General features: G+C 30.1%; 5 protein-coding genes across 6 annotated transcripts; 4 read left to right on the top strand and 1 right to left on the bottom strand.

Annotated features, from left to right (window-relative positions):
* The first annotated feature begins 17,243 nt into the window (after positions 1–17,243).
* On the top strand, positions 17,244–20,818 carry LOC126841647 (BTB/POZ domain-containing protein 9-like). Its single transcript, XM_050578228.1, has 8 exons — positions 17,244–17,336; positions 17,890–18,007; positions 18,413–18,496; positions 19,263–19,408; positions 19,697–19,797; positions 19,875–20,145; positions 20,214–20,343; positions 20,815–20,818. The coding sequence occupies exons 1-8, from the start codon at positions 17,294–17,296 to the stop codon at positions 20,816–20,818; spliced, it is 897 nt and encodes a 298-aa protein (XP_050434185.1). The 5' UTR covers positions 17,244–17,293.
* Positions 20,819–31,952: 11,134 nt separating this feature from the next.
* On the top strand, positions 31,953–35,911 carry LOC126841646 (BTB/POZ domain-containing protein 9-like). Its single transcript, XM_050578227.1, has 11 exons — positions 31,953–32,001; positions 32,277–32,391; positions 33,434–33,517; positions 33,659–33,788; positions 33,970–34,200; positions 34,278–34,554; positions 34,612–34,741; positions 35,025–35,257; positions 35,339–35,447; positions 35,598–35,787; positions 35,846–35,911. The coding sequence occupies exons 1-11, from the start codon at positions 31,953–31,955 to the stop codon at positions 35,909–35,911; spliced, it is 1,614 nt and encodes a 537-aa protein (XP_050434184.1).
* A 589-nt stretch (positions 35,912–36,500) lies between these two features.
* LOC126841645 (BTB/POZ domain-containing protein 9-like) lies at positions 36,501–40,722 on the top strand. Its single transcript, XM_050578226.1, has 12 exons — positions 36,501–36,613; positions 37,076–37,181; positions 37,929–38,012; positions 38,493–38,622; positions 38,804–39,034; positions 39,111–39,171; positions 39,248–39,388; positions 39,446–39,575; positions 39,795–40,027; positions 40,109–40,217; positions 40,376–40,565; positions 40,627–40,722. Exons 1-12 carry the CDS (start codon positions 36,565–36,567, stop codon positions 40,720–40,722), a joined length of 1,560 nt encoding a protein of 519 aa, XP_050434183.1. The 5' UTR covers positions 36,501–36,564.
* Positions 40,723–53,672: 12,950 nt separating this feature from the next.
* On the top strand, positions 53,673–56,340 carry LOC126841644 (uncharacterized). The gene is made up of 9 exons (XM_050578225.1): positions 53,673–53,915; positions 54,301–54,391; positions 54,830–54,909; positions 55,038–55,215; positions 55,283–55,335; positions 55,653–55,815; positions 55,902–55,972; positions 56,089–56,196; positions 56,329–56,340. Exons 1-9 carry the CDS (start codon positions 53,859–53,861, stop codon positions 56,338–56,340), a joined length of 813 nt encoding a protein of 270 aa, XP_050434182.1. The 5' UTR covers positions 53,673–53,858.
* Positions 56,341–57,133: 793 nt separating this feature from the next.
* LOC126841627 (tyrosine-protein kinase transmembrane receptor Ror-like) lies at positions 57,134–70,466 on the bottom strand. Of its 2 annotated transcripts, none has more exons than XM_050578207.1 (10): positions 69,989–70,466; positions 64,436–64,597; positions 64,197–64,345; positions 63,076–63,243; positions 62,761–62,965; positions 61,184–61,345; positions 60,868–60,989; positions 60,302–60,475; positions 59,167–59,325; positions 57,134–57,835 (listed from the first exon to the last, which is right to left on the bottom strand). In XM_050578207.1, exons 1-10 carry the CDS (start codon positions 70,017–70,019, stop codon positions 57,515–57,517), a joined length of 1,653 nt encoding a protein of 550 aa, XP_050434164.1. In that variant the 5' UTR covers positions 70,020–70,466; the 3' UTR covers positions 57,134–57,514. The 2 variants fall into 2 exon arrangements, with proteins under 2 accessions (XP_050434164.1, XP_050434165.1); XM_050578208.1 differs by having other exon boundaries at positions 57,135–57,835; positions 62,761–62,947; positions 69,989–70,465.
* Positions 70,467–72,089: the final 1,623 nt, after the last annotated feature.

Below are 72,089 nucleotides of genomic sequence, written 5' to 3'. Positions count from 1 at the left end.
AAAATTCGGCACTACAGTTTTTTTTTAATTACCGGAAAACCGTGTTTTCGCACATTGCGTATATTTTAACAAAAACACCTAAAATCTTTAAAAAAAAATTATCAAATCATTAAAACAATTTTATGTATATCCATGCAGAATGATACTATTAAGTTTTGTGCCCAATTACCACTTTTGACTTAAAGTTTACACAAATTCAACTTTTTTTTTTTTTTTTTTTTAACTAAAAACCCAGTGTACCAGATGTGAGAAACGAACAGACACTAAAAACTATCAGTTGGTAACGTCTATCCGTGTTAGATTAGGTTAGGGCCCAATGATTGGTATCATAATATTGTGTTTATTACATGATATCACAGGCGACTAAATCGTGTAACTGATTATAGTAGACACTCGATTTATTGGGAAAAAGACCTGTCCGTGTACTTATTAAGACACTTAATGATGCTGTTACGACAAAACCACTGTCGTTATCTCGTTATTTTACAGCCTGCGTTATATAACCTTACCGAAGGTTAACTATGAGTATTTAATGTCCAACTACCTGCAAATAATGAAGAGGACTGTTGTTTTTTGGATTCAGATTAAGTGTTGGTTTTTATGCAGTATACCGACTCAAAATGTTTTTTTTATTACACAATTTTTTTAAAGGAAAACTAATGTTTTGTATATTGTTATACTGTTATTAATTTAAAGAGATTCACGCTTGATTGTTTAAATTGTCTAATATTAGATAATCTGCTTCGTGCTAATTTTATTTTTTTAGTTTATCAACGTGTAGCTCTAATTTTGTAAAAAATATTTCATTATTTTATTAGTATGTACTATTACTATTAAGATAAATTTTAATAATAATTAAGTCATAAATGATAATACTTTATTTTATGACTAGATCAAATCTCGTGAACATTTAACATCATGATACTGCTCCTATGCTATTATTAAAAAAACACAATTTTTAAAATCTCCATTTAAGGTTATTGTTAAATAACAGGCAACAGCCGACTGCTAGTGGCTAAACACGTTAGTAATATTTAACTAATAAGTAATAAATGTAGGTAAAATTTATTGTTTTCTCCATCACAGTACCTGTATACGATTTATTTTAATTTAAATGTAAGAAAATCGATTTTTCTTTAGAAAATAACAAGAAATTAATATACAGGATGAGGCAGTAAAACGGCGATTTTCTAATGTATTTAAATGGTAAAACCCGTTTCACTAACCCACCCTTTACATTTTAAGGATCTATGAAAAGGTTTTTTTAGTTGCATTTTATTTTGTACATTGTCAATCTAGTAAAATAGAAGTATAATATAGCTTTGAAATAATATAATCTGTGAAGTATAAATAGTTTGTGTGAGATTGCTATAATGGAAGTATATAATACATAAATATTAATTTTATTGAGAATAAGCGATTATAATTTAAACTATGGAGTACAAACGATTGAAACATGAATCGTCGACCATTCCAACAAAATATAACAAGACATTGTATTTGTGTTATTTGGTCCACTAAGTTTTTGCAAAAAAAAAAAAAAACCAGTACAGTGGGGTCGGTGCATAGTGGGGACGGAGCATAGTTGGGTCGGGGCATAGTGGTGACGGGGAGGTCACAGGTTTACAGGAATTTTTAAATCTGAAAGTGATAAAATCACTTTCGAAAAAACGCTTCGATGCAAATCGGTAGTTAGTATTTTCAAGCCAGTACAGTCCAAACCAAGCACAGTATAAACCAGCAAAGTTAGAAAGTTTTAAATGAAGGTTCTGTATTTACAAATGAGCATCAAAGCGTTTATTTGAAAGCGATTTTATTCAATTTTATCACTTTTATTTATAATAATTCTTGTAGACCTGTGACCTCTCCGTTTCCTCATTGCTTTGATTACATTATGCCAATACTCTACTGCACTAGTCCTCTCGGATAAAATCACTTTCAAATTAACGCTTTGATGCTCATTTGTAAATACAGAACCTTCATTTAAAACTTTCTAACTTTGCTGGTTTATACTGTGCTTGGTTTGGACTGTACTGGCTTGAAAATACTAACTACCGATTTGCATCGAAGCGTTTTTTCGAAAGTGATTTTATCACTTTCAGATTTAAAAATTCCTGTAAACCTGTGACCTCCCCGTCACCACTATGCCCCGACCCAACTATGCTCCGTCCCCACTATGCACCGACCCCACTGTACTGGTTTTTTTAGATTTAGAATATATATAATAATATATAGTATAGTAGTATATTACATTTTGCTTAAACCAAATTATCAAATTAATTATATGTACAAAATTCTTATCTTTTTCAAACCGCTGTGTGTGGTGATAACGATACATTTCATATTTTTGTTGAAAAATTTGTTGACATATATATCTACTATTTATTTTCAATTAAATAACTTACTGACTTATTTTATATATATGTAAATTATTTGTTTTAGGCCAATACTATAGTGAAATCATAACCGACGCGTGTCCGTTTAGAAGATTGATTGCTACTTCTATCTACTCTGTCTTTAATTAATACAATAAGTAGTCATTATTGTTACCATTGGTTACAGACTGTTATCCTATGCCGTCACCGATTAATTTGCCTGCGGCCAACAGAAAACTTACACCGTAGAAGTTCATTTTTTGTTATTTATGAAGTATTTTTTAATAATTAGTGCCTATCTAATCTCTATACTCAACCCTAATTTAAATTGACAGTTTTTTTTTCATTATACAGTGTCTTAACCGACTTCTCTTAACGCTTTAGTTTCTTAACGTGCACACACATACGATACTGATGTACAAATAATTAAGACATTAATTATTTCAAATTTTTTTGTTAAAGCTGTACAATTATGATCACTACATAGAATAAAAATTATTTTAGTTTTTTTATATATTTTTTTTTTAATGATATATTATTTCACGTTAAATTGGCATTATTTGAATATATTTTAATTATTTCATTTAGTAGGATGATTTACCTATATAAATATGTATGATCACTATCGAGTACTATCACTAACCGTTTGGGGTTTTTAAAATTGTTTTTTGACTTAATTTGTGGTTTTAATATTTTAACTTTGGAAAATTCAGACATTGTAGGTAAGCTATGTGGAAATCAACAATTCAAGCTAAGAAAAATCTAATAATTGTCATTAAAGTTGAAAATATAGTTTGTATTCTTTGAAATTGACAAACATATAACTTTATTTTTTTAAATCATGTATCTGATTTCACTTTCCAGATAATTTTTTTTTAGGAAGTATTATTGTAAATTATTTAGTAGAAAAACATTTATTTACCTATATAAAAATAACATAATACATGGATTAATTAAAAAAAAGTTTATTGTTGTTAAAATAATAATAATATATATATATAATGGAAAATATTTTTTTAAATAATAATAATAGTATATTCGATGCACTGAATAAAAATTGTTCAGATCTAAAAACAATCGATTTTTAGTTTTATACACTTGGGGCTACTTTTGTGTGCTTAAAATTTATATACATTATTGACATAAAATATCTATGTGTTCATTCCGCTCTAATAAGAAATAACGATATTATATGATCTAATTTATTTTAATCACATTATACATAGCAACATCTTATGCTATTGTAGTTTTTACTACCTGGCTTTATAATACTTATTTAACCAACGAATAAATGCATTTTTACACAGTCTTATAATAAAAAATTATAGGTATGTTTTTTAAAAGCATCAGCAAAAGTCCCTATACCATCTTTTTCTTAAAACAGTTGTCTTTAGATTATTTTAGCGTTCAACATTTTGTGTTCTTAGACCGTTTTTATGAGAAGTAATCAAAAATCAAAAAAATTGTCTGAACATTTATTTTTACTAACTATTTAATGTTAATTTTTTATATTATATGTATGTATATATATATTTTTTTTTTGAGCTGCTGTTGATATAGCTTGAACTAAATTAGATACTTATTAATATTGACTATTTTGGTTTTTTTGTGGTGTAATTTCAGACATAGGGCATAATTAAAACATAAAAATAAAATATTATTTTCAAATCATTTTATTGCATTTTAACATTTTGAAGCATGGTGATATAAGTAATATACCACTTTTTTAAAAATTAGCCTACTCTCGCACAGTGGTATATATTTATTACCACCTTCATAATCATGTTCAGAAAAAATCAGAGAAAAAAATGCTGTGCTTCAAAGGGTTAAAATTTATATTGACAATCAACATTTAATTTAATATTTTATTATTTATAAAAGTATAATATAAGTATTCGCTCCACCCTAAAAAAGTAAAGTAAATCTATAGATTTTGCTATATTTTTTTAAATTGATACTACATAATGAAAAATAAAATTATTTAAAAATTTTTGATTATTATCATTTAGTAGGATGAATTGTTGGTTAGCCATCTAAAAATATATCAACATATGGATTTATACCTTTCATGGTTTACTTAAAAAGTATTAATGTATATATCAATTTATCTATTATGTATAAAATATGTCTGGATAAGTATCAAATAATTTAGGTATTTTATGCACTGAATATTATTATTATTATTATTATTTTGTACTCTGGCCGTTTTTATAATCACCGCCGGACACTCGAATAATCAAAAATATTTGCTACAAATTATTTTTACTTATTACTCTTCAATTATTTTCCTATTTAATATATAGTATATACTGATTAGCCTCTAGACATTTCATTCATGGTTTGTACTCTTGAGATCCTAAGTAACCGTCACACAAACATATCATTCTTCCACACTTTTAAACTTCGAATAACCAACAAACGTCAGACCTTTAGTATCAAAGTACCTTTAACATAAAAGGTCCAGATCCAAAAACTAAAAGATTTGCATCGAGACATTTCATTTAACCTCTCTTTGTACATTTTTATAAGCACTGCCAAATAGTCAATCAAAAATCGAAATAATGTATTTATCACTCTTCACTTCTTTCCCTTTTAAGTTTTAATATAAACTCTAGACATTTCATTCATGTGATTTACTCTTGAATTCTTAAACACTTATAAACTTCTGTTAAACCACCAGACCTTTAATATACATATTTAATGCATTATGCTGTTGGTTACATTCTAAACGTACAGTACGTCATTACCGAATAATGGCATAGACGGTGATTTCTGAACAAATAAGGATTTTAATTCAACCAATATCTAGACATATAGCATACTACGTTTGAAAAAGTTTTGTTGCACATAGGAACACCACATCAGACATATAGCCGACTGACCTCTAAACATTTCTATCTATTTTTAACCATAGCTATTATCAAGTCCGTGAAGTAAACAACACCTCAAACAATTCAAATTAAAAAAAAAATAACTGTACTTTAAGCAAGTAGCACACTCGCTTTAGTAGTAGGACGTTTCTGATCTGACAGATAGCTAGACTTGCACTACAGTTAACCGGTACTTAGCTTGCAAAACACTTTTTCGAAACTAAGTATGAACTATGATTACTGGATAAAGGTACGATGAATTATAACGGTATACTTTAAAACATAGTGAGCTGACTCGACACCGTGGCCGGCGTAGCCGGGCAGCCCCCTCGGAACCGCTTTGTACAGACATATAACATACTACGTTTAAACAAATTTTGTTTCACAAAGGTAAACCTTAACAGAAATTTGGCTGACTGTCCTCTAGACATTTTTATCTGTTTTTAACTCATAAAGTTAAGCGGGATGACACCGGCCTATATTGATGACGTGGTCTATAATATAACAACTTTTACCAAAGACAATTTCCATTATACACTTTTTCCCAATGGCCAGCTTCTTATCAAGTCTCTTTAACTTTTTAAAATTTTAAACCTGTTACCTCCTCATAGACTGTAGCCTACAAACCTAGGATATTTTTAGTTGGCGGAGCGAAGCGACGGCGCCAAGCGAGCGAATGCCAAAACACTCGGAGACCTGCCGTCCTTATCAGTTTTCAATACAAATTCCGCCCGCTGATAAGGAACTGGACATTGGTAGTTCATAAAAATTAGTAAAAGTGGTAGCAACCCAAGTAAGCAACCCCGGACACTTGATATTTATTAACCGTCTAACTTCTAGACTATTCTTTTCAATTTAAAATTTAAAAAAATTACAGATATATAGTTAGACTTACTCTACACTTAATCAGTACTTAGCTTGCAAAATATTTGTCCATAACTAGGTATGAATTCTGATTACTAGATACAGCCTATAGGTACCATGAATTATAACGTCATTCCTTTAAGACGTATTGCGATGGCTCGACACCGTGACCGGCGCAGCCGGGCACCCCCCTCGGAATCTGTGACCTCCTCGAAAATACTTTGCAGCGAGGGGACGTGAGCGTGCCCGGCGTAGCCGGGTACAGTACCGGGAATCTGTGACCTACCCGCCCGACTCGGGGGCCTGGGGGCGGAGCCCCCAGCTAGAGCGAAGCTCTAGTTCATTAATAAAACACGGTCCCGTACGAGAAATTGTCAGACCGGTTACGTCAACAGTACCGTGGTAGGCGGGGCTAAAAACGCGTGCCTGCGCCTCGCTAAAACACCTTACAGCGCGTTCTATCGGTCGTTGCACGCGTTCCACTTTTGGTGTGGCGTGCTCTTAATAGCTAATATATCCGATAAAATCAACTATAACAAACTCTCCGATAAAGAAGAAAGTTTAATAAAATAATTATTTCGTATATTAATTTTACCAAAATGTACAGCAGGTAATTTTTATTAAAAATAATTGAAAAAATAAAAAGGAAAATAATTCAGTTGTTAAAAAATGTATGGGTGGCAACAAAATACCTGTTACATTACCAATATAGTTAACATATAACTATATAAGTATATGACATAAAGTTATATGTGCCATTTGTGTGTTATAAAATGTAACATTTAAATTTCTATTGCTAGTGATTCTTTTTTGTTTATTTTTCAAAAATCTGTAGATGTGTTTTATTTAAAGAATATTATTGAAAGGGATGGGAAGGTCAAAGCCCTTAACACATGATATGCATGTTTCTTCAAGCGTATACTCATTGTAAATATTATTACTAATCACTAATATTGTATCTATGAGTATTGTATACCCAATGTCTATATTTATACTCAATACTATTAACTGTAAGTAATGTTATTTCATAAAAATGTATAAAATCATCAATCAGTAGAATTCATTTCACGAGAACATTTAAAATGATTGCATTTTTTGTTTGTATATTATATGATGACCACGTCATCAATATAGATACGTTTTTTAAAATAAATATGGGCAGTGCTTCCGACTACTCGAGATTGATTACTAAACAATTACATTAACTTAACGTTTAGTTGCAAAATGTAAAACAATATAAAAGACATTTAAATTCAATGATATTTCGTCAGTCAACTTTACCGTAACCACATGTTTTCAGTCAAGAGTACTCGGTTGTCGCTGTCCGTCTACAAGGTTTAAGTTCGAGAGTTCGTTCATTTAACACCTAGTAGTCTCTCCTCTTTCCTCGTGCACCCGTCTTGCGATTCGTTCGCACCTCGTACTTTATCGTTCCATCATCTCTCCAAGTATTCGTGTCTTGCGATTCGTTCACATCTTATACTTTTCCTCGGAGGAAATTAGAAAACCGTACTTAAATTGGTACAGTGAATTAAAAGATCAATTTTACTCCAAGACCAAACCAATCGCAATGAAATTGACACCAATTTTGAAAGATATCGAAGTGAGTCGAAATTAGACAATTTTATTACATTCGATATGAGTTTTATATAAACTTGTGCAAATTTTAAAGAGTATATATTTTTTTTAGGGTATTATTTTATTATTGATCCCCGACAAGAACGACTTTTACAAGAAGAATGAAATCAAGAAGTCATAAAAATATTAAGCGTATATTGTCTAATTGTCTAACTGTAACACAATTGTATACTTTTGATTCACGTTCTTAAGGTCAAATATCAGGTTATTTCTGTTCACTAAAAATAACCTCATGAGACTACATAATGTGAGAGTAAAGTCCGTTAGTTGATAATTTATGTTTTTACATTATTTATTAATACAAATAAATAGAAAAATTCTTATATTCTTATTAAAGTAATATTCGAAAAATATTATCGAATAAACGATTGTATTAATTACTTTTTCTCGGCTGTTATTTTTTTGTTTTAAGCACGACTTATTGATTTATTATTATGAAACTAATAATAAACACGTCGAAGCTAAAAAAAAATCAAATAATAAATCTGATCTGATTTCACTGCTAAATGCAGAAATAATGTGTAATGACTAACGATAAATAAATAACAAAATATGTTTATTACATGTATACGTCAAACTGCATGTATTCACAATATAAGCAATTGTTAATCAGTGATCACTAAATAATAGAAATTTAATATCAATGTGAAATAAAAAATTACTAATTTTAGTTGTTTTATCACAATATAATAATTATAAACTCGTATAGTCTATGTAAGTACAACCCCTACCAACATTATAATAGTACAAGTGTATATGCCTACTTCCAATTCAGATGAAGAAGAAATCGAAGAAGTATACGCTGGCATAGGAGAATGAATGAAACTTACTAACACTCACGATAATTTAACCGTCATGGGAGATTTCAATGCTCTCGTTGGAGAAGGAAAAGAGGGAAGGGAAGTTGGGCAATTTGGATTAGGAAAACGAAATGACAGAGGAGAAAGACTGATAGAGTTCTGTAGAGAATGGGGTCTAGTAATAACAAACAAAATAATGCATCTGAACTAATTTTACTGCCAAATGCAGAAATAATGTGTAATGACTAATCATCCCTTCCAGCTCGACATCGTTTATTCACAATAGTTTACAACTATTTATATATATTTACAAAAAACCCGGTTCTCAGTTCGCAGGGTGGTCTCACTATATGTACAACTACCGATTTGACAATACCATTAAAGCTATTTTTCAAAAAGCAGCCTTTCGGCTGCCTTTGTCATTGCCTCTCCGCCTTTTCTCGCTCCATCATCACCCGTTTGACGAAGCCTGAGATTGCTGATCACGCCTCCCTTGTCATGAGCATTGCGTCCACCAGGCCGTCCGGCGTTAGCTCATCCATACTCAAGTTGATTTGCAAGTTCCTCCTCTATCTTGCTCATGGGTCACATCGGAAGACCACGTGATCAGGGTCGTCCGGGGCAATACCGCACTGTGCGCAGTTGTCATTGTCGGTTAGGCCAAAATTCGACGACTGGCCGCTGATAACGAGCCAGTCACCCGCAATGTTATCACGAGGCGCAGCCACTTCTGTGAAATGTATTTTTTTTTGACATTTTTATGTCTTTGCTTTGTCACACACGCGGAAAATCGACCCCGGTTCTCATAACGAAGAAACCGACACCGACACCGGTAATCATAACGAAAAAATCAGCTGATTTATCTGATAAGAAAGATAAGAGATAAAATATTAGAGATGAAAGACGGGGATGAGGTGGGGTTGGTAATAACGATGGAGGTGGGAATGGGGATGAGGTCGAGGATAAGGTCGAGGATGAGGATGAGGTCGAGAATGAGGATGGGGAGGGGATGTTAAATTTGTTTAACTATGTGTTATTTTCACAACGAACAAACTTAAATGAATGGTTAATGAATTGATTCAAAATAACTAACCAAGTGAATGTTTTGCCAATAAATTATTTAAGGGCAATTATTAAAAAAACTACTAAAAAACATTTGGCCACAACATACAATTAATCATCACCTACCATTCGAGTACCGTCGTTACCATTGTCACAAACTAAGCGTTTATTTTGGGTTAGCAACGAAAAATATTTCGAATGGTATCAAGGCGGGAAAAAAAGAGCGGCGGCGCTCCGCAGAACGAGACATAAAAATGTATCCCGTGGTGTTGCAGACTCGTACGCAAGCTGTTTGATTGTTTTAATTGGTTCTTCAAAAAGAAAAGAGTAAAAACATTAAAATTTGAACATGTCAATTTAATGCCCAATGACTGTTAGGTTATGGCAAAAAACAAATATTAAATATGTATCATCGAGTTTGTTTTTGAGATTATTATTAATGTACTGTTGTATTATTATTATCGTTATTTATATTTTTTCAATGAATAATATTCTGTTTGAATTAAGAAAAATATGTTATTTACTAACTATTCTGTTCATAATATAATAAATCTTTAATTATTTATGTTACGGTGTTTTGAACTCATTTAACGCAACACCATCATATTTTACACTAATTTAACTATTTTTAAAAAAGTTACAGAATGCTGTAACTTTAAGTATTTTGGAGATTTTTGAGAGAAAGGGAATAATATTTCAAAGTTTGAACCAATTAATGAACATTTCAGTTACGATTTCTGATTTATCGAGTTACTACACGAATAAAACGATTCAGTAGTTTAGATAAATATCGTGATTCGAGACAAAAACACATCAAAAAAATTTTAATGATCGTTACTAGCGTAATATTATATTTTTGCTTTACAAGTTAAGAAAAATAGATAAAATAATAGGTGTATTAGTATGTAAAAGTTGTTGTATTTTATATACGTTTTCTTGTATAGACATATGCTCCTACCATATGGTGCGTATTTTTTTAGATTCTTTTTCGGTAGGTTGTTATGTTTTTTTTGTCGTACTAATTTACTCTGCATTTTTCACACTACCATGTCGGCTTTAAGCGTAAAAATGTATTACGAATTTAGTTTTTTAATTTTACCTTTTATCCTCTTTCATAATTATATGGCATGTGAAACGCCCAACCTCATAAATAAGCAGTATATTGATATATTGAACAGAATTCGCGTGTATCCGGGATGGGGCGAAATAAAAACCTTAAAGATAAGGCACCATAAATATGGTGTAATGGATACCGTAGTTCTAACGAAAAATCAAATCAACGAAGAAAACTACATCGAAAATCTCGAACACTTCAGCGTATTTTTAAGTTGCAGATATGTACAACGATTGATGACGGTTCGGAATACTTGGTCAGGCTTTATGAAAAGTTGTCAATCTAAAAAAGCCCAAGAAAGCTGTGTGGATTTTGCATTTTGCGTGAGTAAACTTTACCGTGTTATCAAAGAGTCTAGGCCGATGGTGATCCACATGACTAACGGCTTGGCTGACATGGAGAAACTTTTTGTTTGTAAGAATTTAAGCAAACTTTGTTACTGGCACAAAGCTCGTAAGATGACAATGCACTTTGATTCAATCGTGTGTGATTTCATTAATTTATATCCAAACCCTGAATTTATAAATGATAATGGTATTGTTGATGAAAAACTTACCGAAGAGATATATAAATCAATTTCTGTTATACTGGCGAATATTCAGATAAACATTAATAGAGATTGTATTGTATATCAAACCCGTATGAGTTTTAGTTACTTATCGAATTGGTACAAAAAGTTAAAGCATAATTCACCCTTTTACAGCTATGAATATTATGTTTTTATTAGTGAACAAATTGAATCGTTCTATAACGATGTAATCAAATATGATTACCAAAGACTCGGTTTGGAGGATTTAAACAATGTACTCCAAAATAATAATTATAATAACCCGGATAAAATAAATAAGGTTGCTATTTTAAATAGTATTCGCATGCAGCCGGGCTGGAAAGAAATAAACACCATACAAATTCAGGACCCAATTGATGGTGCAATTAGTATCGATGTTTTAACAAAAAAAAATATCTCCGAAGACAACTACGACAAAGCCGTGGAACATTTCTTATTATTTTTGTGTTGCAGATATGTTCAACGATTGGCAACGGTTTACACTATTTGGTCGGACTTGATGAAAAGTTGTCAAAACAAAGAGACAATAGAAAATAATGTGGATTTTGCATTTTGCGTAAGTAAACTTTATTGTGTGATCAAAGAGTCTAGGCCGATGTTGGGCCACATGATAATCGGTTTGGCTAATATGGAGAAACTTTTTATTTATAAAGATTTGGGTAATTTTTATCATTGTCGCAATAGTCGTAAAATGATAATGCACATAGATGAAATGGTGTATGATTTCATTAATTTAAATCCTAACGCTGAATTTATAAATAACGATTATGGTGTTGATGAAAAACTATCTGAAGAAATATTTAAATCAATTTCAGTTGTACTTTTTAATTTTAAGTTCAACGATATAAAATATAGAAATTGTATTATGTATCGAACCCAAATGAGTTTTGGTTACTTATCGAGTTGGTACAAAAATTTAGAGCATAACTTACCCTTTTGCAACTATGAATTTTATGTTTTTATTAGAGAAAAAATTGAATCATTTTATAACGATGTAATCAAAGATGATTACCAAAGACTCGGTTTGGAGGATTTAAACAAGGTAATCCAAAATAATAATTATAATAACCCGGATAAAATAAATAAGGTTGCTATTTTAAATAGTATTCGCATGCAGCCGGGGTGGAAAAAAATGAACGACATAAAAATCAATGACCGTATAGATGGTAGAATTAGTATCGATGCTCTAATAGAAAAACATGTCTGCGAAGACAATTACGACAAAGCTGTCGAACAGTTCATATTATTTTTAAGTTGCAGATTTGTTCAACGATTGAGAACGCTCAAGTACACGTGGTTAGGATTTATCAATAAATGTCGACAACAAGAGAAGGAAACGAGTTTTGCATACTGCGTTAGTAAACTCCATAGTGTGTTCAAAGAGTCAAGTCACATGTTGATTCGCATGAAAGATGGTTTGGATGACATGGATAAACTTTCATCGAATACATCTAGTTGTTATTACAATTATCGATTCAAGATAATATTGCACATTATAGAAAATGCGTTTGGTCACATTAATAATTATCCAAATCCGGTTTTTTTGAATAAAGATGACGATATTAATGAAAAATTAACTAAAGACATATTTCAAAGCATTTCTGGTATTGTAAAAGATATGGCTCTCTCGAATTATATGATAAAGAAATCTTGTAGTATAAAAAAAACTAAAACAAGTTATACTTATTTCTTAAAGAATTACAATAATTTGAAGGATAAATCTGAATATTCTAACGATGAATACGTGTATGTTAGTGAAAAAATTAAATTGCTTTACAAAAGTGTGATAGAAAATGATTATATTCATCTAGGTTTGGATCAGTTAAACTCGATACTCCAATAAATTTTACAAGTTATGTACACTACGAACCAATTTATAACACAAAAAAAACCATTATTACTAACCATTATTGTTTATTGTTTTTTACATTTTCTTTATTAATTTTATAATGTTTTTTGTACTGACTTCTTTTGCATTGCGCAAATTAACATTTATGTCAGTGAAATAAATTGTTATGTATTATTTTTTCGTTCAAATGCGTAAAATACTTCTCTATATATATATAAAAGAAGAAGCCCTGAATGATTCATAATCAACACACAGCCTAAACTATGATAGCTAGTGACTTGAAATTTTAAGGGTATGTTTGTATAATTGTCTAGGCGTGCAATAAGAAAGGTTTTTGAATAATTTTTATTTTAAGGGGTTAGAATGGGCAAAAATCAAAATTTAACTAGCTGAATGACCTTTATGCATTTGTACACCATTCATCCGAACGCCATGAAACTTTGGGAAGTAATTTAGTACACTCCCACGTAGGTTTCTGGCATAGTACTTTTTGAAAATTTTACAGCCTTGAGAACTGCCTTGAGAGCTTTTTGTAATTTTTTTACTCAGCCCTGTTAAACTAAATCCCGGGCAACGCCGGGTCGGGACAGCTTGTATACTACATGAGAAATATCAATTTAAAAATTATTAAGGTTCAAGGGTACTATTAAAGTAGTATTATTATATTATATGTTAATCGTTGGTAAATTTTTCTAACTTATAATGCGTATCAATAAATAATAATTCTATGTCTTTGTTCTAAATAAGTGTTTGACAATTAAAGTACATTTAATTCGCCATTTTGTTTTGTAATAGTAGTTACATTGAATGTATTGCATTAGTAGTGTTGTTGTCAATCTGATAGCACAGCAGTGCGCAGGGCAAGTCCCATAACAAAAAAAAATCAGTATCATTTGTACTCACATAAGAGTTACGCGTGTGATGGGAAAGAGAAAATTGAGAAGAAATAAAAAGTTCCAGATAATCAAAACGTATAGAAATGTCTTTAACAGAACATACAAAGAGCTGTAATTACACTTTACCAGTTTCAATTTTCGTTCAATACAATTTCTTTTTGCTGCTCTTTCTGTACTTAAATTGAGAATCCAATAAGTCTTACGGTTCTAAAGAATATTCAATTGCAACTAAAATAATAGGTGCTTTGTTAACAGATTTAGTAGTATCGTAAAATATAAAACTACTGGTAATCATTTTTTTTCCCAAATACTCGTTACTCGCACCACTAAATAGGATTATTGCAAATAAACGAGTCACGATATATACTAGTCGACGGATAGTATTTTATTGAAACTTGACTATTAAAATATAATTAGAGAAAAGCAGTGGCGTTATTTCAGTTTTCGCAAGTGGGGAGCAAATGTTTTGACCGGCCCATGAACTGAAAAATAACCACTAGCAAGCTTCTTGTCAAGATTTTATTGTCCTACATATATTTAAATTTTAAGAAGATTTTCGGATTAAATCATTATTCATCCCATTTATTTACATTTCATATTTTCGCATGTTTCACCCTAATTTTCATTCTATTGAAAAAAATGTATTTTTTAAATATTTTAACGGGAGTATTATTTAAAAACAAAATCAGAGTTTTTCTATTTCTTGAAAAACATGCATAAACATGTGTCTATATTTTATAGTACAAGTCTTTTTACCACAATACATTGTTTTTATCCCATTAAAGCTTGAATATGTGACTTGTTATGTTTTTTCGACTTCATGTTTTATAGGTGTTTTTAAAACGAACCAAGAGCGAATATTATAAAAGTGTATGTTTTGTGTTTTAAATATTTTTTTTTTTTTACAACAAAATTCAAAACAAATTTTTTGATTGTTATGTTTAGTTCGTTAACATGAACTTCAATTTGTTTCTCGTTACAGTTTATTTTGTTCTGAACTTAATTGCCTACAATGTTTCTCAAGATATAAAATCAAAACACGTTCAAGCTTTAAACGAGTTACGTTTAAATACCGGCTGGAAACATCTGCAAGATGTCGTTATCAAGGACAGTCGACAAATTGTGTGGGACGTCGACAGTATATTAACCGAAGAAGTTACTTTGCAGAACTTGAGCAATAAAATTGAGCAATACCTTCTGCTATTAACATGCAGTTACAAACAAAGATTGAAAACCCTCGGGTCCGTCGTACACGGCTTCTGGATGCATTGCCTAAAAGAAAAGAATAACAACCATAAGTTGATTTTCAATTCTTGCAATAAAGAGCTTAGCGTTTCGATAAAATCTTCATGTATAATGTTAAATACAATGGCAACCGGTGTAAAAAACATGATGAAGTTTCCGAAATCATTTTGGGCCACCGCTAGTAGAACCTTTCTTCAAAAAATCAAATATTTAGTTGCAAAAGTGTGCAGTTTCCAACTCCACGGTTCAAAACCAGAAAGTCAAAATGTTGGCGAAAGGTTGTATGCAGACCTCAAAACTATGGTTAATGAAATTTATCCAGCATTAAAAATCAAATTTAAGAGTCCAACTTGTGTTATAAAAAAATATAAAGCTTTTGAAGATTTAGAAACCTTATTTAGAAATTCACACAGAGAATCGTTTAAGGAAGTATCGTTTCATTCGTTTCTCAATGCGGAATTGGAATTTTTTTATATAGAAGTTATTGTAATGGAATACGAAAATCTAGGGTTGGATACATTTTGATAATGGCACAATAATTAATATAATTTATATTTTATTTATTTGTTATTGTCATAAAAATATCTTGCTATCCGTTTTATTATGCGGTAGTATTTTATTTTAATTAACTTCTAGCAATATAGCTTTTTATTTGTCATTATTTATTAAAGGTTTCTCCTCCTCCCCAAAAAAAATAATGTAACACACATATTAACCTAACTAACGTAAAGAAATAGCTTATTAATTATAATTCACACAGAAAGATATATAAGAAAAAAGTTTTGTAATATTTCAGAAATACAAAAATAATATTTTACCATCTACCTATACGTTTTATTATTATTATTATTTTAGTTATTTTAACCCTATTGTTTAAATACCTAACATAATATTTGAGCTTACTTACAACTCTTAATAAGGTCTAGTGGAATCAACTAAAATTCCTTTCAAACAAAACTGATTTTTTGACATTTTTATGTCTTTGCTATGGCCCACACACGGAAAATCGACACCGACACCGGCTATCATAACGAAAAATAACAGCTGATTTATCTGATAAGAGAGATAAGAGATAAGGGAAGAAGATAGGGGATGATAGATGGGTTGAAAGTTAGGGGTAAGAGATAGAGTAAAAGATAGGGGTGATATATAGGGGGTAAGAAATGAGGGTTGGGGTCGGGGTTGTGAATGGGGGTTGGGGCATATATGTTGTATTCACAACGTTCAAAATAGAAATGAATAATAAATTAGGCCACATTCTCTATGAATTGTTTTGGGCCAGATATTATGAAAACACTAAAGTATTAGCCAGAAACTTGATATGTTTACTAGTAAAAATGTATCCCGTGGTGTTGCGAACTCGTACGCAAGCTGTTAAAATATAATATGTAATACCTTAATGAATTTTTAATTTATATTTTGATCTATAAATCTATATACACTAATTTGACCCTTTTCCACAGTTAGGATTTTGTTGGAGATCATTATTATAGTAAAGTTATTAATAACAGAAATAATCGTTCATTTCGTAACATAGAATATACAAGAATATTTCTTATTTTACAAATTAAAAAAAGTAAAAATATATTATAAATTCACACATTATTTTATTATTTTAACATAGGTGTGATGTTATTTATTTAAACAAACACTCAACGTACATTCATCTATTAAATACACTTAAAAACTTGTATCATTGTTATAGTAAAAAACCTATATGTATGTAAAACAAATTAAACATGGACATAATGTATAAGACTGATATCGGTTTCAAACCTTCTGGGCAATATTAAACAATATACAAAAACAACATATTTATGTGCCTACACAAAAAACCGTACACAAATTGTGTACACAGTTTTTCGTTTCTAACTTTTGTGAGTAAGTATGGAAAATATGGTATGCCACTATAATAAAATAACACGTTTCAATTAGTTTTCAACCTCTAATGGTATAGTTTTCTTTATAGTGTTCAACATTTGATATTATATTCACAACAATTTAGCACGAAGATGATTTATTTTTTAGTCATTATTATTTTATGGACAACTCCAGGTACATAATATATTTTATAAATACATTAATAGTTTTGGTTCTTTATAATTTGATTGCAACAATCTCTAAGCGTTATTACAGAGGATGTATAATACCTTAATGACTTTTAAAAATCTTTTAAACAATGCTAGTATCACACTTAAGTTAAAATTAGAACATAAAAACGAACTTTAACATTCAATAACTACACTAAATAAATAGTTAATTATTATCAACTAAAGTGGTTCTAAACCACAGTTCATTTTTCATAATCTAAGTATAATTTTTGTGTTTAGCCAAAATATGTATGTAATTCAAGTTCACAATTTTTTTTCTTGTATTTACGTAGTTAACATGTTATTTATTTGAATAAACTAACACTAGGGTTTTATAGGTTGTATACAATATACAACGTACTACACGCCCTAACACACAAAAACTTAAAAACATTGTAACTGTTTTCAGAGAAAACTAATGTCTTACATTGATTATTATATTTTAACGATAACAGCTTTTCAATTATTAAACCGTATTGTTTTAGCTCAATAACACTATTTTTATTATTTGATTTTAGCATTTTATTATCCTGTTGAGTGTTCATCTTCGTATGAAGCCGAACTTGAAAGTCTAAAGCATATCAATCACGTTGAATTTTTTAACAACGACAATAGCAATCTGTATCTAGATAACAGGTATGTAGGTAGAATTATATTTTCAACAATCAACTTGATTAGTTTTAATATTGGTATAATTTTCTGTTTACATAATGAATTTATTATTTAAAATATTTCTAAAAGTAATAACCAATTTATAAAATTTAAATTTAAATTAAAAACTTTAATTAATTTTTAATACATTTTTGGAAAAATTTAAGCTAGTGCTATCCTATTATAGATATAATATTATTGGGAGGAGAATTATTTTCTATAATAACACAAATACCTAGCTAATATATCATAACTATTAAGGAAAACTCGTAAGACATTATTTACCTTGATCAGAATGTCTATTTGAACTACATAAAAAGTGAAACATAATAATAATAATTTTTTAATAATTTGTAATTGTATTGTAGTAAATTATAATGTTTATTTCAGATTTTCTGATGTTGTTTTAATTGTCGATGGAGAACGTTTGGACGCTCATCGTGAGATTTTAGCCTCACGCAGTGAATATCTTAGGTATTTAGTTCTTGTTATTGAGCAAAATTGATATTATTAATTGACGTCAAGTGGTTTTTAGAGTGATAGTAAAAATGGCTAATAGTAAATAGGTATTTATCGATAAACGTAGTAAGAACTCACTATTGTTTGTCAGATATCGGTCACAACCCAAAACAATTAATTTGTTTCAATTAAAAACTATGGTATTAAATTTAAAAATGGGTTTTAAAATCATTACAAAATTTGAATATTGAATTAAAAAAAATCTTTTAATAGCATAAAACATTTTATATGGTTAAGGACCCTGATTTTGATTACTTTTTAAATTTGTTTTTGTAATAAATGAGGCATAGTAGGTATTTTAACTTATTTTAACAAATTTATTGTAAATATTTGTACTATTGATTCAATATTATTTAGCTTCCCAAACCAAAACCAGAGTTTACGGTAAGTTTTAGAGAGATAGTCTATGAAGTCAGACTACAAAAGACTGGTGCCTTACTGATTGTGGCACTTATATTTCGACGCCCCCTACAATGAAAACAGTCGTAACTCACTTTATTTTTAACTGATAACATGCGTTTTCTGTGTTATCGGCAAAAAGGGTATAGTAACTTGACTGTGTTCAGAACATCTTTGGCCGATTCAAGATACGACCATCTTTGCCGGTTATACAGAAGGCGTGTATCATTAAAACAAAACTTATTTTCAAAAGTGAGTTACGATTTTTGCCGTTGGGGGCGTCAAATTAATTGTTTGTATTAATATCATGTATGATTTCTAGAATCTTATTGTATGGAGGTCTTCAAGAATCCGATAAGCCTGAGGTGAACATTAGTGGTGTATCGGTAACCTCATTTAAAAAAATTCTCAAGTATATTTATACCAGTCGGATGAATTTAAGTGGTCTAAAGGTGACGTATAATCGATGTACCTTAACGTTATTCTAACTACATATACCCTATTTTTTTAAGAGCTGTGTAATCGCTTAGGTCGATCGGTTGTGTTTTATCAGTTATGTTAGGCAAATATATTTATAAGAAAACGATTGATCAAAGATGTAATTTTTTATTTTTTAGGATACATTCATTGTGGAATTATTTAGTCTCTCGAATTTATATGGATTTTCACAATTACAACGTTCACTGTCCAATTATTTACGCTGTAACACTAATGCAAACAATGTATGTTTGTTGTTTGCTATGACGCAACTTGAAGACCGAACCCTCGTTGTACATACACCCAAATATCTGCTCAAGTTCATCGAAACTCACACTTTGGATGTATTGCAATCCGAAGATTTACTGTACATACCGCTGGTATTGATTTTTTTTTTAATAAGAAAATAATATTACTCGTGTTAGGTGACAAGTTATGAAACAAATTTTATTTTTAGGGAGTTCTTCAAGAAATCATCATTCGTGACACGTTTTATGCAAACGAATTGGATATATTCCGTGCGGTTTATCGCTGGATCATAGAGAACCAAGACATAGATTCTGGTGCAATAAACGAAATGTTGTCTGCTGTTAGATATCCATTAATGAGTGATGGAGAACTGGATGAGGTCAGCATATCACAACTGGTTAGCTCGGCTACAATTTCGGATGCCAAATTGTTACGAAACACTGTGCCACCACATATGCTTCAGTTTAGAGGACAGCAAAGTATGCCTGTTGTACACATAGCTTTGTATTCAGCGAATTATGTCGGTCTTAATTATTTTAATTTTCAGATGTGAATCTTGTTAAGGGTTCTCAAGGTGCTCTGGTTATTGATAAAATTGACGGCGGTGCTATGGTAAAGTTGGGCCATCCAACAGTCATAAACCATATGTCAATTATATTTGGGGATACAGATTCTGGGTATGTTTATCACATAGCAATAATTATTTTTCAAGATTTATTAGTAATAAAAAAAAAGAAACAACCGTTTGTTCGATTCAATTCATTTTTCAGGAATTACAGTTATTACATTGATGTTTCAATGGATAAACTCGATTGGGTGCGTGTTGTAGATTATTCAGATTATATTTGTCGTTCTGTTCAAAATTTGTGGATTCCTCTACAAATAGTGTTGTACATACGAATAGTTGGCACGAAAAATACTCTTAATAAGACTTTCGAACTAATTGAAGTCTCGTACAATACTGAAAAATGGCACTTGATAAAAATCGAAAATGGATTACAGGGTAAGATCACCCCTACCCCACCCACCAAAAAAACTCCAATTTTATAACAATACAAAAACATAATAAATATTTATCTAGCTGACTTGTTCTAATTTTTTAGCTCCCAAGTACAATGTCGCTTTAAATAATGCATTTGTAATTGAAGGTGAAACACATAATTGGGAACATTCCCTCTTTGAGCTCTCCTATAACAACTTGTATCGTGATTATACAACACATCAACTGGGATCGGGTAGTATTTTGGTTCAACTCGCACAACCTTATATACTTAGTTCAATGAGGTAATGGTTTAAAGGACATGCCATTTTTAAATGAATATTTGTTTTTATATCTATACATTTGTCGGTGGTACACGATTGCAAACGTTTTTCTTTGAAATTATTAGTATTATTGTTAAGTTATTATTGCAGATAACGTAATATTGTACTTATGTTTCGATTATAAATTCTTATTGTGTTGTTAACTAAGAAAACAGCAACATTCATTTCAGCAAAATTTGTTTAAATGCTAGGTTTCACAGGAAAATAGACTATATAATATTGCTAGAATTATAGATGTTATTGTTAAAATTGACAGGATGCTGCTTTGGGGCATCAACCGAGACTACGGCTACACTATAGATGCTTCTCTCAATAATCAAGATTGGGAACCGATTGTAGACAAATCTGAAGAACGGGCAAGGCATTGGCAGGTGTTGCGATTTAAAGCTAGGCCGATAGTGTTTATTCGTATAACTGGCAAACGTGTTTATACTGGATTAGGCAATGTGAGTAAAATTAATATAAACGTTTTTTGTTCACTTCTACTAACTTATTTATGTTGTAGGTGTTTTGTTGTACATATTTGGAGGTTCCTGCTCAAAAAGATTAAATTCCGACGATAGTGAGGTATTAAATTAAAAGTGAGTTTCGTGAAATTTAATACATACCCTCATTTTTACCATCATGATGACAAATATTTCACGAAATTTCTGTTTTTAGGTAGATAACGAAACAGATAATCTGATATCAGAAACATTGACTCAAACTTCTGTTGTTTAACTAAATTAAAAATATAAGTATATTTATATTTCTTGTGTGCCTGCCAAGATTGACAGCTATATTATATATTTTCTTTTATACTATTTAAACTTACTTACAATAAAAAAGTTTTGTTTTAGTTTAAAATTGTAAGTAAATTTGTTTGTTCTTGAACACACAAAAATAGTGTGTATTGTTTAACATAATTGACAACTTATTGAAAACGCAAATATATGCTTGTCAGAACTTGAAAAAAATTAATTGTTGACCACTGCTAAGCTGTAGAACAGCAATTTGATTTCAACAACGAACAGAAAGAACGTTTGAAAGTAAAGAAGATACAAACTTATAAGTAGCCAACGAACTTTTTAGTCAATATAGATTAGTGGATAAACTTCCAAGTTTTGAATAAAGGAAAAGTTTTTTAATCGAAACAACAGAATGTACACTAATTGAATTGTTGACGGTCTATTACTAGAAGATGTGTGTTAAAAATTAAAATTATTCAACAGATCAAATTCTTATAGTATCGACTCGATGCATCAATTAAAAGAGAAGTTGCAGACCGCAGTGAAAAAAAGTCACAGCTTTATAGCATTTGTTAAAGGAAAAAGTCATACAATTTGTAGGTTTTAAGGCAACTCGTAATTTTATTATTTGTACAACGACAGGAAATAATTAATGCAAAACCAAAGGCGTATTTTTTTGTACTTATATTGAATCTCCAACGATATCAAACAGGTACTCGAGCTATATGATATGTCATTATATAGGGTAAACAAAAATATTACTAAAATTATTAATGAAACTTACTGGAAGTTTGATTGGAAAAAATTGTAAACTATTTATTTTTAAACCGTAAAATAACTATTATATAATTAGCAGAGGAGATGTTTTAACGTCGAGAGATTATTGTTGAGCGCTATTGTATTATCTTTAGTAAAATATTATTTGAAAACGCTAAGTGTTTTTAACTATTTTTCTAACTAATGATTATAAACATAAATAAAGGTTGATTAAATAAGTGAAATGTCGACGTCTGTTCTCTTCTAACGTTTTCTGATATTTTGACTTTTTGTTATAGAATATACTTGTGTTATCAAAAAAAAAAAACAATTGCAGAAAGTAAAATAAAAAACCTTAAAATACGTTTTTGTTTCAGAATATATTAACTTTTTTGTGTAATTATAAAAGCCATATTAGAGCCCTGTTGTTTAAAGATGCATTCAAATTTAAATCGTTATTTAAATAAAAAGTTATTCGACAAATTTGAATAGGAAATAGACCTAAAAAGGAAGAATGTTCATAGGACACCCTGTATTTTATTTTTGCAAGTAAACGACAATATCGATGGCGTAGTACACAGATGTTCATGCGTACAATATAACCTTCTACTAACCTAACCTACCGAACCTTCTAATATTATTATACACATACATTAGAACACAGAGATTCAATATTTTACCGGTTAAAATATGTAATGTACAATATGTAACATAGAGATTAACATCGAGAGCCGCTGCTGTAATATTAAAAAACAAATTGCCCATTCATATGTACACAATGCCGTAGAATAGCTTAAAAAAAACATCAATTTTTGATTCAACAGTTTTATTATTTTTTTGAACGCACTGTATAATATGTACGTGTATGTTTTACCAAATGACGGTACGGTTTTATTGTTTGCTCAAAACGAATCGGTGATTTCAAGTGGATTCGTTCGGCAGTTGGTTCTTTAGTAGCAAAACAGACAGCCATGGCTTACGAGACAGTTTGCTCGATAACGATCGTTATTATCACCTGCGCCTGTTTCGGACGGATTACTTGCGTGGAAACCGACACAGACGTTGGCGGCCAGAGGAGAGTTCTTGGACTTGATACCGTTAAGGAGCTTAACTTAGGGTACGGAAACCTTGAGGATTGGACAACCGAATCGCACGACATTGTCGATAGCCAAGAGTTGAACACGCGGTTAAATAGCGTGTACAGGGAGGTGCAGTGCAGTTACGCGTATGGCGCTCTGACACACATGCGGTTGACCAAAATACTTTTGGTCGACAAACACCTGTCAGGTTCGATAGGGCGCAACATAAGATTTTCGTTCACTCAACCGGCCGCTCTGATGTTGGATACTGTTCGCAAGGTGCCGGCGCTGTGCTCCATCCGAGACCCGATGTGGTTGTTTTTGTTATACACACAAATGGCGATCAAGCAACTGGAATCGGTTGCTTTGGGAGACGGCAACGTCTGGGACCAGAACCAACAACAGGCGGTGCTATCCGTTCACGAGGCCGTCGACAGACTGCTGGAAGAGTTCATGGTTGAATTTTGCGTCGAGTTCAATAGAAAAAACGACCCACCGACGGCGGTCGAAGATCCGGAAAAGTCACTTTGGGCGTGCTACGAAGACAATTACCAGACGATCATTAGCCAAGTCAAGGACAACCGCTGTAAGCTCATGTCGCCGTGTGAATTTGCCGCGGTCGAGCAAAAGTATTCGCCGTCCCGACTGAGTCTGAACTACATATTCGATGCCGGCGATTACACTGCTACCGTTGTCAGGCTGTTTGGAAATACTTACGGCACCGAAAAACGACAAGAGATCGTAGACCACTTGATAGAGCATTACAGGGTTGGTACAGATCAGCTGCCAAGCGTCGCGCTGAACGTCCGGATAAAAGCGCTCAGCGCCTTTCACAATGACTTTGTGCAGCTTTTGAAAATAATGGCGTTCCGGAACGTCTGGGACTACATGAAAACCGTAAGCGCGGTCGGCGTGTTGCACTATTCGGTGAGTTTGTATCTTTTTTACAACGTCAGCGTCTACAACAAACAAATGTCAGAACTTCTTAAGGAGTTTGCCGAATGTCTGGATCTAACAGATGACCCAGATGTAAAAATTGTACTGGCCCGGTTGAACCGTTTCGTATTGTTTTCGACATGCGGCAGCACTGCCGATGGACAGGCGATGACCAGTGCGATGAACAATGCAATTTCAAAATTGTCGATCAGTCGACTGATGAACTATATGGATCTACCGGAGAAGGGCGAACGGAATATTACCAAACAGGTAGTATACGTTCAACATCTGATGGATAAAAATTACAAGAAAACAATGATCACGTGGGACGTTAAAAAAACTAAAACATTTGTGGACCACCTGAAAAAAACTTTCTGTAACAAAATCGATTTCGGGGTAATCCACAATTTTGTGCAACTTCAACATTCGCCCGTGTTTCAGCACTTCACTGATTTGGAACTATCAATACGTGGATAATGCATACTTATAATAATACAAGTAATAAAAATGTATACATAATAGTATGTACGTTATTTTCAATTTTCTTCTATAAATTACTTTTATATAAATGAACTTTGCACAATTAAACAAAATGAAAAAAGGATTTTTCCTAACGTTATTGTTCATACTGCCCAACTATAAACCTGATATTTTCCCAAAATCGTAGACAACCAAAAAAAAACAATAATTTTATTCACCGATTCGTGTAGAAATTTAACACATTTCAAAACACCATAACACAACAGTACGTGTCTATGTAACGGAGCCAAACAAGAAGAGTGACGTGTACAACCCACATATAAAAAATAAACTTGCCATTGAAAAATAAATTTAACAAAAACATGTATTTTGCGTACGAAGGAATTCCATTTTCTTAGCTTAAATATGAGTTTTAGATACTTAAATCCGTTGTTTTGGCTACCACAATACTTTTACATATTCCTAAGTTGCAGTTACAGAATCATAAAAGTTTGTTCATTATTTTAGAAAATCGATTTTAATCTAGCGATTGTTTAAAATCGAGCACGTACAATATGTTTGCTGTATCGTTAGGTTTATTTCAATTTATTTTTCGTTAAAGTCTGGTGGTTTACACATCAATATATTGTATAGTACCTATTTGACAATTCGTCACATGATAAAAGTTATGATTGTGTTTAGATACACACAAAGAAAATCTTAGATAAAAAGTACAAAAAAACCATTATAGTGGGGACGGGGCATAGTAGGGATGGAGATGTCACAGGTTTACAGGAATTATTATAATATATAAAAGTCATATATCATTCGCAATGAATCGCGTTCAAAGAAATGTTAAATAATTAAACTTATGCATAACTATTGATTGAGGTAGTTAATAAAATACACGGCCGAAAACAAAAATGTTTGTTACACAATGTATTCTATTCCACTTGACAACGTATACGTTTGCACAGTGATATTGTTTGAACAGCCATTTATAATGATTTTGTTTTACACTACACTTTGGGTAAAACATAATAATGAAATATATTATAATTGTGTGTGTAAGTTCGAGAGACTTTCGGTTAGGAAGCGGATGGAGTATTTCACTGGACAGTTCAATGGATGCGATGACACGGCGATCAAGTAGTAACATAATTTTTCAAAAAAAATATATAAGCTAAATGAGCAGTATTAAAAATAGAAATTTGATTGTTATTTAGAATAATGTTTGAAGGCTTATTTGTGTAACAATTTCTTTTATTAAGCTAAAAATTGTATAAAAGGGTTTCTAGTAAACTGTCGAAAACGTTCGGCAAGCCGGGGCACCGTGATCTGAAAGCTAATTTAGGTGGAAGGTAGGAGATAGGGGTAGTATATAGGAGATAAAAGATATGGTGTACGTTCAACGTTCAAATTAGAACAAAATGATAAATTCAAAATAGTTTAAGGGCCCAAATTCTCTATGAATTGTTTTAAGCCAGATATTAAACACTACAATATTAGCCAAATACTTGACGTTTTAATATACTAGCTTGTTACTGCTTCTTAATATACTATATCATTATCTATAATTCCACCACTACTCTAAATTTATTCGGTACTTCAACGAGACATGAAAATGATCTTTCGTGGTTGCAGACTCGGCTGAAAAACTTTGTTTTGTTTTTTGTTTATGTGCTTTAGGAAAAACATAATTAAAGCAATTTTGGTTTTCCGTTAAATAATTCACTTAGAAAATCACCATTGGTCATATTGTATAACAGTTAATGAAAATTGATTAATACAATTATTATAAACGCCATTAATGCGTTTTTATAGTGTTTTAATATGCATAAATTTATATTACAGTTATTACATAAATAAATACGGTCTAAATTATTATGATGGTAAAAATAACATGGCCAAGGTAAACAATTTTACATACTATATAAATAAAATAATTTAAAAAATATTACATACAAAATAAGAATAATAATAATCACAGAAAGTTGTATAATTTAGCTGTTGTTTTATGCTGATATTGATTTTAACAAGACTATTCTTACAGGACAAACCCTTATGTTTACCACAGTCATTATCCGACTATCATACTGTTCTATAATATGGAATTTCCTTATTTTATTTGTCGTTTCCGTAATTTTTATCAACATTGTACTAGTAAAAAAGGCCTAAATTAAAACTTGTATTAAATTTGTTTATGTAAGCCAGATTTGTTTCTATACAAAATCAGATGTTTCTATGTAAAATTTATAATTTTTTTATTTAAATCTAATCATACAATATTTCATTTTATGTACCCACTATTGTTGTTGCTATGGTAGTTCTTAATATAAATATTGATCGTTAAAAATAGTTCAGTTCTTCAATTGGTATGTTAAATAGTGTCATTTTCAAACGAAATAGTTGTTTTATACAATCTATTATAATTTTTAAAATTAGAAGCTTTAAGGTAATACAATGATTACAAAAGATCCTGAGTGGCGTGTTCACAACTAAAAAAGTCAACCAATTATGTTGGAGTCAAACAAATCAACACAGATACAATTACGTTCCAGTCGCTTATACGAGGTTAGATTTTCTCATAACTTCTAGATGTTACATTTTAGCTTAAACGGTGTTCAGTGAAGTCTATAGGAGCTTTGACTAGAACCAAGTTTAAAGTCTATAGGAGCTTTGACTAGAACCAAGTTTAAAGTCTATTAAGTGCTAAGTTTCATTACATTTTCTTATGATTATTGTTCTTATTTTATACTTTGAATATTTTGAATTTATAATTTATATATTATTATAATATTATGTTATACATAATTTATATTAAATTCAATACCAGTGAACTATTCACACGGCATGTTATGATCAATAATTGTAGTATTTATTAGTGTAATAATTGAGTGGGATTAGTGTTTTCAATTATTTCTATCGTTCCTGAATAATACATATAATATTATGATCGCCTTTTACATTTTCGCGAATATATTTCATTCAAAAAATATGGCTACAAAATAACCAGTAAAGATACTTGAATTACATGGGTTCTTATGGTATTTATTTAGTAACTGCCTAACCACTTAATAAACTCATGATACATAAACTAATAAACATATTGGAAGTTTTAGATTTAGAGTTACAAGCATATTGACTTGAATTTATTTTTGTTATAACAAAAATAAATTTATCAGAAAACTTTTATTATTAATTCTAATTCCTAAATTTACCGTAAATTAACTTCTAGGCTAATAATCATGTAATTGAAGCCTTTACCATTAATAAAAAAAAAATTAAAAAAACTTTTATTAGTTGAACATGAACACAACAAGGTCTTAAAGTTATTATTCAACTTGTTCACTAGTAAGTATTTAATTATTGTAATACTATCCGGGGAGAAGCAATGCGCAAGCAGTTTTTTTGCCGGAGTTAAGTATTGCCAAAGAAAACATTTAATGAAAACAAATTAAAAGTCTTAATATAGAACACTAGGGGGCCTAGAATTTATTATAGTTTTCTTTAACATAAATCTTCAACAAGAAATGTTGTCATATATTCCAATCAATTGACGTCTTTACTCGTCAAATAAAATTATTTTTCACATATTTTACATTACACAACTAATTGTTCCAGCTGCTGTGATGACCGCTTAAAAAAGTTGTTTAAATGTTTTACTACATTTCCACCGCCTAAAATTTAATAAAAACAATATTACATTTTCTTCCAAAATACGAATAACTCGTGCTTTGTTTAGTGCCAAAATAATTAGACAAAATGAACCTCTATACTTACTAAAGCAAACAATTTCATTTTAAATGAAATCAATCGAAAAATCATAGACATAATAATGATAATATTATGTCTATGTAAAAAATCCTGCAGGACTTTTTGCTAGCTGTGACCCAGCCAATTTATATTAAAAGTAACATACAGAGTATACAATACATATATATTTATGTGACATAATTCTGAGACTAGACAAAAATCACATAATATATTGCTACATACATTTTTAGTGTTTTTCGACCGCAAAAAAAAATTATAAAAATCTGGTAGTACTGTGCCAGGTATATTGGAAGATATACCAACCAGTACGCGCTAATTAAAAAATGATTTTGATTATAACTTAAAGCAAACCAAGTAAATCTGTCCTTGATCAAGTATGTTAACAGACATGCTGTCAGTACACGGTTTTAAAACGCGTTAAGTCAAAGCAAAGACTGGATTGAGTAAAACAAAAGTGACACAATAATGTGCTAACTTTAATAACAATATAAATGCCTTGATACTAATGAATTTTTCTAAAGAATTGCCATGTGTACAGACATCTCATCTATAAAAAATTTTTTGATCGAGGTAATTTACCCGAATCAAGTTACCGAAAATGGCACAGACCAACTATTGTGAATACTAGTATGAATTTAATTAAAGTTAAAATAAATTAGGATAAATCCTTTATAAATGTAATTTCAACACTATTGCGACACAATTACCACAAAATATGCTTTACGTTCTTTACATTGAAAATTCAAACTAGTTAGTTTCCATGATGTATCCAACCACATTGTATGAGCTCATATATGGTTGTCTGTAGTGGCCGGGGCTGGGGTAGTTGCCTTTGGCCAGAACTGAAAAAAATACATACATTTCATTTTATTTAATAATATTATATATTTTTTAAAAAAACTACTGGGTTACGTACCGTATAAGGTCACGTGTTAGTGAAAGCGTGGACTCGATCGAGTATAACAAAAGGAACACAACAATGAGCTAACTTTGATAACACTATAATTTCCTTCATACTAATGAATTGGCATGTGTAAAGACATCTCATCTGTAAAAATTCTTTTGATCGAGGTAATTTATCCTAATCAAGTTTCCAAAAAAGGCACAACCCAACTATTGTGAATTTAATAAAAATAAAAATAAATTAAGAGAAAACCATTATAAAAAAATCTGAAGTTTCATTATTATTACTACACAATTACCACAAATGCTTCGCGGTCTTAATATTGAAAATTTAAACTAACTATCCATATCTACATCGACTATCAGTATTTTCGGTTTCTGCAACCCAAGACAAAATTGAACCGATACTACGCCTTTGTACGATGTTCCTCTAGGTGCACGAACTTCATGTACCTAAGACAAGCATGTTTCAACCCCTGAATATTAATAAACATTTTTTTTTTAGAATTTAACAAGGTGCTATCTACTCTTGAAACTCAGGTGGCATACATATAAATATCGTTTATTGTGGTATTTACATATAAATATTGTAAAAACTTTTAAAATGAATGATATTTTGCTTAAAAGTTGTTGAAAGAGCAATAAATATGATAGAGGGGAGGAGAAATATTTTATAACATTACCGCACTTCACGAATTAAATATGTAAGTTACTATTTAAGTTTTAAAATGATGTTTGATGAAGCTCTGACAGAAAATTAGAAAGTTACATTGTTAATATAAATTAAGACGCTTAGATTTTAGCGGAAAACTAGAAGGTAGGACCAAGGCCTATCTTCATGTTTACACCTATTTAACTGAAGTTAGAACCATCATAATTAACTAGATAATACAAACCTCTACGCTATATTACCAAGCCAAACCATATGAATATTTAAGGCAAATAATAATTAAAATCACACCTTACCGATCTCTTCTTTGACTGACTCGGCCTCCACAGGTCCCGAAAACCACGCTACTTGCAACCAAATGTTTCACCACGGATCAGGACTTAAAACACGGTGGATTCTAACAAAACATGACGTTTATATTATAGATTAACACAAAAAAAGATATATATCGAAAAGTATAACAATAAATTAACACATAAATTTAAATACAGCTTTTCTCTGGCACCACCACACCCGTCGGCAAGCAGAACAACACGGTCCAGCGGCCATGAATGCTCATAAAACTCTAATAACTCATTTATCTTAAATCATTATTCTTATTATTATTGTATATTATTCTTAATTCTTCTGGAAAGCGATTGTCTTAACAAATTATTAATAACTTTTTTGGAAATGACACTATTTTGCATATTGTTCTGGTACCTCACAGTAGGAACTTTAATTTAAAAAATTGGCACAAATGTTAACATCCCTTCCAAAAACCGAACAATATGGTAATTTGACGTTGAGTGTATTTTATTAATTTGTAAAAATCACTTCTTTGTGGTTTTGTCTCTTACTAAAACAGAATTAACTTTTTTTTTACGTATTTTCTATGTTTAGTAGTAAGCACCCCGAGAACTTTAAATCACATTATCCTTCTTTCAATTGAAAACAAATTTTCCATATAAATTAATAAACTAATTTCTATTTATTTTACACGCTGAACCGATTTTGACGGAATTTTCACAGGTAAAGGACTTTGCAAGTGATCTAGCAATTTGATAATATTTTTATTTCACGCTGGTAGTAGTATAACCACACTTACGTTTACGTGCTTCAGTTCTTCCAGTGATTTCCTATGAAAGCATAAAGCTATTCGGAAGTCTGTAATATTAAAAAAAGTTTTAACTGTACTTATAGTTAGCGGCTGCAATTAAACAAGTTATTATTCAACTAACTGTCAAGCTCACGGCGGCCAACATTATCAGCCGATGTCGATAATATATGAGTTGAATTTGATATCATATTATAATATGCATTTATAATTTATATGATCTATTCAGAATGATACTATTAAGTTTTGATACTCATTTTTAGGTGTTAATTACATTTTTTTTTCTTTATTCGTCCTGTATTCATATTTTTGCCAAAAGTTTGCTATTGTACAATAAAAATCATTCCCGTGTTACACAAAATACGTAGGTACACCAGTTGTGTACACAATTGATTGTTTAAAAACTTTGTTAAGTGTACGAAAAAAAAATATACTGGGGTATTTTCAATAAAACAATATATATCTATATCGGTTGGCTTACAATATCTGTGGACGGCGCATTGTTTTTTTCTAAGTGTTTTGTATAGAACTTATAAACCATTTTAACACGTATAACACAATGACGTTTGTTTATTTTATTGCGCTCATCGTTTTAAGGTCAGCTCCAGGTATGTAGAATATTTCATATCCGTCTACATAAATAATTGTCTTCTTATAATCGAAGTATTTCATCTTAAGCGGCAAGTTCTGAACACAATAATTATGATAATTATCGTAGTTAGATATTGCTTAACAAGTTTATAGTAAGGTTTTCAAACTCTGTCCCAAACTATAATTTTTATTTTTAACAAATTTTAAAAATGCTTAACCAAACGGCTGGATGCTAAGTCATGTCGTAAATAAACTATTTAAATTCGTTTGCAAAATGTGTTTTATTTTTTAGCATTTTCTAATCCTACCGGTTATGCATCGTCTTCCTCTAATCCACCCGGTTCTGAGCAAATCGATCACGTTCCCTCTTTGGTCAACGACATTAGCAATTTGTATGAAAATGAAAAGTATGTGTTATATTACGACATTTTATAATATAAATATATAATAATTTATAAGATTCAATAGGTAATAGACTGGTGGTTTTTATTTATTCAGAACATTACATTTTATTTAATAGTTACAACTTTACGTATGTGTGCCGAGAGTTATTTAACAATATATGATATTGTATGATAACACTGTAACAGTGTTGCCTACTATAACATACCCTCTAAAAAAAAAAGAATAAAATCTAGTAAATAAAAAAGATACAAATACTCAAAACATAAATCTTATTAACAATTAATATAAATAAATATCTCTTAAGTTTTACTATTTTCTAATCATGTCTGTTTTACTACCTCATGCTGTTTAAGAACAGCTATAGGAGAATTTGAATAATTAGTTTGCTTACTGCAACTATCATCTAATGGCATCATTATTTTCAGTAGAGTTACAAGGACAAGTGAATTAACTAATTCTATAGGAATCGTTACCTTTTTTATTACTTTAGATTTGCACATATTGTTTAGTTATTCAATTAGTTGATTATAAAAGAAAAAGTTATTAATCTTGAAGCGTCTGTTATGGGTTGGACATAGTGATCAATATGTATATGAATAGAACGCTGTCTAGGCCTAAGTTTTGTTTAATATGTAGCCACTTATTATGATGACCAATTATTAAGGCAACTTTAATTAGACTCTCCTGAAGCTTGTCAAATTCACATAACATGCTCTTAATAATTTTAGTGACGGTTCCCCAATAAAATTAAGGAAAGATTTCTGTATTCACTCGCTAGACACAAATAATGACTTTTAACATCAACATCATTGATTATACTTAAACAGCTATCGCTGAAACACTACCTTCAATAAGGATAACAAATACATATACTTTATCAAAATGATATATTAAATATACAAAAAAACAAAACCGGTTTTTAACAAAACTTTTTTTTTTTTAACTGCTCTGTATAATTTGTAAAGATAGGATATTATACATAAATCAATATTCATGTTTAGTATTCATAAGTATATTAATTATCTAATTTAATATTTATTTTAGGTATTCTGATGTTGTTTTAGTTGTAGATGAAAAACGATTTCATGCCCATCGTAGTGTGTTAGCATCACGCAGTGATTATTTCAGGTAATAAAATCTTATCAATTAGTATAGTATTCTCTTAGTATTAATACCCTAATAAGCACAACACATACAAATTTGTCAATATTATTTTTTTAAATAGCGAATATAATGCATTTTTGTACTTATATTGTGTATATTTTTTAGCGCATTGCTGTTTGGAGATCATAAAGATTCCCGTCTAAAGGAGGTGCCAATAAAAGAAGGATCAGCAACCTCAGTCAATGTTCTTCTTAAATATATATATTCTGGTAGAGTGGATTTAAGTACTCTAGAGGTAAATTAAAGTCGACTTAAATGACCGGTATTTAAAGACCAAAAAAGTACCATTTTTCAGGTTGTGCGTTTTTTTAAGGATCGTTCGGTCAATCGGTTGTAATTTATGTGTTAAATTGAAGAAAAAAAATATTATTCAGAAAACAATTGTCCAAATACACATGTTTTTTTAAAATTTTTAGAGTAAAGTTATTGTGGAATTATTAATTCTCTCGAATGTATATCGTTTTTCAAACTTACAATTTTCACTGTCCGAGTATTTACTGAGTAAAATCGATGAACACAATGCAAGTTCGTTGTTTGTTGTGGCACTTTACTATCAAATCAAAGAACTCGAAATCGAATCACTCAATTTTATCGACATTCATGCTTTGGACGTATTGCAATCTGAAGATTCGCTTTCTTTGACGCCCGTAAAGATATTTGCATATTAAATATCAGTATTTCTCGTGTTAGGTAACCAGTGGTGACAGAATAATTTTTTTTTTAGGAAGCATTACTTCTAATTCTCAATCGTGACATGGTGTATGCTAATGATTTGGATATATTCCGTGCGGTTTGTCGCTGGATAAAAAAAAAAAAAGACGAAATTGATGCTGAAGCTAAAACCAAAATTTTATCAGCTGTCAGATATCAGCTTATGGATGATGAAGAACTGTCCGAAGTTAGGCGATCAGAGCTGGTTAGTTCGGATTCGAGTATTTTGGATGTCATAAAATTGAGTATAGAGTCCCTCCCACAAGAATTTAAAGATCAAGGACGACTAGGTAAGCCTATTCCTTTATTTATTAAATTATGTTAGTACCAACTACTATATTCTTTAGAACCTAATGTGAATTTCGCTGAAGACACGCCCAAAAAGCTTTGCCAAATTGATGGCGGTACCATGATCACGTTAGATCATCCATCGAAAATAAACTATATTGAAATGGAGTTAAGCGACAAACAAGCAAAGTATGGTGCACTTATCAATATTTTTAATCAAAGATTTAATATAATTTTAATTTAATACAAATTTGAACTAAAAAATATTTTTATCACAAATAATATCATACAATAATAATAGTTTTGATAATTCAAGAATTAAATTTATTCTCAAATAAAATACGGGTTTTTTATCCATAATCAAAAACATGTTGTTTAAGCATCGAACTATTTAAAAATAATTGCCCTTTTATAACTTTGTTTATAAAAAATTACACGACCGTTCATTTGATCGAATTATTTGATTATTTAGATCTTACACTTATTACATTCAAGTATCGATGGATAGCCACAATTGGTTGCGTGTAATAGATCATTCAAATTATCATTGTCGGTCAATTCAACGTTTGTGGATTATCCGAAGATTTGTTAGGTACATCCGTATTGTTGGCACCAATAATACTAGTAATAAGAGTTTTAATTTTTTGAAAGTCATGTACAATACGGAAAAATTGCACTGGGTGGAAATCAAAAACGGATTAGTGGGTAAGGACAATACTCACTCATTCCTTGATTAATATAAAACAAAAACATATTTTTCTAATGTACTGATTTAAATCCTATTAGCACCAAAGTACAATGTTACTTTAACATCTATGGATTGGGCCATAGTCATCAGACAACCAGATTGTTTACAAATTCAACTCGCCCAACCGTATATGCTTAGTTCAATGAGGTAATCGCTTAAATAACATTTAACATATACTTTGGTTTCTATTGTTTGTTTGTTATATTGTTTGCGCCTGGAATACAACTTTTAATTTTTTTAAAAAGAATTTATGTTCGACTCTGGCAATAAGATCAGGAGTATTATAATTATTTATAGGATACTGCTTAATCATGGCGAAAGCCGAGCCTGTGGTTACACTATTCATGTTTCGGTCAATGATGAAGATTGGGATATTATTGTAGATAAATCTAAGGAGTCGACCCTATCGTGGCAGTTGTTAAAATTTGATCCAAGACCGATAGTGTATATACGTGTTACTGCCGTTCGCACTTCAGAAAATGACAAAGTAATAAAAATAATCTAATAGTGTTGTTTTAAACTGTTTAAAAAATTGTTTTTTTTAGCTGTTTAAACGTATAGCTTTGTTGGCACCTGCTGGAGTAGATTTTAACGCTATCCCAGAACAGTAGTGGTCGATACCGCAGCTCATACGTCCTCAATAGCGCCATCACTCGCACGAAGGCCTACTTCTATACGGATCTATTAGATTTTTTTTACATTTTGTGATATGTTACAATAATTTTTTTCTGCTTAATAAATATATATAACATTCAAATTACTGGTCACATAAAACTTATGTCTATATATTATTTTATAAACATATCAGTATTGGTTCACGAATGTCTGTAATTAAGCAAATTTTTTTTTCCAACTCATTTAAGATATTGGATCGTATGTATTACATTCTTCTAGTAGTGAAGATATTTAAAATAGGTATGCTTATACATCGTTCTCCATTTCATTGATTTTCTAAAAATTGAAATTCTGTTTAATTGGTTAATATGTTTTTTACTTGAATGTGTCCTATATTCGTATTTTCGCGGTTTTTAAGTTTGCTATTGTATGATAAAATTCATTCCCGCGTTGCACAAAATACTTACACCACTTGTGTACACAATTATTTGTTTAAAAACTTTGTTAAGTGTACGAAAAAAAATATACTGGGGTATTTTCAATAAAACAATATACATATCGGTTGGTTTACAATATCTGTGGACGGCGCATTGTTTTTTTCTAAGTGTTTTGTATAGAATTCATAAACCATATTAACACGTATAACACAATGATGTTTGTTTATTTTATGGCGCTCATCGTTTTAAAGTCAGCTCCAGGTATGTAATATATTTCATATGGGTCTACATAAATAATCGTCTTCTTATAATCGTAGTATTTAACCTTAAGCGGCTAGTTCTGCACACAATAATTATGAAAATTATCTAAAACTAGCTCACTAAACGATGGCCCAATAAGTATTTAATTTAATATTCACAAACCTTCTTGCTGACAAGTTATAATGTCTAAGATAAGCTCTAAAAAAAATCTTGTGGAGTCTCATTAGATAATTTTTAACAAGTTTCTTAGAAGGTTTTCAAACTCTGTTCTTAATTTTATATTGAGTGCTAAAATTGTTAGATTATTTTACAATTATAAAACTATAATACAATTGCGCAGTAAAACTATAATTTCTATTTTATTTAAACAATTAAAAAAATACTTAATCAAAAGGCTGGATGCTAAGTCATGTCGTAAATAAACTATTCATATTCGTTTGCAAAATATGTTTTATTTTTCAGCAATTTCTAATCCTACCGGGTCTTCCTCCAATCCGCCAGGTTCTGAGCAAATCGACCACGTTCACTTTTTGGTCAATGACATTAGCAATTTGTATGAAAATGAAAAGTATGTGTTTTATTACGACATTTTATTATATATATATATAATAATATATAAGATTCAATAGGTAAAAAAGACTGGTGGTTTTTATTTATTCAGAACATTACATTTTATTTAATAGTTACAACTTTACGTGTGTGTACCGAGAGTTATATATATATATATATATTTATGATATTGTATGATAACACTGTAACAGTGTTGCCTACTTTAACATGCCCTCTAAAAAAATAAAAAAGAATACAATCTAGTAAATTAAAATAATTCTCATAAACAAAACATTCTAGACATAAAATATAATATTATCACATATAAAAACAAATAAGGTAATAAAATAAAACATATTAATGAAGAACAAGAAAAAGATAAAAGATACAAATATTCAAATCATAAAAATTATCAACAATTAACATAAATATCTTTTAAGTTTTACTATTTTCTTACCATGTCTAATTACTACCTTTTGCTGTTTAAGAACTATAGAAGAAATTGAATAATTAGTTTGCTAACTGCGACTATCATCTAATGGCATCATTATTTTTCAGTAGAGTTACAAGGACAAGTGAATTAACTCATTCTATAGGAATCGTTACCTTATTATTACTTTAGATTTACACATATGATTTAGTTCTTCCACTAGTTGATTATATAAAGTAAAAGTTTTTTATCTTGGAGCGAATATTATACATAGATCATTATTCATGTTTAGTCTTCATAAGTGTATTAATTATATATTTCAATATTTTTTTTTAGGTATTCTGATGTTGTTTTAGTTGTAGATAAAAAACGATTTCACGCCCATCGTATTGTGTTAGCCTCACGCAGTGATTATTTCAGGTAATTAAATCTTCTCATTTAGTATATTATTCTCTCAGTAATAATACCTTTATAAGCATAACATATACAAATGTGTCAATTATATTTTTCTAAATAGTTTTGTTATTTTTTTCATCAATTTTCTAATTACCTAGCCTTAGTGTTTTTGAAAAAAAACACATGGGCATTGGGTGGCTTTAGATTTTTTATGTTTTGTAAAAGTCATACAAAAGAAAAGGTATAATGTTTAGTTTACTTGTCTAATATTAAATTAATCATATAAACCGTTTATTGTTAACCAATAGGTATAGTAAGTGTTTAAACTGATCGTATTACTTATTTTATAGCTGATCAATATGATCTAACCAACTCAGATTAAACGAGAGTAAATTTTAAATGAGAGTTAGTGTGAAACCACCCTTGTTGTATCTCATTCAATGTGTCTTACTGGTTGTAGCGAATATAATGAATTTTTGTACTTATATTGTGTATATTTTTTAGCGCATTGCTGTTTGGAGATCATAAAGATTCCCGTCTAAAGGAGGTGCCAATAAAAGAAGGATCAGCAACCTCAGTCAAAGTTCTTCTTAAATATATTTATTCTGGTAGAGTGGATTTAAGTACTCTACAGGTAAATTATAGTCGACTTAGATGACCGGTATTTAAAGACCAAAAAAGTACCTTTTTCAAGGTTGTGCGTTTTTTTAAGGATCGTTCGGTCAATCGGTTGTAATTTATGTGTTAAATTGAAGAAAAAAAATATTATTCAGAAAACGATTGTCCAAATACACATGTTTTATTAAAAATTTTAGAGTAAAGTTATTGTGGAATTATTAATTCTCTCGAATGTATATCGCTTTTCAAACTTACAATTTTCACTGTCCGAGTATTTACTGAGTAAAATCGATGAACACAATGCAAGTTCGTTGTTTGTTGTGGCACTTTACTATCAAATCAAAGAACTCGAAATCGAATCACTCAATTTTATCGACATTCATGCTTTGGACGTATTGCAATCTGAAGATTCTCTTTCTTTGACGCCCGTAACGATATTTCCATAATAAATATCAGTATTTCTCGTGTTAGGTAACCAGTTGTGACAGAATTTTTTTTTTTTAGGAAGCATTACTTCTAATTCTCAATCGTGACACGGCGTATGCTAACGAATTGGATATATTCCGTGCGGTATGTCGCTGGATAAAAAAAAAAAAAAGACGAAATTGATGCTGAAGCTAAAACCAAAATTTTATCTGCAGTCAGATATCAGCTTATGGAAGATGAAGAACTGTCAGAAGTTAGGCGATCAGAGCTGGTTAGTTCGGATTCGAGTATTTTGGATGTCATAAAATTGAGTATAGAGTCCCTCCCACAAGAATTTAAAGATCAAGGACGACTAGGTAAGCCTATTCCTTTATTTAGCAAATTATGTTAGTACCAACTACTATATTCTTTAGAACCTAATGTGAATTTCGCTGGAGATACACCCAAAGAGCATTTTCAAATTGATGGCGGTACCATGATCATGTTGAATCATCCATCGAATATAAACTATATTGAAATGGAGTTAAGCGACAAACAAGCAAAGTATGGTGCACTTATCAATATTTTTAATCAAAGATTTAATATAATTTTAATTTAATACAAATTTGAACTAAAAAATATTTTTATCACAAATAATATCATACAATAATAATAGTTTTGATTATTCGCGAATTTAATTTATTCCTAATAATTGCCCTTTTATAACGTTGTTTAAAAAAAATTACACGACCGTTCATTTGATCGAATTATTTGATTATTTAGATCTTACACTTATTACATTCAAGTATCGATGGATAGCCACAATTGGTTGCGTGTAATAGATCATTCAAATTATCATTGTCGGTCAATTCAACGTTTGTGGATTATCCGAAGATTTGTTAGGTACATCCGTATTGTTGGCACCAGTAATACTAGTAATAAGAGTTTTAACTTTTTGAAAGTCATGTACAATACGGAAAAATTGCACTTGGTGGAAATCAAAAACGGATTAGTGGGTAAGGACAATACTCACTCATTCCTTGATTAATATAAAACAAAAACATATTTTTCTAATGTACTGATTGAAATCCTATTAGCACCAAAGTACAATGTTACTTTACCATCTATGGATTGGGCCATAGTCATCAGACAACCAGATTGTTTACAAATTCAACTCGCCCAACCGTATATGCTTAGTTCAATGAGGTAATCGCTTAAATAACATTTAACATGTACTTTGGTTTCTATTATTTAATTGTCATATTGTTTACGCTTGGAACACAACTTTTTATTATTTGAAAAATAATTTATGGTTGACTCTGGCAATAACATCAGGATTATATGAGTATTAAAATTATTTATAGGATGCTACTTAATGATGGCGAAGGCCGAGCCTGTGGTTACACTATACATGTTTCGGTCAATGATAAAGATTGGGAAATTATTGTGGATAAATCTAAGAAGTCGGCTCGTTCGTGGCAGTTGTTGAAATTTGATCCCAGACCGATAGTGTATATACGTGTTACTGCCGTTCTAACTTCAAAAAAAGACGAAGTAGTATAATTAATCTAATAGTGTTTTTTTTAAACCGTTTTAAAAACTTTTTTTTTTGTAGCTGTTTGAACGTATAACATTAGTGGCACCTATTGAAGTAGATTTCAACGCCGGCCCAAAACAGTCGTGGTCGATATCACGGTTTTTGCGTCGTTAATAGTGCCATCACTCGCCCGAAGGCCAATTTCTGTACGGATCTAATGGGATTTTTTTACATATTATTATATGTTACTATAATTTTTTTCTGCTTAATAAATATATATAACATTCAAATTAATGGTCACATACAACTAATGTCTATATGTTATTTTATAAGCATATCAACATTGGATCACTCTAATTAAACAAAATATTTTTCCCAACTCATATAATTATTATCTTCTTCTAGTAGTGAACACATTTGACAAGAAAGTTGGCTACGAGTTCCGTTAGTAGACTTTTAAGTCGATTTTCGAACGAATATCATACCGTGCTTATGCGGAATGTCGTCAGTCCTTTTATACAATCAAATATGCATGGATCATTCCTATAAACGCTATTATAATTTTAAATTATAATAAAATATTATACATATACTTTTGAACATCTCTTATGGACCATGCTATTATACAACAAAGAATTAAGTATTCCTACTAGGTATTTATGTGTATAGATTAATGAAATTCCAATTTCTTAATCTCCGGCCATTTTATTTAAGTAGGACACGTTAATCCTAACTTAATATGTCTAAATAAAATGCCATAAAAAGCATAAATGTGGAAAAACATGTAATTCAATTAATTATTATACTAAATTTAACAATAAAAATAGTAAAAGAACTCGAAAGAAAGAATAATTAACATAAATAAAAATTATATTATTATATCTGGCCCTCCCTACTAGCCCTCAAGGAATACATCTAATTGATCTGTTCATAAAAACGATTTATATTAAATTAAATATTGGCATAATCATATTATGACAAGGTTAAGTTGGTTGACTGGGCCTGGAGAAAATTTGAAAAAATGTACTTTTTTATAAAAAAAAGAATTGTTGACATCATTTTTATAAATTTGTTTTATTCCTCCACGCAATTATTCTTAAAATCTCATTGACTTTGTATACTGTAATCGGTAGCTCTATGTGAAATTTGTGATTGAATAATATTTGTTTATTATATTGACCGGCCAATATATTCTAAGTTGCTAAGTAATTTACCTATACATTTTCTTATTTGATTTAGTCAAAACTCTCACTCAGACGGCATTTTTAACACCCACTGTACGTTTTGGAAAAGTCATTCGAAAAAATTGTGAACACTAACATTATGTCTTTATATATATATATAAATATTTCTTCTGTCATTGTGTAAGTATTCAAACTCCTAATTGGCTGGACAGATTTTTTGTTTCTTGTGTGCTTTTATGTTTGAAGCTTTGTCATGCGACACTCAATGCTTATTTGATGTATAATATATACTTATGTTTGCTTTTTTTTTTTTAGAATTGACCATCCACAAAATGCTACAAAAAGACAACGGCCAAAGTGATATTTTCCCTTTTTTTGCTAACCAAAAAATGCTCATAAACTATTTTTCTTAAAATGGGTAAATATTGGTGAAGTTTTTCGAGTTTAAAGTCTGAAAATTAGTCCATAGATAAATCTTAAATGTACAATTTTATCAAAAATCTGTTTTTTAGGCAAGCTACACGTGCAACCAAATGTGGAACGAAGTGACTTGAAATACAATGTGGTCGTTTGTACCATGATTGTGTATTATGGAAAACAAAGTCGTTAAAATTTAATGTATATAATGTAATTTTAATTTCAATATAATAATCGATTTAATGTTTCTAGTTTTTTTATATTTTTACATACCTAAGTGTCATAATTACTATAAGAGTGGGTTGTATAGGCCTACAGCCATAGTTTATAATTATTGTTATTATTTTAAAAATCGACAGCCAAAAGGCATCTACATAAAAGGTATACTGTATATTACTGCTTCATTTGTATATTTTTTTGAACTGAATAAATCAAAGTGGCAAATTAAGCTTGACATAATGGAACCTGGAAAACATACTGACAAAAAATTAGTTTAAACATCAATTATTATATTTGAATGACGATTGATAATAGCATATACCTGTGCTGTTACAAACATTTTAGATATTTTTTTTTTTTTTTTATTAATCGAAGAGAAAAATATATACATAAATTATTATAAAAGTTAACATTTTCGATTATCTATCTCCTTTAAGCTAAGCTTGTGTTGGAGATAGAGAGTTATTGAAATATAATATGATTATTAACAAAATAAATGAATTAAATTACAATTTTATAGATTTAAAATAATATTCTAAATACATATAAAACTAAAATAATAATTATACATGATAAAAGAAGACAAAAAAAAACAAAACAACGTTATATCCAACGTTTTTTTTCTGTTATTTTTATTTTTACTATTCCAATTGTATAATTTAAACGTACATGAATGATATTATTATAAGAATATGTAACTTTAAACTTGTATTATGAATTGTGCTGTTCTTAAAGTAAGATAACCTTGTGCTGATGCTATCCTATTAGTTTTTATTATAAAATATAAATGAATTTAAGTATTTATACTTTTTAAAAAAACTGTACGATTAACAAATTCTAAATTTATTAAAAAAAATAGACTTTAATTTAAATAATCTGTAATAATTGTTTAAAAATAATGTATACAAATATTTTTATATATTTTTTATTGAAATAATTCGCATCGGTTACCGACGAATTTTTGGAGATTTATTATTGTTCTAGTCAAAACAATTTGGGGACACCCGTAGCCACTCCTCGCCCTTCCGTCTGTCTATGCTCTGGCGCCGAAGTGGTGGCTTTTATTTTTTGTTTTGGTTATGAAGATGATATAATATACAGAGTGTGCCAAACACACATTGACAACCAAACATTTTTGGGTCTTTTTGTGCACGTTCTGTATACCATTATTAGATATTTCGTATCTTGTACGTGCGTTATTTTTTTAATCTTCTGTCCCTCACTATGTACATATATTTATATAAATACTAACAACAAAAAAGGCGAGAATTATTAATAAATTAAAAAAAAAAAAACTGAAACCAAAAATCCACATCTACCTAATTCGTTTTCATAGTTCATTCGTATTTTTCTCAAGATCCCGAATACATCTCGCACATACGCCTCATTCCAATTTTTTGAAAATGGAATTTGAAATTGTTGATGGGTTTCAAAAAAAAACAGCAAACTGAACCACGTCAATGACGGTTTTTTTTATAAAGTTAAAAAAGTTAGACCTTTAACCGTTGACATGTATAAAACCTAACTGCACTGCTAGAGGTATGATTTATTGCTATATATTATTTTAAAAAATTAACCTCAATATTTATTTTTTGTAAACTGATTGTCAATGGAAAAATTAAGTAGTTAGTGATGTAATCGTACTTATTTTACGAATACAAAATAAGGCAGCGTGCCCAGCCATTTAAGTAGGGTTTCGTGTGATTAGATAATAAAGATTCATCCTTAATAAAATCCATACCTGTAAGCTTCTTGAAGTAGATCAAAAACTTATTTATTGATGAATAATATTAAGTTTTAAAATAAATAACAGAGTATCAGTAACAAATATGTAGGTTTAAATTACAATTTACATAATTATTGACATTTCTGATGTGTGTTTTCTTTCACATTAACAAAATAATGATAAGATAAAATGCTAAGTTTGGAACCCTAGTTCCGCAGAACTCACTAACTCATTATAAAAACATAATAAGTTAGTTTCTATTGATTTACCTTTAGTAAAGCCGTGTTGGCTAAAATTTATAACATTCCTAAAAGCAAATGAAAGAAATGGCACTAATAGTTGTTCAAGGATTTAAATAATTAAATCAGTTGTGATTAATGACTTATAACCAAGTAACTTTTATTTAGAAAAAAATATATATATATACAAATTTAGAAGTAAATAAATAACTATAAATGTGGCAATCTTGGCGAGGTTCCGAGTGTTGCCTATAGAAAAAAAAAATTAAAATTATAAGTTAATAAGTAAAATGCTGTTTTTTATAATACATATATATTTAATAATAGTTTAAATAATATGTAGCGTATAAAAAAAATATATATATATATAAATAAATATAATATGTTCGCCATTCTGTTAGAGTTGCCGGCTCGAGTTGAATATTACTCACTTATTGAACGCCTAAGAAGGGCCACTTTTTATGCTTAAAAGGAAGCTTACCGATCTGCGGATTTATTCATGCTTTTATTTTCCCACTTTGCTATACCAATTTTATGAAAATATTTATATATATATATACACGTTATATATATCTTGTTAGGCTTGGAATTGATTAACACAAGGATGTTAGAACGAGAATCTGATTGCTTTTCTTTTTAACTAATCCTAATCAATTTTCCAGAAATCTCAGAGTACTCTGTTAAGCTATTTAAATAAATACAATTTGAATCGTAGTTTAGTATTATTTTGTGGTTATTTTATTTTAATCGTCCGGAATAATGACCGAGACATTATATTATATTGAAAATAATTTGTATTAGGACGCTAAACAAATTAATATTCTGAAAATTTTATTATTTCTGCTAAGTTAGAACGGATGGGCAAATAGCCTCCTTACACTTATGACAGATTTTATTATAAGGCAATTTCTAGCAGAACATAAAAAACCAACCAATTCATTGGATAAATTTTAGATATACTCGATTGAGATAATCATAAAATTATAAGTCCATTAATAGGAAAGGTGTTGAACATGGCACTAAACAATAAAAATATTAATTTGGGTGTTTCACGGAAACAGTCCTTAATCGCGGTAACATGTAATTCAAACGTTAACTCCAGTGATCTAAATTAACGATAAAAATAATAATCAAGGTGTCTTGAAAAAAAAAAAATATATTTTTTGTTATACAAAAATAATAATGTATTTAATATGCAATCGGTTTAGTATGCAATAAGTTTTTAATATGCAATCTGTTGAGTAATATTCGTATTACTATATAATATACTAACAATACTAAGTAACTTACTTTTGAATTATTATTATTCTATTGAAAATACCACCATCTGAAATTAAAAAAAAAATAATACATTTTTATTTTATTTTATTACAAATGTACCGGGTGATTAGTTTAACATGACCTAACGTTTAGGCATAACTAATTAAAGTCTACAGATAATTCTAACACTTTCTGTTATTATAACGGTTCAGCAAGTTGTAAAAACGAGATGGTGTACAATCCCGATAATAGGATTAATCTACTATAGAATTAATCTACAAATATTATAATTTACTCTGGTTAATAACGTAGCCGGTTGTCTTTGGCGTGTCTTTTGGCTTTACTGTGGTTTCTCCTGCCCACTGTGAAACAAATTATATATTAATATATGTATATATAGCTTTTTTTAGAATAGGTACTTACAACGTATATTTGTATGATTTGTTTTTTTTAAATATAACATATGTGTGTACGAATAAAAAATCCATTTACAATAGCCGGTGTCGTATTTATTATGTAAGGTTCTCAACAAAATCTCTATTTTTTCAAATAAACACCGATTTTTAACATGATTCGATTATTTTATCTATGAGAAACATGCGTTGCGTCAGCATAAAAATATCAATGACTCAACTAGAAGGTCAATTCATTTGGTATTAAACTCTCACTCGTTCGACATCGATGTTACAAATGGGCCAGCAGGAATTGTGTGCACGTTATAGATCATTAAATTTATCGTTGTGGATCAATTCAACATATTTTGTTGGTTGTCCGATCGTTGCCTATTTGACAATAAATTATTGAACATTGGATAGAAGATGATATAATATTAACGTTACTAGTAGCTGGCAGGCGACCGGGTAGGTCACAGATTCCGATGGGGGTGCCCGGTTACGGCGTTGGGCAAGGGCACTAATCACTATTGCTTAAGTACTGATAAGAATTGTTAAGCGTAGTGTTAGGTGCCTCGTCCACCTAAGTCTAGATACTTGTAGGAAAAGAAACAGATCTGCTAAAGAAGCGAGTGCCCAGTGCTGCTTAACGATTAAAGTAAAAATATGGTCTAAATTAAATTTGAAAGTCTAGAGGTTATAAGGCGAGTGTCCAGTTCTGCTTACTCACCGATTAGAGTAAAAAATGGTTTAAATTCAAATTGAATGTCTAGAGGTTAGTCGGTTAAAAAGCGAGTGTCCGGTGCTTTTTAGATAGCCGCCGAGGTCGCTTCTTATTTTAAACATAGTATGGGTTTTTTGCATTTAGAAGCGGATAGGCCAAGTTAAATTAATGTTTTTGAGGCTTCAACTGTTTCTAAACATTAAAATAAAATAAAAACAAAACAAAAAATTGGATCGCACGCTCCGATCGAACCCGCACCTCTCGATTGATCCGAGTGTTTTGGCGCTTGCTCGCTCCGCTAACTAAAAATATCCTAGGTTTGTAGGCTACAGTCTGGGAGGAGGTTACAGGTTTAAAATTAAGTTTAAGTAAAGTGGTGTCATCCCGCTTAACTTTATGAGTTGAAAACAGATAAAAATGTCTAGAGGTCAGTCGGCTAAATGGTCTGGTATGGTATACCTATTTGAAACAAAATTTTTTAAAACGTAGTACTCATCTGTATTATATATCTAGATATTAGTCGAATAAATCTCCTATTCTTACACGCCGGCCACGGTATGTGGAAGTTAATGAACAGCGGTACCGAGGGGGGTGTCGGGCCAACGCATTGTGTCTTAAAGTAATGTCGTTATAATTCATAGTACCTACATTTATATGTCTATATATAGGTATCATATATATCTAGCTATCAGAATTCATACCTAGGTTCAAGAAAATATTTTCCAAGCTAACTGTTTAACTGTAGTGTGTCTAGCTATTTGTCGGATCAGAAACGATCTATGTACCTATAAAAATTTCAGTAGCTGGCGCTCCTTGCATCATTAAATTAAAAGAAATGTATAAATTCAGACAGTTAAAAATCAAGTGTCCGGTTTTACATACTTAAGGGTTTAGTAAGCGATGGTTTAAAAGAGAACGTAATGTCTAGAGGCCGATAGGCTAAAATATCGAATGTCTGGTGTATTGTGGATACCTATAACAACAATGTATCAAACGTAGTACGTTATGTCTTGATATTGGTTGAATTAAAATCCTTACAGGACTATTCTTACAAGAAAAACCCTTAGGTTTACCACAATAAGAGTCCAACTATCATACTATTCTATAATATGACATTTTCTTATTTTATTTGTCATTTCCTTGATTTTGAACAACATTGAACTAGTTTTAAAGGCCTAAATTAAAAATTGACTTTAAATTGTTTTTTATGTATACTAGATTTGACTCTATACAAAATCAGATGTTTCTATGTAAAATTTGTAATTTCTTTTTTAAAACTTTTCATAATATAATTTCTTTTATGTGGGACCTATAATATTGTTGTTGCCATGGTAGTTCTTAATATAAAATATATTGATCGTTAGAAATAGTTTGATGCTTTAATATGTATGTAAAATAATGTAATTTTCAAACGAAAGATTTATTTTTTATACAATTTGATATTATAACTTTTTAAATTAGGGGCTTTAAGATGATTACGGAAGATCCTTAATGGCGTGTTCACAATTATAGAAGCCAACCAATTATGTAGGAATCGAAAAAATTCAATACAGATACAAATACGCTGCAGTCGATTATAACGAGGTTAGTTTTATAACTTCTAGATCTTACATTTTAGTTTAAATGGTGTTAAGTGAAGACTTAAGGAGCCTTGATTGTTATCGAGTTTAAAGTCTATTAAATGCTAATTTTCATTATATTTGACTATGTTTATTGGATTTTTTTTTATAAATGAATATTTTTAAATTATATTTTCTATATCATTATAATATAATATTATGTTAGGTATAATTTCTATTTTATTCATTACCCGTGTAGTTCACACGGCATGTTCCTTACTACTTGTGAGCTGCCACCCAGCCAATTTTCATTAAAAGTAACATACAGAGTGTACGCTGTACATGTTTATGTTGAACAATTCTGAGACTAGACAAAATTAGATACATATAAAATTACATACATTTTTATTGTTTTTCAATCGCAAAACAAAATCGGGTAGTACTTGGCCAGATATATTGGAAGATATACCAACCAGTACACGCTTACTAAAAAACGTTTATAATAAATTATGGTTTAAATCAAACCGAGTAAATCTGTCCTTCTTAACAAACAAAACGCATTTAGTCAAAGGGTTGACTCGATCGAGTAGTATAACAAAAGGGACACAACGATGAGCTAACTTTAATAACACTATAATGAATTTGTCTAATGAAGTGGTATGTTTAAAGACATCTCACCTATAAAAATTATTTTAATCGAGGCAGTTTACCCGAATCAAGTTTCCGAAAATGGCACAGACCAACTATTGTGAATACTAGAGTGAATCTAATTAAAATTACATTTAACTAAGAGAAAACCCTTATAAAAAAATTTGAAGTTTCATCACTATTGCGACACAACTACCACAAATGCTAATAAGATATTTAATGCTTAAATAATTATTGCTTTTAAAAGTTTCATTTAATGTTGTCGAAGGTGTTTTAGTTGTTCATTCATGTTTATTGGGGTTAAGTCAAATAATTGTTGATTGGCGTTGGTGAGTCAATGGGAATCTTTGTGGTTTTGTCTCTTACTAAAACAACATTTTTTTAGGAATTTTCTTTATTTAAGAGTAAGCAAGCCAAGAACTTTGAATCGCTTTATCCATCTTTCAGATAACAACAAAATACCATATAAATTTATTAACTATTTTCTATTAAATTTCACACGCCGAACCGATTTTGACGGGATTTTCACAGGCAGGTAGAGGACTTTTCAAGTGATCTAGCAATATTACATTTTTATTTTAGGTTGGTTATAGTACAACCACACTTAAGTTTGGCTTCAGTTCTTCCAGTAATTTCTTATAAAGCATAAAGCTCTTCGAAAGTCTGTAACGATAAAAAAGTTTTAACTGTACTTGTAGTTAGGGGCTGCAATTAAACAAGGTCTTAATATTGAAAATTCAAACTAAAATTTATAATACCAAATTTATTTACTTTAAATAAATTTAAAATAAATGTTAGATGAAAATGTATATTTTAGATACCTATGATCTAAAGTTATGCTTACGACTGTCCTAATCGATGCAAATTATTGAATAAATAAATTAACAGAAATTTGTTTACTAAAAAAATCTGATCTAAAGAAATTTTGTAAATTAAGACGCTTAGACTAGAGCGGGAAAGTAGAAGATAAGACCAAGGCCTAACCTTATGTTTAAGCTTATCTATCTGAAATTAGAACCAACATAATTAACTACATAATACCGAAGCCAATATTAGTCTATCCTGGATATTTGTTATTTATTTTATGGTCTTTGATATTCTTCGATACTCTTCTTCAAATAATATTTATATTCTGCTAAAAAAAATCTGAAAAAATGTAATCCAATGAAATTTTGTAAATCAAGATGCTTAGACTATAGCGGAAAAGTAAAAGGTAGAACCAAGGCCTCTTGGCCCTGCTTTTTGGTTCCTAACAAGCTTAATCCGCTCCACCGTTTTCAACGTCCGAGAAGTTGCCTTAGCACTTACTTGGCATTGGACAGTTGCATAGTGCCGTTAAAGTCATGAATTGATCGATTTGGCTGATCGCACATAATGGTGCCCTTTATTTGTGATAGGTATTCAAGATCGGTGTATTGAGCCGTCTCTGAACGACCTTGGCGAATCTTTAAAGTCGTTTCACCATCTAAATTGACGGTGTCGACGTGACAGATACTCAGCGGTGGGATAATGTCTCAAACTGATATCCTGCTTTGCTATGTCTTACCTGGAACACATGATTACCCGGTCCGCTGGGCAAAACTCGTTATTTTTCACTTTAATGATATCTCCTAAGTTTATGTTTTCCCATCTTTTTTTTATCCATTCGCCTTCCACTGATAGAACCATATTATTAATATAATACTAACCTATATTTATGTTTAGACATTTCTGTCTGAAGTTAGAACCAACATAATTAACTACGTAATATTTGAATAGACTAATATTGGTTTTTAATTTTTACCTGGCGTTAACCGTAATAATATAAGTCATATTAAATGAACTTTAATTAATAGGACGGACCATTGCCATTTTTTGACTAGACGTCTAGACCGGACCGCACCCGAATAATTTATTGTTTAACTATTTTGGCAATAGATATAACACGGTAAATGAAAACGTGGACCAAAGTTCGACACAGAGACAATAATTATTAATTACTGTTCATGGGTATAAATTTATATTATGGGTAGATTTAGAAATGATATAATAATATATAACATTTTTTATAATATATATTTTTTAAAAAAATGTAGGTAGATAATAAAAAATATCTACTTACCTATCTTATGAAAACATTTTTATTAAAATATACTAGCTACCAACAAATAATTATTATTGTTGTAATAATAAATATAAATTTAGATTTTAGCAGATTTTGCGAAAAATTACTTGTACATAATTCCTTAACTAATAGGGCATATGTCTTCGAGAAAACGATTAAAAAAATATTGTGTTAAGAATTTGTAAAAAAATATTTGATATTTAAAAAAAAGTAAAAGTGGTTTTAAATCGCCACCCACGACGCTTCGCTAATGGTAATAGAGATTAACATAATAAATAACAACAATTATGATTTTAGATTTTAATAATAATGTTATAACAATAATAATAATAACATAATGTTAATGTTCGCTACATATCCCGCACAGATGTTCAGGTAATAACTTATATGATTGTTCTATTCAACTTCTTGGTCAAGTTTCAATTAAGAAGGTAATTTTAAAAAAAATTATAACAACTCTAACTGGTTCCATTTTTAATAGCATTATTTTAAATTTAGACAGAATTATTATAACAATTTTTCTGACCTGAAGCTAACCTGTAACTCGAGTGTTTTACTCTAGCTATAGAAAAGAAGTACAGTTGCTTTTTTACTTGGTTTAATCGGTCTTTTACAATGTTTCTTTTTTTGAAGGGGGTAAAACATTTTTTCGGTCCAAGGTGTAGTCTAAATTATACCTGCTATAATATTACACAAAATTCTTATCTAATATTATCCACTACTGCAAACACGTTAAACATTTTACCTATCAATGTCAAGACCAGTCTGACCAAGTGACCACGAATCGTTTAAGTAACGATAGTTTGTACATTTTGTGTTACAGTTATAATAGAAAACAACCTAAAAATTGCAGTGCTAATAAAATATTTAAATCTTAATAGTCAAAAACCGTTCAGTGATGTGCTATTTACATTAATACTAACACATATCGTTTTACGTTAATGTTGAATATATTCGCGTTTAATTAATTCTATTGGAAATTGGTATTCTAAAACTAAACAATGTTTAAGCAGAATTAAGAGAAATGAGAAAATGTTAAATACATTTATTTTAAATACGTATATAATATACAAAATTATTATTTATATAATAATGAAAAGCTTTAAATTATTATGAAAACGTTTATTATTATTATTATTATTTTTTGTAATGTATTTTATTTTTATCCATTTTCCTACAATTGATCTTATGGTACCTTTCTATACTGATCATGAATAATAATTTTTTTATTTATATTTTAAACCCTTTGAAAATCTTATATGGCTTTATCGTTACTTTACTGAATAATTGTATATTCACTTTCTTAAACGGAAACGCAATGAAAACAAGTTTTAAGTTGTGTTATTTATTGAAATAAGAAAAAAACGTATTTTGATGTGTTGTTTTTTATGCTTCTTTGACAGTTATAGTCGTATACCAACGTACTAAATAAGAAACTATTCGAAAACAAAAAATACTCTTTTGAACCGACCTAGTTATATTATTTGAAGTCTCCAACGTTAAAACGATTTTGATTATTAAGATATTTTGGGTCCATTTAATTTTTAACTTGAGAAATGAAAATTGTAGGGCATTTGTCAGTATTTCGAATTTAGTTTTATAAATGTATAGAAAAAATATATATTTTAAGACTTCCAGAATACATTCCATCTCTCGTGGAATATATTTTATATTTTAATATAAATGTTTGGATGATAAGATGGATTTTACAAATATTATGATATAACTACAAAAAAAAACCACATATTTTGTTATAAAACAACTAGGTATCAAAAACAATTGCAATGTATTCAAATTAAAGCTTCGAAAATTAAAAGTAACCATTTGGATAGCACGTTCAATCTTTAAGTTGTATTTCCTCAAAACTTTATTTTTTGAGTGTGGCAGTCTTGTTTTAAGACATGATCTGAGCGCACGGCAATGAGCCATGCCAAGTTCCAGCAATGCCAGTGTATCTTTACACGAACCCGGTACAAATCACCCAGTTTTTCTAACCCGCATATCTCTGTTTCCTCTTAGGATAAGCTTTTGAAATTTTAAACATAAATTCAGCTCGAGTAGCTTAGGATTCTGTAAAAAATGGAGCTCTTCATTTTAAGCCTTTTAAAAAGGGGAAAGTTCTTAAAGTTTTCATTTTTGTTACAACTTCCCGTACAGGTAGTAACGTGAAATTTGGCACCAAGGCAGGTCTTTAATTGTAACTAAAGGGAAAAATCTGAACGTTGCAATTTTCTCAAAATTAATGCCGCTCCAGGGAGTGCAATTCTAAATGCATGAAGTGACGCACCTAAATATTACTTGATTGGATTGGCGCGGTAAAGTTTTAAGTTAAAAGATAAACGTAAATATATGATATATATTTAAGTATTTTTCATCGACAAAGGCATAAACAAGTTCAAGGACAAAGTCAGCTAGGAGTCGTTTGGTTTGTCTTTTTCTATGTGCACTAATATTGAGTGTAAAAAGCCAGCACAATGGGTTCGGGGCGCGCATTTTTTTCTTTTTTTTGAACAACTGTTATGCGAATTTAAGGTAAATAGACGCAAAAAAAAAATTTTACTAACCGTGTGTGGTTTATACACTTTGCCTTTTTATATATATATATTACACCAGCGCATTTCATACAACGACAATTCAAAATATAAAATAAAACCTAATACATTATCGTTGTAAATATCTTGCAAATTCTCATTAACGTGTATACCTTAGCAGCAAATATACATTGTGTGTGCAGCAAATAACAAAGGTTTATTAATTCTGTTACTGTTAATTCGTTATTTTGACTTCAACCCCAATAGTCGTTCTATTCTACACGTACTTGATTGAATTTAAACTATTATGCATTTTAAGAGTGCCGTTATTCTTTGTGCCGTGAATTTCATTTCATCAGTTTGGGTAAGATACTTATTTCTCTAAAATAATTGTAGATATATTTATACTTATACAAGCTAACTTTTATAATATATCTCGGTCACTTAATCGTTAAAACCTCACGACCTTAAGTTTTCAAAAGGTAACATATTATATGGGATTGACATTTTAATTTGACAAATATTTGCAAAAAATCATGACTGGATAATAACCAGATTTAAATAATGACTTATTAAGTACTTAAAAATTTAGTACGGTATGAAGGGTGGATTGGAATTTTAGTTTTATCTGCGAGAGTTATTCAATAAATTTAATAATTTCAATAGTTTTCGCAGAAAATGAGTGTCTTACGGTAAAGGGATCACCCGGTATTAAGATTTAAGCTCTAAGTCATTACATTTTATTTCAGAGCATTGGACTAAATAAGGACCAAATAGAAATATGTATTCGTGTGAACGACAATAGCAATCCTGGTACCTTTACTAGGAATATCACAGACGGTATGAAACAAGATTTTTGAATTAAAAATCTTGCATGAATTTTTTAACACGAACATTGTAACATATTATTTAAATAGCTGTTTCATTGTTTTAATCTATAGACAATTAACATTGCGTTATTGTCTTAATAGGTTTAGGCTTGGCTAATCATATACTATCAAACCAATAGATATTATTTACCATTAATTTGGTTGTAAATTAATGATGAAATAAAGTTTAAGAGATAGGGTTACTTTAAAAAAAAATAATCAAGTCAAGTTAGAAATTTAACATACATAGTACTCGATTAAGTAACTACTTAATCGGTCTAAATAGTTACATTTGTTAAGCATAAATCATTGAATTTAATGTATATAAAAATCTCAAACTTGTCAAGCTTTGTTGACACCTATTGTATTTGTTATTAATAACTAATTGCATACTATTTATTTTATATAGAGGGCTACTATAATTTGGCTATTAAGAAAGCATTTTTGGAGTTAGCGTATACAGATAAGAAAGAACTTGACAGCTTCGGGGTATTTTATTTAAAATAACAAGTTTTATAATACTAATTTAACCTAAAACATATCAACTATTAACAAATATCAATAAATTGTAAATAAATTATTGCAAAATATTCGTGTATGTTTAATATTGTACTTAGGTTCCAATGCTGACGACTATTGAAGTAGAGTTTTACCTCAATAAGTTCAATGAACACCTCCAACTTAACGGGCAAAATAGATACCTTACAGAAGGACAACTATCAGTTTTATTTAACCAGTTACACCTTACAGAAGGAGAGAAGGCAATGGTCGAACATTTAGCAGAAGGAAAAAGAGGTTGTATTAAATTTAGGTCGAGGAAGTGGTTTACTTCAAGTTAACAGTCTTCATTTTTTTATTTTAGGTAAAGTCCACTCAGCGGCATTCTTGTCAATCATGTTAGAAATTCTACCGGAAGTAAGTAAATAACTGTGCAAGGAAAAAAAACAGTATCTCTTGAGACATTATATAGATACCATACATTTATAATTAGAATACCCGAATAGATATTTTAAAATGAGGATTTTCAAAAAGATGCTATTATTTGTAATTTTTGAAAATTGGCCATAAATATGTTTCTGGATAAAACTAATGAATGCAAAATTCATGTTTTTTCAAAAGCAAAATTTAAAGAATCATTATAAAATAGTACTTAACAAATCGTTAAAAACTGTACAAATACTTAAAATTTAAAGAATGAGTTGACATTTGTGTACGGCTAGCTTATATTATAGGGCAATGGTCTAAACGAAGCACAGATAGAAGAGTTCATTATGTTGTATAGATTTCACGATGTTAAAACCGGTCGTATCGATCCTTTGAAAATTCAAAACGTCTTGAACAAGTTCCATATGGCTATTGAGCCGCTCGAACAGTCAATGCTGTTTAAATCTGACCGTAAGATAAACATAAAAATATATTCACGTTAGACAGGTACGTTCTAATTTTGTATACAATATATTATGATATTGAAACTTGAACAGGACCCTTTGCTAAAGTGTTGATGGAGTTGATGATTGTTACGGCAGAACGTTTCAGGACAGATAACGAAAACGTAATATACAATTTACTTTTTGTCAATTTAAAATGTCGTTTGCTGTCTCTTGCATTACTTCCTGTTTTTCAATTATTCGATACAGTGTACTTTATTTTGGTTTGACGACATTTCAGGACGAGATAGTGTTAAGTACAAAAGAGATCAGGTCAATGATATCTGCATTCATAGAACGTGACCAGGACAAAGACGGTATGCTATCTGAAAACGAAGCGAAAAAGTTCGTGAGAGAATTTATGGCTAAAAATCCGCAAATTCCAACGTTACATTTTAATTGTAAATTCACAAGTTGATACATTAACGCGTTAATAACGATTGCTGGTCCTCAATTAAACAATTTTTATTTTGCTTTTTAGATAATGACATAAACGTTGCGAAGTACTTATTGTTCCAGATACATGCAAAAAAAGTTGAATATTCCAAAAAATAAATATTTGAAAGATTGAAATGTTTGATTTTTTTTAATTAAGTATAATTGATAAAATATTTTTAGTTTATCTATTAATTATAATATTTAAAGCGTTGCGTTTGATTTATAGTATTCAAAAACTAATTTATAATTATTATTTTTATTTTTTTTGTCACGGAATATATTGTTAAAATAGTAATATCATGATTAAACGATTCAATAGCTAAATGTAATTATTTTTAATTAAATAAATAACTTGTTATATAACACTATTTTTTCATGTATTCAATCGAAAAAATAATTCAAAATTATTTTTTTTCCTCTGGCATTAGTGAAAATACATTTTAAAATTATTATTAATGAAGCTAATTTGTGTGCGTATTATTATGTTGTATATTAAAATACTACAAATATTTAATAGTAAAAAATATTTTCATCATATTTGATTGAACTGTTTTACGACGGTCAAAACCAAGAAAATATGATTTTTACTTTTTCTTAAAAAGGGCGCAAGTGTTAATCAGATTTTGTTACAATACTTAATGCCTAAAAATGAATCTATGGATTTTTAATACCTTTAATATGGATTTCAACTTGTTATCAAATGGAAAATGATAGCATGACTACTATGTTGAATATAAATCCTTTAAATACGATTATACCTACCTTTCAAAAAAACTTTGTAGAAAATAAAAAAACTGATAAAAAATGTCTATTGTAGCTAGTTTTAATCTTAAATATTTTAAGATGGTTTAACTAAAATATCATCTGCATTAATATTGTGTATGCTACTCATCACTGGATGTATATGAAACAAAATAGAACCAAATATTTTCTAAAAACGTTTTACAATTTAAAACTATAATATTGTGTACTTAAAAATAAATTGTTTTTAATTACAAACTAAAAAATAATTGTACGTAGATTTTTACCAAATATATAGGTAATAAAATTAAAAAACAACAAGTGACATGGACACGCAAAGGTGGATAAAATAATGTTTCATGAAAAGTCAGATACGAGATACACGATGAGTAAGGACTTAGCAAAATAAAATTGTTATTCAAGTAATATTGCTAATTTACAAAAAACTATCAAAAATTACTATAGAGGAACTGAATCGTGCCGTTAACTCAATAAGGCAGGGGTAATATATATTCTCTGGTGTCGTCCAGGTCGTCGGGTTGTAAATAGTTGTCCACGTCCAACAGCTCTTCTGATGAATACTGCCGGAGATTCAGGTGATTGACGATGGCTGGCAAGGCGGGTGGTCGGGGCAATGGACTATCCAACTCGGGTCGTTTGGTCACGTTCTTTAACCGCTCGTATATATCAGAGAACCTCAACCGTTCCTTGGGGTCGCTCTTCCAGCAGCCGTTCATCAGTACACAAATAACAGGCGGGCAGTTCAGCGGGATCTCCAGCAACACACCGTCGTGTATTAACTTTAAAACCTGCAAGACAGAACAATAACACATAAATAATAGAAATATTTTATATGATATTGAAAATACATCTGACTAATATGATTTACACCTTCCCCCTGAGGTCTCTTAAACAGAAGCGCAAAAAGACAATTATATTATCCTCTTCTTTCCACAAGCCACTTTATAAAATAAAGCCGAAATCTTCCTTAGGATGGTAAATGGTCCAATTCTTACTTTATCAGTTTTCCTTCTGATTTTCCACAGAAACTTTATCTCCATCTTTACATTCATGCACTATCCTATTTATATCAAATCTTCTTCAATTCCTCTTTTCTATCCTCTTCAATATTACCCTTGTTGAAGTGTCTATTGGACTCATAACCGACTTGTTTCCGAACAGCAAATATGCCGGTTCAAACTTAGTCGAGCTATGAACTGTTTGACAGTATTCTGCCACACATTCCTCAGATATCGTTGATCAAGCTTGTTTCCTGTCTCCATTTAATTTACATCTGACCCTTCTGACGAGAGGTTGATTTAATCGTTCGTTTAATCCGTTAGATTGTGGGCAATCTATTGAAAATTGACTATATAATCATCCTATTAAGATCAATTTTTAACTAATCAGAGTTTAAACCAGTGTACTGATTCGCTAATAATAAGGTAATTTTATTCTTTTTTTTTCCTTATCTAAACTTAGCTTTTATTGTTTTTTAAATTTGTTTATTACGTTTTTTTTATTTCATGATAATAATATTTTTTTTCTTAGTTAATTAAGAAAGAAGAATGTTTTCTGAGCATAGTTTTTTGTTGTAGGTTTTAATCTCCGTCTTGACGTTTGAGTTCCGATCAACCTTCATTCCCACGATATCAATTTTTATAGGCGCCTTAGTAGTAGTCTTCTCATAGAATATAATCGGTTAACCAAAACTTTGGATTATCAAACCCATAATGTAAAAAATTGGAACAAAGTTTCATCGTGATTCAAAAATATTCAAAAATACAAAAGAAAGTTTCTAAATGCAAATTGCGAAATTGAAAATGCAAATACCTAATATGAATTCTCAATTCTCCGCGCATTTTAATTTAAAGATTTGTTATCTACTCCAATCTTTATAATATCTGCTACCTGGTCTGCGTATGTATCATTGAATGCTTAATTTAGGTTAACTTTAATCTTAGAGGCATATACATTTTTATTTAGGAGGAGGTACAGGCTACAGCTAGAGGGCGTTATGGTTATGATTTACAAACATTTCAATAAGATATAAATAATAATTTATGTTACTTATAGCTAATAAATATTTGTATTCTGCGTTAATAAAATATATAATGATTATCATATTGTCACTTCGTACTTCATCGTTGGAATATCCGTAGTAAGGCTGTTTTCCTAATGAATATATTTCCCATAGTACAATGCCAAACGACCACACGTCTGATTCCAATGTAAATTTGCCATAAATGACGCTTTCTGGGGACATCCATCTCACTGGAAGCAATCTTGAACCTCCGACCTATAAAAAAAAAAGTGTTGGTGTGAGAAGAATCGAAATTTAATCTTTTTCACATTTGGCGTTATCTGAGTGAACTTTTGACCAAATTAACGCCCCAAATAAGCACGAATGGGTGGTAAAGCCACCGAAAGAGCATAAAAAAGAAGCCTAAAAGAGCATATATACAGAAGATCTTTAGAAGTTCATAACCTACCTGATTTAATGATGATATACTAAAATTATAAATAAATGACCAAGTGAAATTTTTTTGCTTTTTTAAATAAGAAATATTTGGTGTGCAATCTCTTTAGCTTTAGATGGTCCCGTTCTCGAAGCAGAAAAAAGTATTGTTCAAAATTTAACTTTTTAATTTTTTAATATTTACAGTCTATACAATACGATTAGTATAATAAGTAAATGAGTCAATAATAACAATTTGAAAGAACATAGCTTGAATGGCTTGATGTCCACCCTTCCTCCTGTCTAATTCTCCTGTCATGTCCAAGCATAACTGTAATGTGCACTTATGACATTTGTGCACTGATGACATCAACACTATAATGTCATTTTATATTAATGTTAGCAATTATTATTGTAATTTTTGAAACTTTTTTAGCTAAACATTTAAAACAAGTAATAAAAAGCCAAGTTCAAGGTAATCAAGTTTGAGAGAATTATAAAAATAAAGACATAGGTTATTTGGTTACATTTGGATTTATTACTATTTTTAAGATCTGATCAATTCGCAGCACTGACGATTGTGTTATGCGATTATATTAGGGACGAATAGTTGAAATATTATCAGAAAACCGGTTAGGTTAGGTTTCTTCCTCTCTGCCCCTGCGGGTGTTAGAAATCAAATTAATAAATACGCTTATTATGTACGGTTTTAATGAACAGATAATAATTTGCAGACGACCACCGAGTGTGCTCTTTTAGGCTAAGAAATAACGTGTGCTCTTTTCGACTGAACCGGCGTTACACAAATAGTACTTACTTTATAATAGTCGCAGGTGTATATATCTCTGCTCATTCCGAAATCAGCAATTTTCACGGTCAGGTTATTCCCGACCAGGCAATTCCTGCAAGCTAAATCTCTATGCACAAATCTCTGGCTGGCTAAATACTTCATACCAGCTGCTATTTGCAACGATATTATTAACAATGCGTCCTGAAACACATACAGTTGTATTTATCTTAATTAAAAAATATAAATATATGAAATATTATTTCAACCCAAGGGTGTCACTTATTGTAACTCTTCTTGGGGGAAAACTGAGCACACTTTGAACCAATACAGTGGCTTAGGAAGCACTGGGCCAACATTTCCCCCTCTTTGGTTTTGTATATAAAAAAGAAAAAACAATTTTAAGTAGTTTATTGTCCATAAGTTTATACCGAAGTATTTTCTTTTATGTTCAAAATTAAAATAATTTACTAAAAATCTACCTATTGTTACATATGTCTGTACTTGAGACAAACTACAGTGAAAAAAGCTCTAATAAACACCATTGTGTTTACTAAAACTTTACATGTATCCACCCTGAGCACTGTTGCGCTTACCTTGTCTAAGATGGGCAGGTTCGAGGAGTAACTAGTGAACTGTTCGCTGCTGTTACGCAATACTTCTGTCAAGTCACCGTATGCCATGTACTCGAACACCATCCAGGGAGAGAATTTGTCTTCTAAAACATAAAGGTAAGTGTAACTAAATTAAAAACAATTTTGAAAATTATTAATCAAATTCAAAGTACTGTTTTGATTTGTTTGAGGAATTCTACAAACATTAAATTAAACTGATATATTTTGGACATGACTAGGTTAGGTCATCAACATAATTTTTGATTAACAATGAGAAATGACCAGACAATTGTATTACCTTGAGGACAAACTCCGATTAAAGTAAGAATGTTTTGGTGTCTGAAATACGTCATAATCTCTACTTCCCGCATGAAGTCTTCCTTGGCTTCCGAGTTAGCATGATCCTTCAATACTTTTATCGCCACGGTCTCCTCTTTGCCATCCGTATGCCTTAACGTACCTGTAGTCCACACAAAAATATTTAGTAAAAACTTAAAACGAATAATAGTATGTAACCCAATGACCTAGTTTAAACCGCTAAAATAGTCTGGGTTATATAATTAATATTAAATGGGGTAATATGGGTGAGCAATATATTAGCTCTTTAAGACATACTTTATAAAATTCGCTTAAAATAATACCTATTTTCTAGTCAACATTTTTCAATTACTTGTCAAGTATGTATTTATAATATGTTAAATATGAAACCATTCTACTCATAGTAAAATAGACAGCGTCGTGGCGCTCTCTTTTAGTTGAATTTTGCAACTACCAAATCGTACAGACATATTAGAGTGTCAATATCAAATTTTGATAATTACAAAATATATTATAGGTATTTGTGTTTTTTAATACTATATTATAGTGTTATACAGTGTGTTCCAGAATGAAAGGTAAGTAATAGGTGATTGGAAATCTGGGGAACCCCTAAATAAGCCCCCCATTTTCATTTTTTCGATAAGTAAAAAATTGAAGATTTCGACAGTTAAGTAAAAAAATAATAACTTTAAAAAAAAAAATTATTTCCTGTTATTTAGTGCAAAAAGCTCACCTTAAAAGAGGGGTCACATCATTTTCAGTCCTTTTTGGCCCCTAACTCAAAAAATGATAAGAGAAAAATGATTAGAGACCAGAAATAAATGATAAGTGATAAAAGATAAATGCTGAGACATAATTGATAAAACATAAAAAAAAAAGAGATAATTGGTAAGAGATAAATTATGAGAGACTAGATATAAATGACAAGAGAAGAGTTAGGGGCTGAAAAAGACTGAATATGATGTGACCCCTCTTTTAAGGTTAGCTTTTTGCACTAAATAACATGGAATAATTTTTTTGTTATTTTAGGTCATTAGTTTTTTTACTTAATTGTCGAAACCTTCAATTTTTTACTTATCGAAAAAATAAAAACGGGGGGCCTGTGCCCAGATGTCCAATCACCTATTACTTACCTTTCATGCTGGAACACCCTGTATAATATATTATAATAATATGATTTATTTAATTTTCATAAATAAAGAGAGAGAATGTCAATTTTCAATTATTTTTGATTTTCATATAAAAGTTTACTTCTGCTAACGATCAAAGATAACACTATTCCCGTATATTTAGTTCACTAGTCAAAAAAGAAAGATAAAGTTAATAGAAATGATTAATAGGTACATCATTATGTTAAGTACAAATAATTATCTAATATTATTGTTGGCATGCAAATCTTTTTTTTTTTAATTTCATAAGGTATTTAGTATTTCAAATACTATAAAATATGATTAATAGTATAATTTATATTATACCACGTATGTTTATAATTTATAAATCATTTATAGAATTAAATAAAATTTAGATGATATAATCATTTTAAACTGTCCAACGTACCTTTGTAGACATTGCCAAAATAGCCCTGGCCTATTTCCTCCATGGACGATATGCAGTCTTTACTCAGGTACGGTATCAAAATGGTATCCCTTAACATGCTGTCATCCGCTGATTGTGACCCGTACTGTGGATTCATAGTGTAACAGTCGTCTTGTATCATTCCTTTTATCAATGGGACCACCGGCGTCTGTGCACACAAATTATACTGTCAACAGTTACACACCCGTCCCAGACATGTAGTACACTAAAGCTGTTATAACACTTATATATGCGCTATCACAAATCAATTTTACGTGTATTGTTTTTAATATTCACCTTGTTGTTTAATGTCTTCTTTTGGCAACAAGTCCGTTTCGTAGTCCAGCTCCAACACATGACCAACAAAATGACAATTGCTGTAACGGTCGCCACCGCGGCTGCTAACAAAATAATTGGATTTATGGTCATTAAGAAGCCCAGCACGTCCAAGTACAACGGCTTCATCTGTAACAACGGTAGTGATTAGTAAGTTCAAGTAAGTGTGATAGTTAAAATTAAAAAAAATCGAGACACTGTAACTCTAAAACCTTGTTGTGAATAGGGAAAAAAACAATATTCTACCATTAAAATTAAAAAAATTGATATTTGTCTTAGCTTAAACACAGTTAAATAGAATTCATACCAATTCGGTTAGGTTAGGTTAGGTTATAACGCTTAATTTTCAAATTTCACTTAAACTATAAGAGATAAAAAGTTGATTCTAGGCTCATTGAAAAAAATTTCAATTGTAAATCTCCGAAACTGATTTTGTTTAGGGTCTTATTAGAATCACCTTGGCGTGTCGAGTGCAGTGAATAGTTACAGAACTTTATCTGATATTGTTTATTCACTACAGAGCTCTACAGTGGTTAATCATAAATAAATAAATAAAAATTTGAAACATATTTTTAATTAAAAATATTAACCGTCCATAAATCAAGAAAGTCCAAATGCCGACTTTGCCAGCGTTTTACATGGTAATCGGGTGTTTTTTTCAAACTTAAATTAAGTTATTTTGATTTATGGCATAGGTATAAAGTATATTGGGATCAGGTAAGCCTCAGATTTTCAGAAATTATTACCACTGAAAGTAGTAAAATTACTTTCAAATAAACCTTTCAAAAACCAATAAAAGCATTATAGAAGGTTGTATTTTTCAGACACCTTTTGACTAATTTTGATTTTTAAAAAATTATTTTATTTTATAGTCTCACTCTAGAACTACATTTAATCTAATCCTCAGACCTTTAGTTTTAAAACTTCATAAAAAAAAAAATAAAATAAAGAAAAAGTTTCCGTCTTTTCCAGGAGAAAGGTTTATGATATTTTTTTTTGTTTGTCAACGTTATAAGATAGTACAACAAATCATTGTAAAATCAATATTGTCTTCTCAGCTAAAGCTTATCAGTTCTACTTACTGGGAAAAACGACGTGGTTTCGTTCAACGGCGTCGATGGAGTTGATCGATTTGTATTGTGTGGCGACAATATCGTCAATCCAGAATGGTACTTTCTGGGTTCGTTTTTATTTATGCTCAAATTCGGTATTGTTTTAGGTGACAACGGGACTGGAAATTAAAAAAAAAAACTTTCGGGTTGTACATAATATTATAACAATAATATGAATAGCACTACAACAGCGTTCGTCAGAAACTTACCTGTGTATCGCTTGGGACATTTCAAGTCTTTGGTGGGTTTGCTCCCGTCTTGTGGACATATGCAAATATAAGTGTTATTTTGCAGCTGGTTGCAGGCCGCTTCCGTTCCACAAGGTTTCATCTCGACGCAAGATCCAACCTGTGCGTCATCACCGTAGGAAGCTATAAATGTTAATGAAAAAAAATAATATACTAATACCATTAAAATTACAACAGCTTGATCATATTATGAACACCCTTCCCGCAGTTCCCTGTCTTTTGCCACCTCTTCTGGATACTCTATTCCTATTAAACTTTCCCCGTTGATTGCATCTAGTCCCACTCCGAGATAATTAAAAGTTTCCACCTTCTCGAATCTAATTTGTCCTACTACTAATTTCGTCTGATTGTGAAGCCCGCTTGATAATCTCCCACAGTCTAATAATTATTAATTTTCTAGTAAAATCACATTCCAATACAATGTGAACAATTCAACTATGACTATACGTGTTATAAGTGTTGTAGCACAAACAGGAAAAAACTTTGTATTAGATTGAGTTCAAGACCCCTGGTGTGTGTATAGTTTTTTATCTGGATATTTTTTAATGAAATCAAAACAAATTTTATCTCCTTTTTTTATAAGGGTTATAATAACTATAAGTGATTATAATTCAATAATGCATTTTTCTAATTTTTTTTCTTTCTAAAAAGATATTATTAATTATACAGTGCATGTAAAACGTAGTGATTAAATATACATATGATTTAAATTTAAAATGTTTTGACTTTATTTTTATTATACATCAATTTAAATTTTAAACTTATTTTTATTGAAAGTTTAAGTTGCCAGTTATTAACGTCACATTGTAGAGAAATACTCATAATTTACTGAAATTATCAAAGCTCTATAAAGATTGGTAGTAATATAAGCATTTTAACTATGCAGGGAAATCACTACCAAGACATTCTTATAAACTACTATATTATCTTCATATGTCAAATAAAACTATAACTGCTAAATGCAATAAAATACTTGAAAGGTGAGTAAATTATAACACCTATTTTTAATACTTTATTATTAACAAATAGAAAATATTCTTAGGTTTAAAATTGAGTAATTAAATTTCTTACAGTGTGAAAAAATGTTACTAAAAATTCTGGTACGTATATGTTTAAAGGTGTTTGCCAGTGCACAACAGAGGTCATAGAACAACCCATAAATAAACACAGGAAAAATGCCAGTGAGTCGTATAGTTTATTGCTGGGTATATTCTTCGAAACTGTCACATGTGTTGCCTACACTATGCGCCTTAATATTGGCGACTTTGGTTCACTATAATCTTTTTTCTCAGCTTTCGAGAATGTAGCTCACTAATATCGTCAACTGCTTGTACTAAGACATTAAATTGATTGAAATTTATTTAGATATTTAATAATGGTCCTTTTTTGTTATCAAGATTTAAAAAATGAGCGGATTGACTACTTTGAATGATTCCTGTTGTCGTAACTGCTTTATTTTACCATCGTTACAATATGGGTAGATAACCTAAAATATTTAGTTTTCTTTTAAAAACAGAATAACTCTTTATATAGTTTCAATGAGTAAGTTACATCCTAGTCAATATCCAATCATTTTGATCTAGTCCAAGGCAATTAAATTTAGAGAAAATAATTCCTTTTTTTTTAGACAGCCATTTGGGTACTTTTTTTGTATATTTTTAAATCAAAATACCATTGGGGCCACCTATAACTACTAAATTTAATTAAATATTGCTTTTTGAGTCCATAAATTGCAGACTTGGTAGTTTTAGGATAACAGAAGTATACCCCAACAATACATTTTGTTAAATCAAAAGTTATTGTGTAGGAAGAACACAGCTAGGCACATGTAACTATTTTAGTAGTTAGAATAATACAATTTTTATAAATAAAAATATATTTTTGCTGTGAGAATAAGATAACATAACCTTGGGAAAATGCATGTCCGTATGAGGACACCAATGTTGGATGTACACAAAACCGTCAAAACGGCTTAATGATGACACTAATGTAAACTAATTAAACTAATTCGTGGGAAAACGATGCGTTTGACGGGAACGAATGGAGCCGACCTATTGCTTGGTCGTAAAAAGAGTTGTTTACTATAACTTGCTTAAGTGTATACACGACACCGTACAGCGATAGGGTGGATTATGGTTAATACACTTATCCTCACTTAAAACAATTGCAATTTGTAGGTTTTATTTTTGGACAAACTACTTAAGTTTATGTTATTTTATAATATTCAAATGTTTATCTTTTTTTAATTTTTTTCCAGAGCTCTGGCATCGTATAAAACTTTTTAAAATACGAATAATTTGCTGCTCATTTTAAACTTGATAATTACTTTTAAAAGTTACTTAAGTATTATTAAAAATTGTCCTTGCTAAGCATTTACAAGGATTAAGGATACGACTCTTATTGGGTCTTAAAATATTTTTTTTATAATATCATTTTTTACACTCTACAGTATTAGTCTTAATATTGAAAGCTACCGAGTATTTAGCGTTTAAGTAGAATATTTTGATTTAGAAATTCATAATCAATTAACTTTCACAAAACTAGCCAAATAATATTTGTCGTACATAGTATTACATTTATTAGGTACTCAATGAGGTTAAATTAATACATTTTAATTAACTTTAGATTCGTTATGTAACCAAATAAAAAGGTCTATTAAAACGTTATTTGTATCCTTATAGAGGCTAGCTCGTGACGAACGATGTCCAATGGTCGTGTGCTAAGCAAAAACAGATGAACTACTAAATAAACAATGTATACCTTAATGGTATTTATTAGCTACTTCTCATTGGTGTGTTTACAGTGTAAACAACAAATAGTTTTAATAGTAACAGTTGAACAAATAATTTACTCCTGTCATTTCACCGAATCATTTTTCTTTATCGTTGTCGTTTTATCGCGAGACTATTCACAGTGATGCTATTTCATTACTATAATATTGGTTTTATTGCATTGATTTACACAATAAAAACATTGTGTTAACCTTGTAAACAAATATGCATTTTGTAAATCAATAACAGCTTCCGATTCCAGTATTAAAATGTTCACCAGAAAAGATTTTTAAGATCAATTTTAATGCTTTCTAAGTCCACTAAAAATTATCACTTTTATATAGGCAATACATATTATTGTGCAAATAGAATTTATTAAGTAAAAATTTCATATAAAGTACATTTTCTAGCAAAAATAAAATAAATAATAAAAGAAAAAAATATTTATTGAAATTATTTCTTGTATATTTTATGTAAATTTGAGAATATTTTCTCCCTAGTCTAATACTTATTATAAAACTTTTTCTATGATACATTTAGTACCTAATTTATGATCCTATAGAACTTTGTAAGATGCTTTTATATATTTTTTTTTTTTTTGGTCCTTAATGGAGCTCTTAACCGGATCAACTGTATATTGTAATATATTTGTTTATGTCAATGTATTTTCATAGTATGTATCGTTGATACAAGCTTTAAGGCTTATGTGACCTACGTTTACTGAAATTGGTATTGTCGATGGGGGGGGGGGGAATTAATTTAAAACCGACAAGGGTAAAAGTGCATATTACATTTATCTTATTCGAAATGAGATTCCATTAAATGTGTATCGCTTTTTCTTATTTTTTTCATTTATACCATGCTCATTTGCTTATTCAATTTAAAACTAACTAGATGAATAAGAAATGATTTACAATATTTCTAGACTTCCAATAGGCAACTTGACTGTTATTGTAAAAAGTATTGAAGGCAAACCGGTGTTCAAACTTAAAATAGTTTTTATTTTATCATTGTGCAAATTAATCTAGAAAATTAACGCATTATTATTTTTTTTTATTATTATTATTTTATGTTTTCATAGAGTTACATTTTTTTGGGATGGTGGAAAATTGCAATTAGTTCTTCAATGATTTCCAGATATTCTCCCACCGAACGTGGGAAAGAATCTTAAAAATGACATTTAGGACTTAAGCGACCAAATTTTCCTAGAATGTTCACCGAGCTAATCTAACCCCCATTCAAATGTATTACCTATTTTTTAATCAACTTAACAATATAGTTACTAGTCGGTCATCGATCAGTGAACATTTTCAGCAAATTGATATTATTAAAAAAAAAAAAAAAAATCTAAAAATGTTCGCTACCAGTTCATCACAACATCATCACAATGTGTTATAACGGTGTCGACCGAGAGAGGTCACCATGTTGTTCGCGGGTTAATTATGATAAAAATTACGATTAAACACTAACAGCTAGAAAAATAACAATATTTCAGATAACGAACCCAGGCCGATAATACTGAAAGATCTAGCGCATAGATGTTGGCACAACAGAGACGAGACTGTACGTTAGACCTCTGATGCATTGGGCGTGCGATACAAAAATAAGGTGGTTTTTAATATAGGTACATACATATTAAACGGTATTGTTCTGCACTGTTGTCGAGAGTTCACGACACAAACAATGTAATTTGTTGTATAGACCTATCATTTTTGATAATTAAGGGAATAGATAAAATCAATGCTACTAGAACATCAACTATTAAATATTACTTTATTTTACAAATTCCATTCTTTCGACAATGCTCAAACCGTTACCTATTTTCTATTTCAACTAATTTATATGGAAAAATTAGTTCGGCTATCATTTATTTTATACATGTAGATTTTTTTAGGAAAACACACTATATTTAATCGTTTGCAATACTTGTTATGTATAATTGTATACATTATACCGTTATTGTGATGTTAAAAGACAAACAAATCACAACTCAGAAGTGAACTAGTAATAATGTTAATTTAAAAAAAAAAAAATAATTTTTATGGTTTGGTCGACGGTTATGTTAAAAATAATTAGGCTTTCAGTTTCGAAGCAGCCACCTTACTTTAGTTTATAAAACATGTTCAATAAATTAGGCACCGTTAATTTGCGTTAAATATTCTGACCAAAACCAATATTGTTTTCAGGACATTTATTAGGTGTCTCTATCAAACTATAATACCTAGGTCAAGACTGTGTTATTTTCAAATTTATATACATATAAATTATAGTATATTATGTAGTATTTATTTTAGGCCGCTTCTGTTAGAAATCAAACCGTTTTGTGGATTAAGGCCATTTAAATGTGTAAATGTGTTTAAATGGAAATAAAATGTTATTGTTTAGAGAACTGCCGTTAGGCGACTGACCCATATAAGGACTTTGGATTGTGGTCCGGTTTCCTTTTCGTTTAAACATATAACAGATAATACCTATTGTTTGTTCAGCCACAGCAAGTCAAGTTACTACGTCGGTGATAATGTAAATGATCGTTTTGTACCGTTTCGAAATTACTTGAAAACGCAATTATCGATTGATTGTTAAGACATTTTAAATCGCTGACACGGAAAAATGCACCGACTTCCAAGTAACCGTGTTCAGATGATCTTGATCTGATTTTAGACAGCCATGAAATTGTTTGTGTCCGAGTAATATTTGTAGTAAATTTCATTAACTAATTAACTAATTAAGATTTTCAACTTACCGGCGGACCTCTTTCGTCGTTGGACGTGCATATTGTTGTAACTGACCGCTCAAGTTTCTGCCCGAATTCGGTCCGTCAAAGGTGTTCTATTCGGTTTTCCGTGATTTTCTCACCTTTAGCGCCTTTTCGAAAAATTACACCGGTCGACATTTTTCGAGGCGAAAAAATGTAGATTTAATTTTAAACAAATATTGGGCAATCCAAATGTGCGGCGCGGTGTGTTTGTGCTCGGACAAGGTAACGCGATAGGACTGATCGAAAAAATTATAACAACTAATCTAGTCGGCGGTTGTAATCGTAGCTGTTGTAACGTTATTGTAAAATATATTTCAGTAATTATTATTATTATTATTATTATTACCGTTATCGCTGGACGTACTTGGAATATGAACCGTGGCCGGTGTGTACGGTGGAGCCACACTCATATAGTGTAGTGTATATTTTACTATCTGAATACTTAACAGTTGGAATTACAATATGATATCGCGCCGATCCCGTAAACGCTACTGATTCTGTATTTTTCTAGCACTCTAGTCACTACCGCATACCACCGAGCACAGTTACTTAATAGAATGTATATATATATATATATATATATATCTGTTTGTATATTTATGTACAGGATTTGTATAAACATAATAATGTCTTGTGTTCCGAAGACGTGCGGCGTCGTAAATCCCATTTGTTCGTGCCGACTCATTTAAACGGTTCGCACACCCTTCAACCCCCCCCCCTTTTGGGGTGTGACTTGTAAGACAACAACGGGTCTTACACGTCGCTCTTCACCCTTTTACCCATCAAGGACAACAGCCTTGTCAACAGTGTGTAGTATATTTTAGGTTAAACGAACTTTGTGTCAAACCGTGTCCACGCCCTTACCCGGTAGTAAATCATCTAAACGCTTATATAGTTTATTATAACATATAATAGCATTATGAGATTAATAAAACTGTGCGAGACTGTGGCAACAATAATAATCACTTTGGTGGTGTTGTTAAAACATTTGAATTTATTATACTTGCCAATATATTATAATATAGTATACATAATAATCGATATATGAATATAATGTAACACATAGAAAAAAAAAACAATGAACGAAAACCTGCTAATAAAAAAATATAACATTTCTCTCTTTCTGAGAAAGTAAATATGCATTTTTAGTTTTTCTTTTTTTGAAAACATCCGTATAAAACTATCTAATATTTTAGTATATTCTAATATTGTAAAATAACTAAAGTGTTCAATCCAAAAAGAAAAACTACAAAGTTGCAATTAATTTAAGAGGTTAGGTAAGGGTTTTTAAAAAAAAAAATACCTTCCGTGGCTCCAAATCGCAGCTAAAGTTATAATACTTCTCATTATTATTATTACAATAATGATTTTTTAAAAATTTCAAGTGTTTTTTGTTTTCATTATCACCCGTGTAAACACTGGAGAAACTTACAGTTAGTTACTTGACAACAAAAATAATAATACATGAACAAGTTACAAGTTGCACCTTCAAATCATTCGAGTTGACACGTCAAGGTTAGGTTCTTACTTCATATTATTATACTGTAAGTATATTATATTCTAAATTTGCATTTTTTTTTTACACATAGTTTTATTGTTGTAAAAAAAAATATGCGTCTCGATAATAATACCTTCTTATTTATTTTTCTTATTTTTTTCCGTGTTGAATATATTTACCTACATTTCCACCGACGGCACGACCCGTCAACGTTGTAGTTAATATATTTTACTATATTTTAAGCTTTTCCCTAAGGTTTAAGATTGCCAGTGAAACTTTTGATAATTGCGGTTGTGGTAAAATTTTATGCTTAAACAGATATAAGACACAGGTCGAATTGATAACCTACGTTTTTCTGAAAGAGAATAATTATGACTTTAAACACAAGCTTATGCAATATAACGTATAAATTACCTACCAATAAAAATTATATTTTGTTTCCAAGCAGATGGGTTAGGTTGATTTTAAAAAAACTATGACTAAAATTGTAATTTTTAACAAAAGACAGTTGACATTTTTACTCAAATACTAATTTGATAATAAGTGAATAATTAATTGCAAGTCAATTTATTGGTCATTTAGACGACC

The sequence above is a fragment of the Adelges cooleyi genome, unplaced genomic scaffold (genome assembly GCF_023614345.1).
Source record: "Adelges cooleyi isolate 19-005CV unplaced genomic scaffold, UGA_ACOO_1.1 ACOO_flye_CR_arks_rails_tigmint_CR_PRNA_40, whole genome shotgun sequence".
Lineage (NCBI taxonomy): Eukaryota > Metazoa > Arthropoda > Insecta > Hemiptera > Adelgidae > Adelges > Adelges cooleyi.
This window is presented reverse-complemented; position numbering and strand designations above follow the sequence as displayed.

Bases quoted from the DNA above. Each gene is read 5' to 3' on its own strand.
- LOC126841627 (XM_050578207.1), bottom strand. From the start codon at position 70,019: ATGCACGTCCAACGACGAAAGAGGTCCGCCG. The intron at 64,598-69,988 runs GTAAGTTGAAAA...TAACATTTATAG, and splicing joins ACGACGAAAGAGGTCCGCCG to CTTCCTACGGTGATGACGCA. The intron at 57,836-59,166 runs GTACGAAGTGAC...TCTGTCTTGCAG, and splicing joins ACGGATATTCCAACGATGAA to GTTTTAAAGTTAATACACGA.
- LOC126841644 (XM_050578225.1), top strand. From the start codon at position 53,859: ATGCATTTTAAGAGTGCCGTTATTCTTTGTGCCGTGAATTTCATTTCA. The intron at 53,916-54,300 runs GTAAGATACTTA...ATTTTATTTCAG, and splicing joins ATTTCATTTCATCAGTTTGG to AGCATTGGACTAAATAAGGA. The intron at 55,216-55,282 runs GTTGTATTAAAT...TTTTTATTTTAG, and splicing joins TTTAGCAGAAGGAAAAAGAG to GTAAAGTCCACTCAGCGGCA.
- LOC126841647 (XM_050578228.1), top strand. From the start codon at position 17,294: ATGATTTATTTTTTAGTCATTATTATTTTATGGACAACTCCAG. The intron at 17,337-17,889 runs GTACATAATATA...ATTTGATTTTAG, and splicing joins TATTTTATGGACAACTCCAG to CATTTTATTATCCTGTTGAG. The intron at 19,409-19,696 runs GTACCTTAACGT...CGCAACTTGAAG, and splicing joins AAAGGTGACGTATAATCGAT to ACCGAACCCTCGTTGTACAT.
- LOC126841645 (XM_050578226.1), top strand. From the start codon at position 36,565: ATGATGTTTGTTTATTTTATGGCGCTCATCGTTTTAAAGTCAGCTCCA. The intron at 39,389-39,445 runs GTAAGCCTATTC...TATATTCTTTAG, and splicing joins TAAAGATCAAGGACGACTAG to AACCTAATGTGAATTTCGCT. The intron at 40,566-40,626 runs GTAGTATAATTA...TTTTTTTTGTAG, and splicing joins TAACTTCAAAAAAAGACGAA to CTGTTTGAACGTATAACATT.
- LOC126841646 (XM_050578227.1), top strand. From the start codon at position 31,953: ATGACGTTTGTTTATTTTATTGCGCTCATCGTTTTAAGGTCAGCTCCA. The intron at 32,392-33,433 runs GTATGTGTTATA...TATTTATTTTAG, and splicing joins AATTTGTATGAAAATGAAAA to GTATTCTGATGTTGTTTTAG. The intron at 34,201-34,277 runs GTAAAGATATTT...TTTTTTTTTTAG, and splicing joins ATTCGCTTTCTTTGACGCCC to GAAGCATTACTTCTAATTCT.